At 44.3% G+C, this 72,089-nt stretch overlaps 1 protein-coding gene across 5 annotated transcripts; it reads left to right on the forward strand.

The window, feature by feature from the left end:
- The first annotated feature begins 5,508 nt into the window (after positions 1–5,508).
- Positions 5,509–57,442, forward strand: SEC24C (SEC24 homolog C, COPII component). Of its 5 annotated transcripts, none has more exons than XM_088475476.1 (25): positions 5,509–5,660; positions 9,138–9,328; positions 10,066–10,155; positions 10,826–10,964; positions 11,645–11,814; positions 12,296–12,748; positions 19,168–19,319; positions 20,148–20,216; positions 37,174–37,285; positions 37,772–37,899; positions 38,783–38,921; positions 39,401–39,516; positions 40,244–40,368; positions 41,049–41,240; positions 41,437–41,530; positions 41,626–41,742; positions 42,861–43,031; positions 46,048–46,144; positions 46,239–46,384; positions 47,819–47,957; positions 49,432–49,550; positions 49,670–49,849; positions 54,476–54,667; positions 55,547–55,636; positions 55,762–57,442. In XM_088475476.1, the coding sequence occupies exons 2-25, from the start codon at positions 9,166–9,168 to the stop codon at positions 55,900–55,902; spliced, it is 3,534 nt and encodes a 1,177-aa protein (XP_088331602.1). In that variant the 5' UTR covers positions 5,509–5,660; positions 9,138–9,165; the 3' UTR covers positions 55,903–57,442. The 5 variants fall into 5 exon arrangements, with proteins under 5 accessions (XP_088331602.1, XP_088331629.1, XP_088331619.1 ...); XM_088475484.1 differs by lacking the exon at positions 5,509–5,660 and adding an exon at positions 5,669–5,760; XM_088475503.1 differs by lacking the exon at positions 10,066–10,155.
- The last annotated feature ends 14,647 nt before the right edge of the window (positions 57,443–72,089 follow it).

Genomic DNA, 72,089 nt, shown 5'->3' on the forward strand with positions numbered 1-72,089 from the left:
TGTTAATAAACAACTAGATTTGTTCCCAAATTTATAGAATCTGTGTTCTTTTCTAAAGGAATAATTAGATTCCATCTTAATGAATAAATTATCAAAATGGATTTTAGACTCTAAATATTTAGTTTTAGCATATGATGTAGGAGAAGTTTTATAAGTTTGGAAAGCGTTTGTTAAAGTTTGTTGTGCCTTAAGGTAATCTTCAGCCAATGTTTTTTTTATCGTTGACGTATATGAGATTATATTCCCCCGTATAACAGCCTTAGAGGCCTGCCAGAACAATATTGGGGCATCAGAACACGATTGCGAGTTATTCAATCTATACTCTTCCCATGCTGATTCCACTTTATTACGAAATTTGATGGATTGAGACAAGAAAGAAGGAAATCTCCACGACCGATAAGAACTTTTTTCCCCTATTAGCTCTAGGTCTAACCAAATTAGCGCATGGTCCGACAAACAAATGGGTTCTATTTCTACACGTGAGATCCTCGGCAATAAGGACGAGGATGCAAACATGTAGTCAATCCTAGACATAGTACCATAAGCAGCCGACAAACAAGAAAATTCACGATCTGTGGGATGAAAGACCCTCCAAGCATCTAGCAATTGTAATTGTTTTATAAACATAGGAATACCTAGTTTTGGAGTACTACTTCTACCCATTTTCGGAAATTGTTTGTATAGTTGGATCGAGGATACTAAATTGAAATCTCCACCAACAATCATAGGGACATTTGTATAAGGACTAAGATCAGCTATCAATTTTTTAAAAAATGATTTGGAATATACGTTGGGGGCGTAAACATTACAAAAAATAAATCTTTGTTTTTCTATCAGAATATCACATAAAACAAATCTCCCCTCACGATCAATTTTAGTAGATCTCAATTCTATCTGTAAGTGTTGTTTGGCAAGTATTACTACTCCTCTGGCCTTTGAGGAGTAAGGGGCTGAAGCAATAACTTTCCATTTTAATATGTTTAACTTGAGAATCTCACTAGGGATCAAATGCGTCTCCTGTAGGAATATCACATCCAGATGTAACTTATTTAAATACAATAGAGTTTTCTTACGTTTTTGTGGAGAATTAAATCCACCGATGTTCCAGGATCCTATTTTCAAATTAACCATTGTCGATGATAAAAAATTTGTTTAACCATATGCCACTCAAGAATAATTGTAAGCATGTATATGTCAATCCGTAAATACATAACAGACACCACATTAATGAAATAAAAAAAAGAAATGAAAGAAAAAAGGAAAAAACAATCATCTAAAACATAATCTAATGAAAAACAAACAAAAAAATGAAAAAGAAATAAAAACAAGCAGAGATATATACTGGATATACACATTGACAGCTTCTGATACATATATACCAGTAGAGTCAACCACTCACTCAAGTATTGTACTATCGTGAACTGCGCAATGTGGTCTTCCGGTTGAAGAACGTAATCTATACGTCCTCAAAATAGAGACTTTTTACTTTTTTCATTAACTCCTAACCAACACTGTCTTTATCACATTATTACAAAAGTGACCGCAATGACAAACATGAAATATATTTTGCAATATATAATATATTGAAGAATAAAACATAAGACATATCTCAGAATTCTCCATCAGTACTCCAAACTGATGAAATAGTTATCATCTTCTGAAATATGTGTCTAGAACATTTCACATAATTCACCAGCAAGTATAACTACAAATTTTCTGAGCTTTGATGTAGATAAACTTTACCAATAGTGCTAATTTAGTTATGCACACAAGGGAAAAGGTGAGAGTATTCCCTCATAAACATAGTTCAAGTAGATCCTGGCGAAAGAGAGGGTCTGCGATCATCTTCTAATTCTTTCAAGTATTCCTCGGCATCAGCAACTGTGAGGAAGTCAGTAAACGACGTGCCCTCATATAAACGTAGACGTGCGGGATATAAAAGCGCAAATTTTTTGCTTTGCTGAACAAGACGCGCACATAATGGGGAGAATTCTCTTCTAGCTTTGGAGAGTTCAGCAGAATAATCCTGAAAGATGAAAAGTTTGTTTCCTTCCCAAACTAAATTACGCATTTTACGTGATGCAATCCAGAGTGTCTCCTTATGTAGGTAATTCAGGCATCGAAATAATACCACTCTAGGCCTGGATCCGTCAGAGTTACGCTGAGGTCCCACACGATGAACTCTTTCTATTATAATGTCAGCACATTTATCTTGCACAGTAAGCAACGCAGGTAATGTCTTGCGAACAAAATCTGCCAGCTCAACTCCTTTTATCGATTCAGGTACACCGATCACTCGGAGATTATTGCGGCGTGATCTATTCTCTAAATCATACACCCTATTCCACAGTTGGTTATGTGTTTTTGTGACTTTAGCCGCTGATTGCTTCATCGCCTGCACATCATGAAACATTTCCCCCATACGCTGCTCCGCCTGCAAAACTCTGCCTGATATCTGGGCAATCTGATGTTTAATATCCTCTGTCTGGGCCTGCAATAATGGGTTGATGGCCTCTCTCACCGCCTGAACCAATCCCCCATATGTAACCGGAGTGTCTGCTGCAGGTAATAATAAGTGCTCACCCTTATCTCCAGAAGTCAGGGAGTTGGTGGAATATTCAGAAGTCTCCTCTGTAAACTGCGCAGGAGAAGAACCCTCCTGCTCTGCACTCGTAGCGGTGGACGGCGCCATCTTATTTTCTGTTCGGCGCCTCTCCTGCTTTTGCCTCTGTTGTTTACTCGGCATGAGAGGGAGAAAATATTTCTCCATGCAGCGCCCAGCTCTCCACTTGTGCAGGGTTCTCACTACGGCCAGTTGTAGAGGCTAAAGTAGCCTTGTAAAAGGTATGTTGGACGGGTGGTAACGGAGCTGTCTCTATAAGCTGCTTTCCATGCGGCAGCCGGAACCGGAAGTCCCTTCGGGATCTTTTGGTGTTGCTGAGTTCCCCAGTGAGTTCTTTCTTTTTAAGAATGTTCCAAACAGTTGATTTGGCCACACCTAATGTTTTTGCTATCTCTCTGATGGGTTTGTTAGGATTTTTAAGCCTAATGATGGCTTGCTTCACTGACAGTGACAGCTGTTTGGATCTCATATTGAGAGTCAACAGCAACTGATTCCAAATGCAAATGTCCCACCTAGAATCAACTCCAGACCTTTTACCTGCTTAATTGATAATTAAATAATGAGGGAATAGCCCACACCTGTCCATGAAATAGCTTTTGAGTTGATGGTCCCATGACTTTTGGCCCCTTAAAAAGTGAGAGGCACATATAGAAACCATTGTAATTCCTACACCGTACACCTGATTTGGATGTAATTACCGTCAAATTAAATCTGAAAGTCTGTAGTTAAAGCACATCTTGTTTGTTTAATTTCAAAGCCATTGTGGTGGTGAATAGAGGCCAAAATATGAAAATCCTGTCAATGTCCCAATATTTATGCACCTGACTGTATATATACAGTGATTTATACATTTAAATGTGATCATTAGTATAATTTCCCTGTATTGGTTATAAGGCACAATGGTCCCTATGGCTACAAGCATCTCTGCAAAGTATCAGTGTGTTTTCATCAACACGATCTTACTAACTGCTTTGGGGCTCATCTACATTGTAAATTTTATGACACGCCTCTCAGATGTTGTATTGGGATAACAAAATGGCTACTGACAGCCATTTCTATTCATGGTTCTTATGTGTGTATCAGACATGAAGTGGTGTATCAGGCATGAAATGGTATAGGAATGTGGAAAGCAGACAGGCCATAAATCCACAAGGCGTTGTCTACTGCGATGTACACTTGCGTTAAGTTTTAGAAAGTCCTTATCAGTAGTTAACCAATAAAGTAGTTTGAAGTAGGTTTATGCCCATATTAGTAAGAGTTAGATGGGTATGACAAGTAGGATGCTATATAAGCAAAGAACAAAGAAGCTGCCAGTGGCCTGCCCTATGCCTGGACCAGAGACTGCAGCTGGTGGCCAGGATATTGTTCGTTCCAGCTCTATTCTGAGAGGAGGCTCCTGGATCGTGTAACCATCTTATATTCCGAAGCTAAGTAACTATTATTCTTCCATATCTTGTTATCTGTTGTAATAAATTATATATTTTTTCAAGATACTGGTTTGTGTGGCTCAATTAACCTTCTGTATCCAAGAACCTTATCTCGTTCCACCGGGAACAGATGTAGTAGTACACGCCCACTTTAATGACAGCTCATAAGTTTTGCTTTCACAATCTTCCTGAAATGCTCTTTCAAAAGTAGTTAAGTATGCTTCAGAGTTATGCTTGGTCATGATAGCCTCGGGAGAAACAGGAGGAAAAGAAGCAAGGGATAGGTTAAAGGAAAGCAAATTATGGTAAATTAGAGGGAATTAGGAATTGATTATGCTCGAGATAACACAATGGTGAGCGAAAACCAGATCAAGGGAGTGCAGTCGCATAGGGGTCAGGGATCTAACCATGGGGGGATTCAATTCAACGCGTTGTTGAATAGCCGAGGGAAGGAGCTCCCGCAGCTATTCAATACACCGCACTGTGTGGTCAGAGAATGCCGGTTATTGCGCCTATCGCACCTTAACAAGAGTGTTAAGGCACGTTAACCGGCATTCTCTGACCAAAGAGCCGGGCGTGTGGCTGTTAGTGCCGCGCTAAGCAGAAAAACAGCTGCGCGCCCGGCACTTTGGTCGGATTTCTCCTCGCATCCCCAGGGGGATGCGAGGAGAAATCCTTAGCGCACCCAAACAGCACAGTGTATTGAATAACTGCGGGAGCTCCATCCCACAGCTATTCAACATCGCACTGAATTGAATTCCCCCCCATGATGCAAGGTAAAGGAGTTTAGAGTAAGAAGGATCAGTGGGGAAATCAATAAGGATATGGAAATATAATGAAAATAAGGTCATAGGGAAATATAATGAGTGTCACATTAAATATAATAATTCATGCTGATAATATGTAACAATGGAATACTTGTTTTAGAGAAAGTAAAACTCACATAGTTTTGTTCCTTGTGCAGTTAACAAATTACTACGTGTTGTTTAGACCAGGGGTGGGGGACCTTTTTTCTGCCAGGGGCCATTTTTATATATATATAACATTATTGCAGGCCATACCCCCTCCGTGACACGTCACACTTGGGTGGGGCCACAATCGCTGGTGATTACAGCAATGCCCGGAGCATCCTGAGGATGTTCTGGGTAGCTGTAAGGGCAGTGGTGTGATCGTCTGAAGCGTCCTAACGTTCCAGGCGGCACTGCAGCATAGATTCTGGCAGCAGGGTGCCATTCTAGACACACAGCTAGCTAGACGAGGCTAGCAGAAAAAAAGCTCAGAGGGCCATACAAAATGATTCAGGGGGCCTGAGGTTCCCCATCCCTGGTTTAGACCATAGCCACAATATTGGCAATGCCAGAATCAAAGATGGCCAGCCTGGCTCTTACGCACGCGCTGTGACTTTCGGCTGTTGCTGGGTCCTGCATTTGCGCATTGCTCACCTTGAAGCCGCTTTCCTAGGTGCCTGGGCGAAGGGGAAACGTGGCAGAAGCTGAGAAGCCGGACTCCTCCTGTGGGCGAGAGCTCCGACATCATTTCCGGTAGGAACTGGAGACGACGCTGTTTGGAAGCGGACGGGGAAGTGAAAGAAGGAGCCGGAACGGGAGGAGGTGAGTTGTGCTGGTAGGGTTCGGGGACCTGGGAGCCGGTGACTGCTGTGACCAGGACCCGAGCTCCAGTGTCTGTGAGGCTGAAGGCTCATCTAGCCCGGTATTTAGCTAGGTGTCCGTACCGACACTCCTACGGTCAGGAGGCCGGGGCTGGGCATAGCGCTCAGGCCCGTGGTGACATTTGCGACTACTCCCCTGTGCACTTATATTCATCCTATACACCCGGGCACTGACATATACCCTATACACATGGGCACTGACATATACCCTATACAACCGAGCACTGACATATACCCTATACACCCGAGCACTTACGTTCACCCTACACACACGGGCGCTGACGTTCACCCTACACACACGGGCGCTGACGTTCACCCTACACACACGGGCGCTGACGTTCACCCTACACACACGGGCGCTGACGTTCACCCTACACACACGGGCGCTGACGTTCACCCTACACACACGGGCGCTGACGCGCACCCTAAAGAGACTTACCATACTATCCCTTTAAACAAGGACACATTATATACACAGGTTCTGTGGCTGGCTGGCTGGCTGATTTAAGGGGCCTATCCACTAGGCGACCTGGAAGGCTGAACGTCTAGCATTCATACCTACAGGTCGCCGAGGTGCAGTGCCCGCACTGAACGGCATTCAGTGAAGGAGCCTGACCTCCTATCTCTGAACATGCCGACCTGACGAGCGTCGTCAGGTTGACTGGCATGTTCAGTAGCTAGTCGGGGACGGCAAGGACCCAGCGTGCACGTGTATCGCTGGTCCTTGCCGGCTATCCATTACCTGACTTTGTGAACAATGCGACCAAAACCTCCTGGTTTTGGTCGGATTGTTCACAAAGTTGGGTAATGGATAGGCCCCCTTAGTCTGCATTTCACCTGGTTTTAATCAGCCGCAGATCCTCGTGTCCTGGTTTAAAGGGATAGTATGCTAAGTGTATGTATGTGTGTGTGTGTATATATATATATATATATATATATATACATACATACATACATTTTTTTTTTCCTCTTATATACATACTCTACATACATATACACACTGACCTACATCCTATATACAGACATTAACAGTACTGACAAACATATATAGCCATTGATATTAGGGATGTGCAGGCTCGGATAGGTTTGAGTTTGCACGTGGAGTTCGGATTTTTCCCTCCAAAAAAAACGGAACTCAGAAAGAGGCAAAACGTCATCTTGCATGGACGAACATCATCATTCCTGGACAAAAGTCCAGGAATGATGATGTTCGTCCGTGCAAGATGACGTTTTGCCTCTTTCTGAGTCTATCAGAGCCAAAATCACTCCCACTGACATCACTAGTGATGTCAGTGGGGCCGGACCCAGACGGTAGGCGTTCCCATGGGAACGCCTGTCTGGCAGCCACGCCCACCAAAGGGGGCTTGCTGTCACTCACCATTGTTAGCACGCCCCCTTTGGTGCGAGACCCGGAGCGACGGCTTCCCCATCGCTAGCCGGGTCTCGCGCATGCGCACGACGGAGCAACCTCCGTCGTGTGCATGCGCACTAGGGCACCATCGACCTGCTTGTGAGCGCTCAGCGCTCGCGAGCGGGTCTGAATCAGGCCCAGACTTCCTTCTCCTGCATTATATTCATATTAATTGGTCATGCATTTCTCACAAGATGACTGGATGCTTTGAAAGTTACTATGGGCCTCATTGATAAAACTCGCTATGTATATGATAAATGGTGCTCCAGCCAATCAGCTCCCAACTATCATTTTTCAAACAGATGACAGTTGGGAGCTGATTGGCTGGAGCACTATTATCATATGTAGCGAGTTTTATCACTCGTGAGTGATAAAACTCGTTGATAAATGGGGCCCTATAACTGTATATGTTAAACAGAACAAAGTGTTGCCTTTATTTCTGTCACTAGAGACATCATTCTGCTGTCATTTGTTTCTCTGTAGTGTTGCAGGGTTCATCTGCATCCAGTAATTATTAGGTGCTCTATTGTCACACAAAACTCATTTGTCCCTAATCAGACAATGTATTAGATAATTGTAAATTAAAAAAAAAAAAAGCTGAGCCATCAATGACAAAGTACAGTAAAAGGCGACACTGTGGGTACCTTGGAGAAATATGGTTATTACCTTGCTTAAATAATGATTTGAGAGAAATTTATGTATTTGCCCACCTTTCCACCCTATTGACCCAAAGATGTTTTGTAGTAAATTTTCAAAAATAAATAACTCACTGTAGGTAAATAAAAGTAACACTGCAATACTGGGAGCTTAATGAGTATTTTAGTGAGTCAGAAATGAGAGCAAAAAAATCTAGAAATGCATAGAGTATATTTACTTGTCAATTGTTACTTTGTGGTTGAAGAAAATGTTGGTAAAATAATAATTTATTGTTTGCATTACAAAGCGAGAGTCTGAGCAGACAATGCATCTATCACTGCGTCATGCTGGAGATGGTCTCTGAATCTAGACTTCGGGCTTCTTTGTGACAGGCTTCCTTATTCAGAAACCAAAGTGTCATTGTCCAAGCCCTAACACATTGCTGCGAGAGTACTTGGTTTATCTATATGAGATGTATATATATTGATTAAACATGTTTGCATACTTTTTACAAGTCTAAAGCCGAACACCGTTAAAATGGGAAGACATGAAACTATTTAGAAAGTAGTTTGCAAATCAATATAACTTCTTTTAGTATCTGACCTACTCTATATATTAACTGCTCTGTAACAAGAATGCCGGTTCTGATAGAATAGCTGGAAGTGGGTCCAGTCTTAAGTTGCAGAAGTAGCCTTCAGTCTAAACAGAGGCTAAAAATCCCTGTAAGTATGTCCATACAGAGAGCCATTTTAAGAAGTAATAGAACAGTTTGCAGGATTTCATAAGTAAGAATTACTTGGGAAACAGTGTTTCAATAACAGGTGTGAAAATGACAGGAGCAGCATTTGTGAACTAACATACTTGACTGCATGTGTGACTGATTACGGGAAAGGTTGATGCACATAATGAACAGTGCTCTTAACTAATATAAGATCGATGCCTTTGAAACACTATAGAATTCAGTTTGTATAGTCCGCATTGAGTTGGAGAAGTATTAGCATTCTGCATTACTGTAACACTTACATTTTCAAAATGTCTCTATAAAGTGGCTCTTATTCGGGTAATGCTACTGTGATTGAATGTTTATTGTTCCTGCTGGGAAAATATTTTGTGCCCCATTACAAAAAAAAGTTATTACCTTGTTATCATATTATTGACTTTAGATGGGTTTGGCCGCTTTACACTGCTAAATCCAGGCTATTTGAGCTTGACATGCGCGAACACGTGAAGCAATTGAATATTGCCTCATCAGTTTAGACAATCAGGCGCGCCACAACATTTAATTCCCCCCCAAAGTAGTGAAATGACCAATATTTGTTATAATAATTTCAATTTGATGTTTAACACCATTGTTTGTATTTTTGAATGCAGGTCGGTCCAGTTTGGGGATGCACACAAGATGAACGTAAACCAGCAACCTCATTTAGCTACACCTTACATGCAGCCCCAACCTGGAGGGTACCAACAGCCTGTCTATGGGGGACAGCCAATGCCAGGAGGCCCTCACTATCCTGGGTATAATGGGCCTGTGCAAGGTTATCCACAGCATGTCCCTTCACAAGGTATTACAGTTCAGATGGGTTTTGTAGTGCATCTAGTTTATGTCCTGTGGGATCAGAGACAGGCAGGATCTGGGTGATTGTGTCTTTTATTATGTTTGAGCAGCGCCCATTTATCACAACAATAATTTCCATCACTTTCATAGGTTACACTTTTTTCCCAACCTTAATTATAGTTTAAAACTGGATGGGTACAGGATAACCGGCGCTTGGGATCCCAGCGGTCAAAATCCCAGCGCCGGGAATCCCGACAAGGTTAGGATACCGACACCTGTCGGTAGGTATACTAACCCTCCACCTCTCCCTAACCCTCCCTCCCTGATGCCTGAACCTAACATCCCCCCCATAGTGCCTAACCATAATCCTCCCCCCAATTCCGCTACTTACATTTGAGATGCCGACGCTGGTATTCTGACAGATGTCGGGAATTCGGCGCCAGTATTCTGAGCGCCGGCATCCCCTGTGCCGGGATACTGAACGTATCCTGTTTAAAACACGCACCTATATAACATATACAACTCTGCTTCCTCGTGTGTAGAGCGCAGACCCCTTTCCATGACTTTCAGACACCATCACCTTATGTTTGTATAGCCTACTTGTTTTTGTTTCTTCAATGACAATAGTCACTAATTATATGCGTTAATAAAAAGACGTTTACCATATGAGTTATCTAATAGTTATTCTAGAAGCCTTGAATTTATTTTCCTATCTTATGTCTGTCTTCCTATTTGTATTCCTAGGTTTCTCCTCTAATTCAGGATTCCCTCAGAAAGGGTCTCCTGATTCTTTCACCTCTGGCACTTCTTCTCCTGTTACCTCTCACTATATAGGTAAATGTCTCCTATTTTCTATAGCTTAGATAGTGTTCTTTAGTAGACTGGCTGGGTTTGTTTTAAAATTAATAGAAAATGGTTAAAATTGGCATTCATGGCCTTATGTGAACTAGGAAATAGTGTTAATTCTAGCACCCTGCACCTGTTGCAACCCGTGCAGTTACTCATTCCTGCATGGTGTCGCTCTCTGCTCTGGTGCTTCTAGCACACTCTGGTCTCAATCTTAGTGGTTATTTTGCATCAGCTGAGTGTGCTAAAAGCAGCAGAGCAGAGAGTGACACCCCGGGCAGGAAAGATGAACTGCACAGGTTGTGACAGGTGCAGGGTGCTAGAATGAACATTAAGGAAGGGCAAGTACGTCATGGAGCTGGACCACTGAATGTCACCTATCAGTTTTGTTTTGTAGTGAGAAGCACTTTTTAAAAATGATTGTACTTTGCAGCTGTGTAATGTAGTTTTCATAGAGATCCCTTGTGCCGTGAGATTGGCCTTGTATGTTCCTTTACTATGATACTGAGCAGTAAGAAGTGTTTTCATTGTAATGCTTCAAACAGCAAGGGTTAATCAACAAACTCCATAGGGATCTCTCTTGTTATTAAGTCTGACTCTTGTGAAGATCACTTTAGTTGTTATTACACTGTACAACCATTTATATTGTGTTTCTCAGGTCCCCTGAGATCTCCACCCACAACAGGAGCCCCAACTGTACCAGGAACATCGCTTCCTCCAGAGCATCTACAGTACAGTCAGTATGGCCAAGGTGACATGCAGAATGGACCAGCATCACTAAATACCCAGATGCAGAGGTATGCAAACCTCTTTATAATACATACATCATTTTAATATTGGAACATTGGCAAGTGGACTTGTGTAGTTGATCACTATCGATCTACAGATGTGTTCACATACATCTTTTTTCCATGCACTACAAGTCGCGTTAAACCTAATGCGTGAGCACCCTGTGGCTCAGTAGCGCGGAGTGTCTTTTCATGCTACATGTTACCTTCAAATGTGTCTTATTCGCAGAAGCTGCTTTGTGGTCCTATTCGCTTTGTGAATAAGATGCATTTGAAGGTAAAAAGTCGCACTAAAAGATGCTGCGCTCTACAGAATAACGTCACGGCATGGAGCGACTAGAAGGGCTGTTTAACGCGCAAGGAAATAAGATGTATGTGGACACATCTGTAAATGAGTTCTGAAATTGTATCAAAAATATTTTTTTTCCTGTGTATATGCACTAGCACAAAAGTGAAAAAATGAACCTAATTTATCAATGCTGTTTTCACAGCTAAACTTTATGGTCCTTTATCTTAATCTGGATTGCTCAGTATACCCCTTATGTGCTTTGATCTAGAATATGTGTTTAGGTGGATTATGAGATGTCGCATATTAGATCTTAAAAATGTGTGTTACATCATACCCTCAATATTTTGGGCGACAGAAAACAAAAAGCCTAATATTTGTTTGATTTTTCTTCTCTGCACAGAGCGCCAGTGCCCCAACCTTACATGCAAACGGGAGCTGTTCCGCAAGCATCTAACTTTCAGCAATACCCTCCATCCTCAACCAGTACCCAGCAACTAAATAACCAAATGATTAGGATGCATATTAGTGGCGGGCCTACATCAGCTCCAATGCAAACGCCCCAAGGCTTTGGTAAGAACGCCATTGACAAATGTTCTTAGCTTTGTAGTTTACGGTGTTACATTTTGCTAGTCATTCAGCATTACACTTTTAGACTGTATTAATCCTTCTTTCCCCTTTTTGGCCAGTACATAGTATAGTAGTAGGACTTTTCCATAATTCAAGACTTCTTTGTGATGGTAACTCTTAGAATTACGTTATATTATTAGCATTTATTTATAGTGTACCATAAAGTTCTACAGCACCGTACAAAAGGTAGACAAAATAACATGGTCACAAGCAAACCTATGCATAATTAAAAGCGAAATCATAATTACCTGTATATGTATATTTTCATAGATAGGTGAGTTATAGGAGGGATTGCCCTACTTGTCAGAGCTTACATTCTAAAGGAGATAGGTGAGAATGGTGATACTAGAGAGATACAAATTAGGTACTACATGTTTTTGCAACAGGTTTCTGGAAAACTTGGTGACGCCTTGTGTTCTTGTAGGTTCTCAGACTTCCCATCCACCATCCTCTGGAAGTTTTCCTGCCTCAGGACCTGGAGCTTATACGCCCTATTCCAGTAATCAAGGTCTTACTGCTATGAATTTGTCACAAGGAATTCCTCCTACCAGCATGCCACAAACTCAAGCACCTCCAACTCAACATTTTACTGGACCACAAGGGTTCCCTACTCAAACTGGTGCACCAGGTTCAAACTATCCACCTTCTATTTCAGGAGGCCCCCCACCAACATCATTGCAAGGTCCCACAATACCAGGACAGTCTCTATCCGGACCCCCATTAACTCAACCAAATAATGTTCCATCTACTCCATCCCAACCAGGTATTTCTGGTGTTCTACCAGGTCCTCCAATGGCAGGTCCTCCAATGGCAGGTCTTCCGGGACCACCACCTTCAATGCAGCCAGGTCAGGGAGGATTTCCTCTTCAACAGAATGGTGAGTTATTGCTCAAATGTTTATTTATACATGGTTATATATTGCTGCATAGCGTTTTTGCCCTTTGATTTGTCATACTTAGCACATTTATGATACTCCTCCCTTAATACAGAAGCATTCTAGATGTCTGTGTACAGGTGGAGTGAAATAATAATGGCCAATTCGGGTGCTGGTCATGTGATCTACTGCATTGCCCATACGTTGTCCTAATATGCCCTTTGCTTCGGTTCTCATACCTTATCTGTAAAAGGTTTATCATTTATCACATTTATCATACTTGAACTTAATTGAAATGACTGTTGCTGAAGCCAGGTTGTACTGTTCATGTAAATGTTCTTTCATTCTTGAAATGGAGAACCCCTTACTGATGCTAGCAGGAGACACTTATTAAGCTTGACAAGCTAACAAGAGTTCATACCATTTTACATGTCTTAAATTCCATTATTTCGATGGGATTATACATTTAGTATTACGATGTTCTTGAAGTTGCATTTTTATATAAGCTGTTTGTATTTTAACTTGAGTGGTAAATAGAACACATTACTAAGACATAGTATCACAAGGTATTTTTAGCATGCTTTCAGTAAGTTAACTCATCCACTTCTATAGATAGAACTTAACATGATGATCTATACTAGGGAAAAAAACATTGTTTGGTAGGTCTGTAATGGAAGTACTATGTGTATCTCATTTACCATTCTGAATGATGAGTGCAAGGCGTTGTAATATAAAGGTTGAATGCAGTAGTAATAGATGTAATTACAGCAAGAGCTCCCTATTGCCCTGAACTCTTTCCTAGATAAACCAGGATAATGTAAATGTTGACTTACAAAGGTGTAAATGTAAATTCTTACAGTGGCTGATATTTTTTTTTACTCAAACCTTATACAAATATGAAACTTAACTTGAAATATTAGGAGTACAAAAATATTCATAGTGAAAACATTCCTAACTTTAAAAGCAGTATTTCTTCTCATTCATCCAACATAAATGGGTGGAATATCCAAGGTGTAATGTATTGAGAATGGATCTACATATCATAAGTATTATAATATATGTCCTCTAAAAGATCTTCTTCATATATAAAGGTTAAGTATAATACCTTAACATCTGCACATTAGCTCAGGTGGTCGTCATTCCAGCTACATCTACTGCAGAGCAGACTGCTTATTGCTTCTCACAATTGCACATACTTAACATGACTCCTGTTCTTACCTTGAACAGGTAGTCCCTTCATTTCTGTCCCTCCCTCGCTACTCCTTTTATGTATTATACCGATACTATGCTCGTAACTTCAAATAAAAAATTCCACCAAGGCTCTTATATCCTCCTCTCTTGTCCCTTTTTTAGTGGTGGGTAGGACCTCCATTTGCCCTAAGCTCTTTGTGTCATGGATTCAACCAGGTGCTGGAAGCATTCCTTAGATAGTCTCATCCATGTTGACACAATAGCATAGGTCATTGCTGCAAATTACATGCTAAACCGCTCCCTTTCCAATACATCATAAAAATAATTTTTTGGATTTCAATGTAGGGACTGGCTATTGTAGTTCAGAGCTTTTTGTCATGTTCACGGAACCAGCTGGAGATGACATTTGCTTTGTGACATGCAGAAAGTAGAGTAGTCTGCTGCTGCTGTAACCAGTCAACTGTCGACATGGCCATTTAGTCGGCAGGGGAAAAGGTCAACATTTCATAAATGTCGACATGGTTAAAATGTCAACATGTTCCTAATCTCTACATTTAACAAGTCAACCCCAGTATGTCGACATTGGGGTTTTTTGTTTGTTTTAGCATAAACCTAAAGATAACACACAAATGTACTGTCAACATTCTGATTGAAACCCCTACAGTCCAAGTTACTTGGATCACATTTTTTCCCCATTTTGGTGTTTGGTTTGAAAAACAGCTGAACCTCTTGACCATGTTTATACGCATGATTGGCTGGTTAGATGTTAACAAGTAGGTTTACCTAATAATCACTACTGGGTATAACTTTTAGAGAGTTTATTATTATACTTGTATTCGTGTAATAGCACAGTGCTACAATTGTATCATACCATTCATAATAAGGCTTGTGTAGCCTGACAGACAGCATGACAGTCAAGCATTTTATTGCTTAATACAGACTCAAGTGAGACACATTTCAGGCACAATCAAATTTCCAATCATTGATTTAGATTCACTCTTCAGCAGCGTTTGTCTAATGGTAACCTGTCCGGCAGGCACTACTGTTGCAGCGATGGACAAAGTAGATCATGTAATTATGTCACTCTAAAACCCCTTCTCTGCCCTGTCTCTAGGAATTTTAGATTTGATGTTGGCTAAATTACTCTTTCCTAGAAATAACTATATTATCTTGTGTATAGGCTGCATTGTTGGCTTTGATGGGATAGGATTAATTTTCCCTCTGGTAAACGTTCTGTATGCTAATGCTGCCCTTTTGCTATACTTCTTGTTCTCTGTTTGTTCCTGTGATGTACATTGTGAGAGAAGGTGGTGCCTGACAGGCACATTTCGGCATACACCTTATATTGTTTACTTGTTGTCCCCGGACGCTGGGACCGGTAATAACATTACGTTTGCGATACATATCTGTTTCTCTGACTGATATGTTGGAGGACAGTGGATTTATAACAATAGTTCATTTATCTACGCTATATACCTTCTGTTATTTATGGGTTGACACAGTAACCTCCCCGGGCGCCACAATGCATGCTGGTTTTGGTGCCCATGATGCTGGAGGACCATGCACTTCCTGTAGCGTGAAACACCATGTGGATGATGAGTCACATTCCGGCCGGCGGGAGTATGAGTTCCTGCGCGCTCAGCCGGACCGGACTCCTGTTGGAGTATGGACACAGGGTGGAGGATAATTATCCACTATGAGGATTCACTGGGTCTGGGTTTTGTCATCAGCTGTATGGTAAGATGTGTATGCTGATTACCTGTGTTGGCGCCATCTCCTTATTTAGGGGCATTTGTTTGATTATGTTGTGGGTCCTTGAGAAAGGGGTTTGTGACCACCGAAACGGCCGTCGGGCCAGTCACTACCTTGATTGATATGGCTGCTTTTGAAATGACTGATAAGTAACATGCCTGTTTTATTTATATTTGTCTTCATCTGCTGCTAAACATGCTAAGCACTTTATTTATTGAATACTTTATATTACAAATCATTTTGCAACAGATCAGTGGTGTGCTGGTCTCTATCTTGCATTTTATATGTTTGATATGGGTTAGGGGTAGGTTACCTATCAACAGGTGTCTGTATCCTAACCTTGTTGGGATGCTGGAGTCGGGAATTTGACCGCTGGCATCCCGTATTCCACCTGCTGCAGAATTAAAGTTTCTTAGACCTGGATACAACATAAACTGTATCGAAGTGTGGTCTTTTGGATTTAATAGATATTTATTTGCTATTTTGTATTGGAACCCTGAATTTTATACTCCACAAGTAAGTCTATTTTTTTTTTTTTTTTAAATTTTGTCAGTACAGCTATCGATATTGCTAAATGCGTATATTATAATTTTTGTGTGATTTATGTGAATCATTTTTTATTTCAGTTCAGACTCCTACATTTTTTTGTTGTAATTGCACAGAACCTTGTCAGCTCGTTTTCTTTCTCTTTGTTTGATATAATGATCTATATAAGATGCATTTTGTACACTGTTACTGCTGCAGGGTTCAAAGGGCAATAATCTGCAATTGCACGCTGTTTCCATCATGTCATCCCATACAAGAGGGTGTTTCCTGGTTATTCCTAGAGGGCACATTAGCTTCTAGCTGTAGGTTCCGTGTCAGTGTGTTATACTGCAGCTCAGAGCTGCGCTTCTTGAATTCCCATGTCATAGGAGTAGAAGGCTATGTTACCTGCCCCCGCACACACTTTCTCCTTATGAGACACAGAATCAGCAGTGTCAGGAGATATTCCACTTCCTTAGTCGTCATCTCTACAGTGATCAGGGGTGAGAGAGTTCCTGATCTTAGAGATGTTTTGGAGTTGGAAATGGCATGAATGAGATCTATACTGAATGTGTGGGATGAATGATAGACGGAACCCCCCATGCAGCAGACTTTTGGAATGGCCAGCAGGCAATTATTGTAGATGGCAAGATTGGGAGGCGGAGGGGGGGGGGTGAGTTCAGTTTTGAACTTGTTAAATTTGAGAAAATGCTGGGACTCGGAGAGAAGCAGGAAGAGACCCAAACCTGACAGTGGGGATCAGAGGTCAGGGAAGGAAAAGGTAGTTTTGAGTGTAAAATGGGGTCTTCATCCACTGCACCAGATTCTATTATACAAATATAATGATCAAAGACCCCACTGTAGATTCAGTATATTACCACAATGGAAGGGTTTCTAATAAATGACATGGTGAAATATTTAGAAGAAAATGCTGACTCTAAATGGATGTCATTAGAGAATAGAATTCTTGCATCTATTGATATCTGCATTAAAATACAGTATAACCTAAAATGATACTAAAACACAGAAAAATATAACTGCTCCAAAGTTGGTCACAAGGCAGCCTGGGGGTGGCAACCAATTAATTGTATTAATTACATCATATGTGATCATTCACAAAATATGAATCATTCTATAATATAGGAAGCTGGCAAATTGCTGGCTATACATTCCTGAGCGCAGATCCAGGGGGATCTCAGTCGGATGCACCTCCCGATATCACGGCGATTGCACATGCATGTGAATCACAAAACATGGTATGCAACGTCCGAAGTAGCTACATGCGTGGCGCATAATGTGTGAAAGGCGACTAACGTAAAGTAGACATTTCTGGCCGCCAAGTATCAAAACGCCCGCAGTCTAGCGGGAACACTATTAATAGTAGTCTTTGCATTATTTATTCCATATGCCAGATATGGTTTTGTGTTTTCCCTCTGTACAGGACTAGAGAGCTTGCTCTTGGTTATATTTTCTTTCTCCACTACCCTGACCCAACCCCCTATCAAACTATTTTAAGAAAGTGTGGGCATCATGAATGTTGGTCATCAAGTGATGTCACTAGCTCTTGGGCAACTCCTTTTCTTGTGCATTAATTCAGCCCACAAAGTAGCTGCCTTCACCCTGTGTAAGCTGCAAATTGGATGAGCAAAGGAATAGAAATGGCAGCGCTGTGGAATAAGATCTAGGAGTTATTGGGCGTAAGGCCCCCATACATCTGCATCGTCGAGATGTAGCGATGGGATCAGAAATGCTGACCGGCGGCCATCCATGTTCTGGGATCCGTCACAGGATCGGTGAAATTCTACATGTTAAAATTTCCCCGATCTGCCAATCCCGATAATTTTTTGATCGTGATCGGCATATTTGTGAAATCCAACATGTTGGATTTCAGCGATCCTGCAATGCCGGGTTGCAGGATCGCTACATTGCGACGATCCGTCACAGATGTATGGAGGCCTTTAGACAAATGTAATCACTACCTGAAGGTGTTGCAATATATCTTTGCAGAACTTGCCATTCCCTAAACATCTAAAATCCAGTCGTCATATTTTTACATTCTGCAAATAAAGGAAAGGGTTAAAGTGCTTTTAAATTCACAATTGTGGCTAGTGTAGCATTCTACCTGTGATACTCTGCACATTTATTCGCACTGGTTTTGCACCACACTTTAGTAGACCGGTTAGTGAACAAATACTCTGCAGATTATGGGGCCTATGTATCAAAGCTTGATGAGAGAAAAAGTATTAACCAATCAGATCCTAACTGTCAAGGTGCCTACACACTTGGCGATATTTTACCCGATCTGGCCAATTCCGACGCATCGGAACGACGGATGGCGGAAAATATGCCCAAATCCTGAGTCCCCACTCACGATCACTATGCGATGCCTGTCCCCACTGGCCGCACATGGCATCTTCAGATCTGCCATGCTGTGTAGGGCAGATCTGCCAATCTGGGACACAATGCACTGCAAAAAGTCTGGATGCACAATAGATCGTTTGTAAATTGGACACTTTAAACACCAAATCATGTGCAGAGCTGCCGGGGAGGAGTTTCAAGGGAAATCGTACACATCGTGGGATCGTGTGCAGATCGCCAAGTGTGTAGGCGCCTTCATTTTTCAAACACAGCCTATAAAATGTAAGTTAGCAGCTGATTGGTTAGTGCTTTTTCTCTCTCTCCAGTCTTTGATAAATACCCCCCTAAATGCATACTAAGCAAAAGAGGATTTGGGTTGTTGTGTGAACTGCATGGTACATCTCATGGTAGTCTGGGTGTGACTTTTTTGTTGGCAAATATTTCTACCAATTTAAAAAAACCTCTTCATTGCAAATGGAAAATATATATTTTATAGAATTCAAGCAGATTACTGCAGGAGAAAGGATTAAGAATACAAGGCCATTTCTCTTATACTTAGTTTAATTTAAACTTTTTTGTTTTTTTTTGTTTTGTAGGTTCCTTCGGACAAATAAGGGGTCCACAGCCTGGATACCCAGCTGCTTATCCTCATGCCCCCAATTATGGAAGCCAGCCTGGTCCACAGGGTCCCCCTGCTCCCCCTCCTCCTGCACAGAAGAGACTGGACCCAGACTCTATCCCAAGTCCTGTAAGTGTTATATATAACTGCTCTTCTGTTCCATGAATGCAGCACAACTATGGGTTCTATTCTCAGCTGTGACGTTAGGAATGGAGTAAGAAGCATGCTAGTAACAGCTACTTAAGCACAAATATTGTCATTTTCCCAATATGTTTATAGGTTCGGAGGCAGCATTAGGTAAAAGTTTAATGTTTGTATAAAACCATTATTAAGCATTTCCTTTCATTAAGTGTCTACAATTTATTACCAAAGAAATCTTCAATGAGACAGAAAATCCACAGTTTCTGCAATTCCTGTTTTTCAAGTTGTAGAATTAATAGTATTTAGGTGTCCTGTGAGGAATCTGTACCTCTTGTACATATGTTTTATGCCTTTGTGTTAGGCTTTCCTTCCCAAATGCTAATCCGTTACAGATTTCTTGAATTAGATTAGCCTTGATGCAATGGCTTTTCTGACACCCTGCCGTTTGTGGCAGACTCATTCCCTTTGTATCTGTATTTTATCTGCAGTGTTTGTGCGTAGTAGTTGTGTAAGAAAAGTGAAGATGTGAAACGGCGGCAGTGCTTTGTCTTTACATTATCCGTATAAAATGACTGTGTGTGTTATAGTTTTTCCTTAATCTTTTTGTATTCCTTATCATACATGACATGTTAAGCCAATTAATGTCCGTTTGTTAAGCAGTTAAACGCATGAAATGCTTCAACTGTCTACCCCTTGGATTGGGTAGAAGGGTGGGGAAAATAACAATGTGACCCCTTTTCTGTTTTGTTATCCCTTAATTCTCTTTCTCTTTGCTATTTTGTGGCATCGCTTGTGCTCGTCTTTTAAACAATAAAGCAACTTAATGAACTGCCACCCCAGCAGAAATCCAGGCACAGGATAGACCCAGATGCAATTCCTAGTCCAGTAAGTGAAGTGTGTCCTTCCCTTGTTTTGTGTGTGCTCATCGTGTGGTTGCCTCTGCCCTGTGCATGCCTACTCACCATACTAACGCATGCAGCCTTCCATCCTTCTAATGCCACCAAATCCTCAATCTGTCCAGTTTGTTAGTAGTTGAATCGATACCACCGTAGTCACCTACCAATAACAAATTGCACAGAACAAAATATTATATTTGTTATATTTTATACTGTACCGGAGTGTGGCAACTCGTGGTATTTCAGCTGTTGCCACATGCTAACGGAGCATGTTGGAGTTAATGCCACAGAAAGTAGTGAGCCAAAGGTTGCCTAAACCCATGCGACAGATGTGTCCTCACTCGTCTTTGCTGCAGACACGCCAAACAGCCCCTGGTTCCGTGAGATTCTGCCTGCGTTTTGCTTCTTTTTAGTGTGTTTTTTGCCAAAAACGAGTTTGATGCAATGTAACTAGGACGCACCAAGAGACACTGCGGATTAATTTGATATGTGACACTTGTATATCAGTGTGTGAGTGAGTCTCTCTATCAGCATTCGAACGCTATGATGCAATGGCCGCAGCTTTTTTCACACTAAGTACAGTTTTCAGCCTCATTCACACACATATACAAGTGTCACATATCAAATTAATCAGCACAGTCTCCTGGTGCGTCCTTGTTGCATTACGACTTATGCTGGGTTCACACTAGAAGTTGTTCAGGGCACTTGAAGGGGTGCCTCGGGTTGGTGGTCCTGTAACAAAAATATGTGAAAAAAGAAGTGCAGCCCTGTCACCCACCATGTAACTGAACCTAAGAGTGACATATTAGCACAATTTACTTCATTGAATTTACGCTGAATTTCTCAGTAAGGAACTTTTGGCCTGAGGTGCTGTGGAAAAAATGCAGATACTCTAGTGCGCCGTGATTCTAAAAAGTTTGAGAACCACTGCCGTAGACGATAAGTTGTTCGTTTTGGCGATTTTATACGAATTGGAAAGACAAATCATCCACATCGTCTGTTGCGCGCTCCCGTGCTTTGTTCATTGCATCCTCTGATCTGCTGTACAATCATGGCCAATCAGAAGATGTCTCTAGCGATTTTGTAAAAATCAGGTAGTGTGCACGCCTGAACTACCAAGCAAAATGTTAACATTATATCTTAGCAATCTAACGACCAAACAATGCAAGATGCATCGTTCGGTCGTTTGATGGATTGCACAGTGTGTAGGCACCATAACGTTTGTTTTGGGGATTTAGGGATTCTGGGCCTGATTCCGACCCGGTCGCAAGCGCTGAGCGCTCTCAACCGGGTCGATGTTGGCCCTGAGCACATGCGCATGACGGAGCCGGCTCCGTCGTGCGCATGCGCGAGACCCGGACAGCGACGGGCAATCAGTCACTCCGGGTCTCGCACCAAAGGGGGCGAGCTGACGATGTTGAGTGACAGCACACCCCCTTTGGTGGGCGGGCAGGGGGGGTGCCTGCCCAGACGGAGGCGTTACCATGAGAACGCCTACCATCTGGGGGCGGCCCCACTGACATCACAAGTGATGTCAGTGGGAGAGATTTCGGCTCTGTTTGAGCCAAAAGCTCTCTGTGGCTTGCGGCAACGAGACCCTACCACAAGGGTCTTGTCGCAAGCCCGATGGCCTTGACCATCGCGACCATCTTCCTGGCCGCTCGCTATAGCTGTGGGTGGTCACCCACAGCTATGCCTCTGGCATGAGGCCGTTCTAAAAAAGAAAAAAAAAATACAGGCCCTGATTCAGAGCGAGCACTCCGTCAGAGCGTCCGGCTCTGAATCAGGGCCTCTGTACGATCATCCCGTCTTTTGCACATCGTCTAATGTGTATTAGGCTTGGATGCATTTTCGTCAAAAAAATAGACCAGACGATAGCAGATTTGCACAGGGCCTAGCAGCTCACTCACGCCAGGCATAACGCACTGCAAGGCGTATTGAGACTAGATGAGAGAGGACACATCTGTTCACTGCAGCTTGTATTCTGTTCTACCATCACCTGGGAAGTTACAATGGCAAAGTTTGACCTTAAATCAGTTAACTCTTTCATCTTTCTAACTATACTTAGTTTGAATGAGAACCTATTCACTGTTTTTTGGAATATGGAATGTGCACAAGTCCATTTTTAGCCCCTTCAGTTTTAATAACCAGTGGGAGTTGTGCTCAATCAGTGCATTAAAAGTGCTAAGGATGAGACTAAGTGGGTCTCATCGGGTGTGTGGTATAAGAGATAGACAGTAATTAGACAATGTCTAGCTGGACACCAGATGTTAGACAGTTAATAGTTAGACAAGGGTAAAAGTTCGACACAAACAAAAGTCAGACACACAAAACTTAGACATGTAAAAAGTTCGACAGGTACAAAAGGTCAACGGGGTCAAAAGTTCGACATGAAAATGGTCGACAATTATTATTTTTTGTTTAGCCCTAATCTTCACCATACCCATTTGGATAAGTGCCTAGCCGTGGGGGTAAGTGCCTAACCCTCCAGTAAGGGCCTAATCCTAATCCTGAAAAAAAAAAAAAAAGTCAAGCATTTTTGTGTTTATCTTTTTCATGTCGAACTTTTGACCCTGTCGATCTTTTGTACCTGTCGAACTTTTTACATGTCTAACTTTAGTGTGTCTGACTTTTGTCTGTGTAGAACTTTTATCCTTGTCTAACTATTAGCTGTCTAACATCTGGGGCCAAATGTAATAGGGTGAGAGTTTAGCAGTAAACTCTCACATTGGTCGAGATTTATCTTTAAAAATGGGAAAACATCTGGATGAGATTTTAAATCGTGAGAGTTTTCTAAGTCTAAAAAAACATGCAAGTTCGCTCTGTTACTTTGTTTTTGGACTCTATTACATTGGCAAAGTTTAAAAAGTGTCAGAAACTCGCACTTTTCTAAACTCTCACCCTATTACATTTGGCCCCTGGTGTCTATCTAGACATTGTCTAACTAATTACTGTCTGTCTATAGTCCGGAACCCGGAAACCCTTACCTGTGCTGGTAACTGCTGGATTCCAATCAAGATCTACGTGAAGCATCATTAGAGAATAAAGTAGAAATTTGTAATTGCTCCACCTCCCCTCTCTGTCTTCATTATTTCTACTTCAGGGTCCATAGGGTATCCACAGGATACCTTGGGGTATAGGTGTGACGTCAGTCGCAGGGCACCAAAGAGTTAAACTTTCAGCCTCCCAGGATGCACTAGGTCCCCCTCCTATACCCCGCCCCCGGGCCAAGGCACCTCAGTTTAGTTTGGTGCCCGGCCGGAGTCGGGTGCACCTGTTGGAGTGGGGGCTAGAAGAGCCCCTGAAGCTTTTTCTTCATGCAGCTGTGGCTGCACATCTGGATGAACAGCATGGACAGTCAGTCCTGACGTCCATGCTGTCTTCCCTACACCCCGCCGGTACCAGAACGCCGGTACTGATCCGGGGATGCTGGTGGGCGTCTGGGGTCACAGCTAGCGGTGACCCCAGATGCTCCGGACCATGGCCGGATTCAAGGGGGACAGAGGTAAGCAGCGGGGTCCCGCGGTGGGTCCCCGCTGATCACATGGTCCTAAGTCCCCAGGCAGGGGGCTCCCTGGGGACTGGCTGCAGCGTGGAGCCAGGCGACCAACCTGCGCTTCCACTACCCCCTGGGACAGCGGACCGCAGCAGAGCGGTAGCGCTGCGGCGTCCCAGGGGTTAAATGCATGCCAGGGGAGCGCGCCTTCCCTGTCTCACAGCCGGCGCCTCCCCCGCTGCACACAGCCCTCTCTGCATGCTGCCGACTGGTCCTGTTGCAGCGCTCCTCCCCCAGGCCAGCCTCCTCTCTGCTCCTCGGCGGCCATCTTCTCCAGAACGCATGGTGAACGCTGCTGGAAGCGCCGGACGGAAGCATCGTGGTCTGGGTCCCCCCGCATACCTCTCCTCCGCTGTGGCTCAGGTCTGTGTATGCAGCGCTGTGTCCTACCAGGCCCTGTGCCTGTGTAGTTGAGTAATCAGCGCTGTTAGTGCAGGAATTGTTATTTCTCTGCATTGTATGTGACTGTGCTAGCGCTGCCTGTAACTTTTCTTCTCTAAACTGTCAGCTTTATTACTGTCCCTGTTCTTCTGCTAAAGCCCTTGCGGTGCGGTGCTGCAGGGTGGTCTCTCGCCTATTTAATACTTAATTGGTGAGAGAGGTCACATACGTGGTGCCATCATGTCTGAAAGTGATTTTCCCCTCCGGCTACAGTGTACCACGTGCAAAGTACCGTTAGCGGAGGGGGAGGGTAGCGCGGAGGGCCTTTGCCGGCAGTGTTTGTCCATGGCGCGGCCTATTACGGTTACAGCACCGGTACAGGAGCCGCCCTGGGCTTGTTTCGCTCAGGCGCTTACAGCCTTAGTGGGCCAGTTAGCTCCGCAGCCCGCGTTTACTCCGATGGGTTTGTCCCAGCAGTCTGTGGTGTCGTCACCCATGCAGGGGTTCCCACGACAATTGGTGGTACCCCACAGTCTCCCTATTTCCCCGCTCCCGGGTTCTCAGGAGCCAGCGTGGGTTAACTCCCTGACGAGTTCTGTACAGCACTTGACGGATGTGTTGCAAGGGGAGTCTGTGATGCGGCCTCATAAAAGGCCGGTGGCGTCTCTGTACGCTCCTTATGAGGATGACGAAGGGACGTCTGATGATGGGGAGATTCTGGATCCTTACTATCAGGAACCTCTCCATACTAAGGACGCTGATGCTAAGTCCAAAGTATATATTCCTGGACTTATTCGGGCGGTCCGCACAGCCTTGGTGATTGAGGACGAAGTTCCCCCAGCGGCTAAATCTAAGTATGCCTTTTTCAAAGATGTGAAGGGCGATGCCAAAGTCTTTCCTCTTTCGGGTCAGTTGGTGGACCATTTAGAGGAGGCGTGGAAACAACCTGGCAAAAGATACCAGCCGCAGAGACGCCTGGCGGTGGCTTATCCGTTCGCGGATAATTATTTTGCTAAGTGGGAATCCCCTCCACAGGTGGATTCTCACGTGACCCGTCTTGTCCGTAGTGCCACATTGCCGATGCCATCCATGTCCTCCCTTAAGGATGCTACGGACCGCAAGGTAGAAATCTGCCTGAAGTCCGCTTATTCCCTTGCAGGGGGGGCAGCACTTCCGGCTATGGCCATTTGCTGGGTTGCCAGAGCGATGGAGCGCTGGGCGGATTCATTAGAGGCTTCTTTTGAATCCGACTGTCCGGCCGAACAGGCGGAGTTGATTGGCAATCTCCGTGATTCGGCCACCTACATCAACGAGGCGGCTCTAGACATTAGTACTCTGGTGTCTAGAATTTCTTCAGCAGCGGTAGCTGCTCGTCGCACCTTGTGGCTGCGATCCTGGAAGGCGGACGCAGATTCCAAGAAAGGTCTGGAAGCGTTGCCGTTTACCGGAGAAGTTCTCTTCGGTCCGGATCTGGATAAGATTGTGGCCACGCTGGCGGCAGCCAAATCTGCTTGTCTCCCGTCGGCCGCTGCTCCTTCTGGTTCGGGACCATCGTCCTTTCGGTCATCTAGGGCCCAGGGCAGGCCCAAACCACAGTCGTTTCCTCGACAGGCTGGCCCTAAGAAATCGGTCAAGCCCCGGAAGCAGGCATGGAGTACCAGACGTCCGGCCCCCAAGCCAGATGACAAGCCTGCGGCCTGACGGTCTGGGCCTCCCTTTGGGGGATCCCAGGGTGGGAGGCCGCCTGCTACAGTTCGCCCAGTGTTGGTCGACCACTACGACAGACACTTGGGTTCTGGAGGTGGTTTCCCACGGATACGCCCTCTCCTTCCGGCACAGACCCCCGGCTCGCTTCTTCACCACGGGTCTCCCATCAGACCGGAACAAGGCTACGGAGCTGCGGAAGGTATTGCACACTATGCTCCAGGCTGGAGTTATAGTGGCTGTTCCATTCTCCCAGAGGGGCCAGGGTTTCTATTCAAATCTATTTTTGGTACAGAAACCCAATGGGTCATATCGTCCGATTCTCAACCTCAAAGCACTCAACAAGTCTTTGCGGGTCCCGAAGTTTCAGATGGAGACCCTACGGTCCATCATTCTGGCGCTGGAACCTGGGGACTACTTGGTGTCATTGGACATACAGGACGCTTACCTGCTGTCCCTATTCTTTTGCGCCATCAACAGTTCCTCAGGTTTGCAATCCGCAGCGACCACTTCCAGTTTCGGGCGTTACCTTTTGGCCTGGCAACAGCACCACGTGTTTTCACCAAGGTGATGGCGGTCATGGCGGCTTCTCTGCGGCTGCAGGGAGTCCGCATGTTGCCGTATTTGGACGACCTGTTATTGGTGGCAGGATCTCCAGAGCTCCTGTTACGCCACTTGGACCTGACCATTGCACTGCTGCAACGGCACGGCTGGCTAATCAACTGGCAGAAGTCCACTCTAATCCCGTCTCGGAGGATTCTGCATCTTGGAGCCTTATTGGACTCGGGACAGCAAAGGATCTTCGTGACGGAGGACAAGATCTCTGCTTTACAGTCAAGGGTGCGCAGTTGCCTGCACAGCCGCCGGGTGTCCTTACACTCGGCGATGAGGTTACTGGGCTCCATGGTGTCGGTGTTCGACATGGTGGAATACGCCCAGTTTCACTCCAGACCTCTGCAGCACCTGATCCTGTCCAAGTGGAACGGGCTGACTCAGTCTCTGAAGTCCCAGACGATTGTGCTCACCCAGGAGGTTCGCCTGTCCCTTGCGTGGTGGTTACAGACGACCCACCTCAACAAGGGACGTCCGTTCTGGGTTCCAAATTGGGTCCTGTTGACAACGGACGCCAGTCTTCGGGGCTGGGGAGCAGTTTCGGGTCCACACTTGTTCCAGGGCAGGTGGACGCCGACAGAAACGGAGCTTCCAATAAATATCTTGGAACTCCGTGCGGTCTTCAATGCTCTCCAACAGGCACAGCGGTTTCTCCAGGGTCGCCCGGTGCAGGTCCAGTCGGACAACGCTACCACCGTGGCCTACATAAACAGGCAAGGAGGAACTCGCAGTCGGGCGGCTCTCGTAGAGGTCTCTCGGATCCTGGTTTGGGGCGGAGCGCAATCTTCCGGCCATATCAGCGGTCTTCATCCCGGGAGTGCTAAATTGGGAGGCAGACTTTCTAAGTCGCCAGGACGTTCATCCGGGGGAATGGTCCCTGCACCCGGACGTTTTTCAACTACTGGTGGACAGGTGGGGTCTTCCAGAAATCGACCTCATGGTGTCCCGGCACAACAACAAGTTGCCGGTGTACGGGTCTCGCACAAGAGACGAAGGGGCGTCTCTGGTGGATGCTCTGTCCGTCCGGTGGACGTTCCGGTTCGCATACCTGTTCCCTCCGGTCTCCCTTCTTCCACGGGTAATCCGGAAATTCAAACAGGAAGGAGGGACGCTCCTGTTGATAGCTCCCGCATGGCCCAGGCGGCACTGGTTCTCAGACCTTCAGGGTCTGTCCGTGGACAGTCCTCTGCGGTTGCCGCTACGACCGGACCTTCTGTCTCAGGGTCCTTGCCTTCACCCGGACCTGACTCGGCTGTCTTTGACGGCGTGGCTGTTGAGACGGCCATGCTGAGGTCCCGGGGGTTTTCCAGCTCTGTGGTGCGTACCATGTTACGAGCTCGGAAACCGTCTTCCGCGAGAATATACCATCGCGTGTGGCATACGTTCTTCCAGTGGTGTCGACCGAGAGGTTATGCTCCGCGGGAGTTTCGTCTGTCTCGGATTCTCGCCTTCCTGCAAGCGGGACTAGATCATGGGCTTCGCCTTGCTTCTTTGAAGGTACAGGTTTCGGCCCTATCTGTCTGGTTTCACCGTAGGATTGCTACAATCCCGGATGTGCGCACCTTTATGCAGGGTGTTCTCCGCATTCAGCCGCCCTTTGTTCCACCTGTGGCGCCTTGGGATTTGGCTGTGGTCCCGAGGGCTCTCCAAGGACCGCCGTTTGAACCACTGGGCTCAGTGGATCTTAAATGGCTAACAGCTAAGACTGTTTTCCTTCTGGCCATTGCTTCGGCCAGACGTGTTTCTGAGTTAGGGGCTCTTTCTTGTAGACCCCCTTTCTTGGTTTTTTATGGGAACAGGGCAGTGCTCCGCACTCGGCCCGAGTTTCTTCCCAAAGTTGTTTCCCGGTTTCATGTTAACGAGGAAATAGTTGTTCCGGCCTTTAACTCACCGGGTCTTTCCGTGGGTGAGGCCTCTTTGGATGTTGTGCGGGCCTTAAGGACTTAGGTTGACCGCACTTCTTCGTTTAGGAAGTCGGACGCTTTGTTTGTCCTCTATGGCTTCCGTAAAAAGGGTTGGCCTGCTTCAAAGCAAACTTTGGCAGCCTGGATCCGTATGGCTATTTCTGGAGCTTATCTTCATGAAGGCCTACCGGTCCCTCCTTCTCTGAAGGCTCATTCCACTAGGTCTGTGGGTCCTTCGTGGGCAGATCGACGTGGTGCCTCGGCAGTTCAGATCTGCAAGGCTGCTACATGGTCTTCTGTCCATACCTTTGTGAGGTATTACAGGTTTGACACCTTCGCCTCTCAGGATGCTTCCTTCGGGCGGCGGATTCTCCTTTCTGCACAGGAGCGTCCCCACCCTTAAAGGATACTGCTTTGGGACATCCCCAAGGTATCCTGTGGATACCCTATGGACCCTGAAGTAGAAAATATGAGATATGGTAAGAACTTACCCTTGTTATCTCTATTTCTACGAAGTCCATAGGGTTCCACAGGACTCCCGCCCTGTCGCACCTGTGCTGCAGATGGGCTTTGCTCTGGTCACCGGTTTTCCGTCTCCCTCTGGTGAGAATGTGATTCTTGTATGTGTCCAGATCTTTGTTCTCTCTCTTCCTTCTCCTCCTCCGGCCTATGGCTTGGTAACTAACTGAGGTGCCTTGGCCCGGGGGCGGGGTATAGGAGGGGGACCTAGTGCATCCTGGGAGGCTGAAAGCTTAACTCTTTGGTGCCCTGCGACTGACGTCACACCTATACCCAAGGTATCCTGTGGAACCCTATGGACTTCGTAGAAATAGAGATAACAAGGGTAAGTTCTTACCATATCTCATATTTTTTACTGCCAGAAATTAATAGTGGAAACCATTGCTACCCAGGGCATTTAACGAATTCCCTTATAGAAAACGCATCTGGGGAGTGTAAAGCCGCTTCTCAAAAAGCTACGAGCCACTATTTCACCCACAGCTTTGTAAGCTTCATTGGGGTCTCCCTCTCTTCCCATGATGTAAGATCTTATATCTAGCCCTCAAGTACTCACAAGTTAGATTTTTTATATGTTGTTAATTTTACTAGGTCTGTAAACTCACTACTAGATAACTGGTTTGAAATCCTACTTGATTAGTTGAGCTATGTAAGTAGTTGTGCAATTTCCCAGTGTATGTTCATATTCATGGGGTGATTTAGCAGTGCACACTAGTGCTCCGCTGAACGCAGATTCCAGGTGGTTGGACTCCGGACATGTACAGTATCGCACATGTGCATTACGGGTCTGTGATTCTGCACGCAGTCCGTTTCTGGGTGGGGAGGGGGTAACAACAGCCTCCGTTTCCATACGGAGGCGTGTTGCCGCAGTTGGGGGGGAATGTAGATGCCAGGATCTCTGTCGGCTGATGGAGATTTCCTGGCCTCTTCCTCTTGCTGCATTACCATATTAGTGCTATTGCAGCTGCTACCATGGCAAATCCGTCCTCTGCTGAATCGCCCCCTCAGTCTGGAAAAAATGGAACTAATATATCTTTTTTTACATTTCTTACACTACTTGTATTAAAAACATTATGATGTTTTCTCTTTCATCGTGTGGGGGACACTAGACTGGAACCCTGGGGTATAGGAGTGGGTCTGTGGAGCTTGACACTTTGAGACTGAACTGTTTTGAAAACTGGCTATACCCCACAAGCCTCTAACCCCCAGTTTTTTCTAAGTGCCCAGAGGAGCAAGGAGCTCCTTGTAAGCTGCAGACGCGCTCCTCTGTACAGGGAAGAACTCCGTGGAGGAGTGCAGGACGTACGTCAGCCAGCATGGTGCGGATGACGTTTTGGCAGCTTTTTACCGCAGTGCACCATTCACTATGGCGGGTGCCTCGTCTGCTCGCCGAGAGGTGTAGGAGTTAATCCCTGTCACTCCTTCCTCAGCACGCTCTCTGTACTCAGAAACCCTGCCAAAAAGAATCCTCCTCGATTTCTCTCGGCTGCTTGTGAAGGAAGACGCTGTATGCCTGCTCTGTGACACTGACACTGCTCTTACGTTTAGTGGCTTCCTCCCTCTCTATACAAAGGGGTTTAGTTATTGGAAAGCTTTTATTATCTTACCATAACATATTTATATGTTTATAATTGAGTGGTACTTGTTTACCTGTTAACCCTTTATAGAATGTAAAACTTTTTATTTTATTTTTTTTCTCAGAAATTGCTAATCTCATAATGTTTTTTACAGTTATAGTTATTGGTATAATTACACTATCCCTATTGCCAGTTTGTCTACAAAGGGTTCTCCGTTCAAGAGGGGACGCTTTGATCATTTTTTTGTCTGTTATAAATGTCAGGCTAAATTCTCCAGCCCAGGACTGACCATAATGCTGTCTGTGCAGCCTGTGGGGTGGGAATCGGTATGATTTACCGCCAGACCCATGCCCGGCGGTTCAAATCCCGACAGCGGCAGCCCGACAAGGATGAAAATCTCGATCGTCCCCAGGTAAGTATTCACTAACCTATTCTACCCTCTAACCCTCCCTTAGGGTGCCTACCCCTAACCTCCCCCCTTCCCCACCGCCTAAACATAAGTCCCCGGGGGTGCCTAAACCTAACCCTCCCTCCCGCCAGGCTAACCCTAAGCCCCCCCGGGAACCCTAAACCTAACCCTCCCCCCTTCCCCCACGGCTATCCGCGCTCGGCGTCCCTTCGATCGGGATGCCGGGCGCCGGTCTCCTGGCGTCAGTAATAATGACAGATGTCTAGATATAGACGCCTGTCATTTAACCCTTGCCGGGATTAAGCAGTCTGGAAGCCGGCTGTCGGGATTAGGTGTATACTGTGGGGTGGGGGCCAGAATTTGTGTCCCCCTGGAGGAGCTTCTAGGGAAGCGCTGACCCCTGCTTGGACCAGTACCTTAGATTATGCTATAGCAGTATAGCAGCTCTCTAAACAACTTTCCGGCAGCAAAAGAGCCGAGTGCTGGACCTTCTATTCCAGCTTCAGGAACCTTCTTCTGTACCTTCTCTCATTCCCTCTACTTCTAATTTGACAGAACCTCCCTGGGCTCAGGGTTTAGCTTATACTGTTCAGGGGTTAGTTCAGATTTTTACACCCCTGGAAAAGATACTTGAAGCCGTTTCTGTTTCTAGATCTCAGAAACGACACCTTCTAGTGGGAGGATTCAGCACCTGATCATTCTTCGTTAGAAAAAGGATATCAGGACATATCTGATTTAGAGCCCTATCCTTTTTAGATGAGCATCCAGGTAATGTCCATGGGGTTGAAGCTTTGGTTGCAGCAGTTAAACTGGTTTTGAATATTCAAACAACCTGTTTCCTTTCCTTCTTCGCCCCCGTTGGAAGACCTTTTAAGGCATGGTTACATCCGGATAAACAAATTGCAAACATCCTTGAGACTAATGTCCTTTTATCCTTTAGCTAAAGCAGACAGGGTGAAATTGGAGAACCCTCCTATTGAGCACTTCTCAGTTTTGCGCTAATCCAAGAGAACTACGGTTCCGGTTGCTGGCACTATTAGCCTGCAGGATATTTCATATACTTGAATGAAATCAACTTTTACAGCCATTTTTATTGCAGCAGGAGCATCTCTAAGACCCATGTTAGTTTTCACTTGGGTTATTTCAGGGACTTTCATATGGTTCGCCGACTTATTAAATAGTCTGCTAACTATAGGTTGAAGCTGCTATTGTTTCTTCTATAATTTCTTCATCAACTATTGCTGCTAAACATGCCTTGTGGTTGCATGCCTGGCAGACAGAGTCCTATTTAAAAAGGTAATTGGAGGCCCTGCCCTTTGGTGGAGAGAAATTCTTTAGTGCAGAATTATCAAAAATTATTTTAATTGCATCAGGTGGAAAGAGTTATTTTTGCTCTTCCACGATATCTAAATCTAAAGGATTTTTTGTTCCTTTTCGCTTTTCAGAATAATCCAGAGCTCAAGAATTGGTACAGGCAGGCTTCCATCAGAATATATGGGGCCAGTATAAATTAAACAAGTAGGGCTCCCCAATCATAGGCACACAAATAGGGGGAAGCAAGCAGATGCTCACAAAGGCTGGGTGGGCAGAGAGAAAGAAGGGGGTAAGCAGAAGCACACAGTGAGCAGGCAAAGACACATGGGGATTGGGGCAGAGGCACACATGGGGGTTGGGGCAGAGAGAAGTGTGCGTGTGTGTGTGTGTATATATATATATATATATATATATATATATACACACACACAAAAATAGGTGGGTACGGCACCAATACGTGACACGATAAGCAGTCCCCCCTAACACTCCTGGTGACTCTGGGTGTGGGTCCCGGCGGCCGCCGCACAGCGCCCACTATAGCACCCTTGTGCAGCCACTCTGCCTCAAGCCTTGGAGCAACAGTCGCCATTAGACCCCCACCCGCTACCCACTTACACCTACCTGAGGACGCCTTCAAGTGCAGGGGCTGTCGTTGTCATGCCAGTTAATGGAGCCATATATCCCTTTTGTGCTGCAGCATGACAGTAAAGACGCAAAAGAGTTCCTTCTACATTTTATTGCCTGCAGCCGGGCCAGGTTCAATCAGTCATTCAATGAGGAGCCAGGGATTGAGCACGTTCCCGGGGACCCAACCATTTTGAAACAGTGAGTCACCAGTCCACGGTACCGGGTAAAATACGTGCTATATCGCGTATTTGTGATCACCATCACAACCTTGAATATATGGGTCCGAGGCATTATTTCAAGAGGTTAATAGACAGATATCTTGAAAATTCCTTTCCTGCCATTTGTCCAACATAACAGGCTCTTCTGCAATGCGCTATTCATTCCCATAATTTCGTGCCCTTCCTTTTATCCTTTCATCTGCTCAGAGTTTTTCAAAATTAACGGCAATTCTCATAGCTCATCTGCGATGACTGAGTAACAATCGTTCCAAATCTAGGCGATCTGCTGATCAGAGCTCATGCACTTCAGTCGTCCTGGACCATGTGGCTTTGACTCTGTCACCTGGATGGATCTTCATCACGAACAAGTCCTTCTCATCCTGTCTCAGACAAGAACGTATTTGGAGATGGTGTTCGAAACTGTAGCTCAACGTGTGTTTCTTAAAGATAAAAATATATTCTTCGTCATGCCATAAGGGAAACAGTCATTACTATAGGTATAGGCTGGAGCAGGAGGAGTCTGGGCACCACAACTAGTTAAACATTTTCTCCCAGAAGCTCTGGCTCCTCCTCTCCTATATCCCACCCCCAGTTTCAGGGTCTCTGGACTGGAAGCATGTCTTTCTAGTAATGTTTTGGAATTCAGGGCAGTATACAGAACTCTAACCAGTGCTCGTTCAATCCCCAAAGGTTGTCCTGTGAAGATTCAGTCGGACAATGCTACGGCTGTAGCTTATTTAAATCGCAGGGAGGAGCCAACAGTGCTATGGCTATGCATGCTTTCATAATGACATGGGCATAATGCCACATTTCCCCACACTCAGCAGTTTTTATACCTGGTTGTGACCAGATAGGGTGTTCATCTGGTGGAGTGCTCTTTCCATTCAGATGTGTTTTCAGATGCTGGTGGACAGGTGGGGTCTGAATGATGTGGATATGATGGCGTTACCGAGATACTGTTCCCGGGCAAGGGATCCGGGAGCCAGTCTAATAGATGCAATGACCGTTCCGTCGGACTTCCTCTTGTCTATCTGTTTCCTCCTCTAGCAATGTTGCCGAAGGGTTCTAAAGTGAGTTAAGTACCAGATTGGGCCTGTAGGACCTGGTATTCTGCATACCAGGAATGTTAATAGGTGCAAATTTTAAGCACAGAGTTTAATGTACGGCACAATACACCGTCCCCTCCTTGAGGACAGCTTAGGGAAGTCCATAGTGTTCGCTTCCTCCAGAGAATGAAAGGGTAAACTGCATTTTTGCTCTCACCGTAAAATCCTTTTTTCTAAGTCCTTGGGGGACACTGGATGCCCTCCCAGTGCCTGTTATTGTGTACTTGTTGCTGTTTCTAGTTTATGTAGTGTGTGTGTACATATGTATGTTTCTGTGTGTATGAATATTTTTTTTATATATATATATTATATAATTTTTATTTTTTGTTGTTTGGAGTGTTTCTTCTCCTGTACTCTGCCTCTCCTTCTGGGTTTTGATAGTAATAACTGAGGGCTAGAGGCTTGTGGTGTATATAAGGGGTGGAAAAACCAGTCTTCAAAACAGTTGTTTTAAAGTGCCAGCTCTTTCTGACCCACTCCTATACCCCAGTGTTCCAGTGTCCCCCCAAGGACCCAGAGAAAAGGATTTTGTGGTAAGCACAATAATCTGGTTTTAATTGTGAACACACCTGTTCTCTCACATCCTTTTAGAGTTGCAATATAGCGAGTGAAAGAGATTACTAAACACTGGGACAGCGCTATCCTTATTTATTGCTGTGAAGCAACTCTTCAGACACTTGAACCTTTCTGTTCCTGTAATCTCTCAATCAGTGTTATGTGAGCAGGTTGGCCCAGTGCACCATTACACATCACTGTGTTTCTGTCCCTTTCACTTCAGTTACAACTTTCACGCAGTGCAAATATATAATGAATTAGGTTTGACACCGTGGCATGCTGTAGCAACAGAGAATGCTGGTATGAACTAACGTGGTGTGTATGTTCTTACACGTCCAAACTAAAAGGTCAGATTGATTAGTAATTTCAGTCTATTTCTTGTGATGCCTTCTTGCTGAATAAAACATGGACACATTTTAAGTGGAATACTTGGGTAGGTCTTATACCTAGCAATAACATACTTGTCACCGTGTTCTTAATTTCATTATATATAGGCTATGTAGCAGCTCCAGTAGAAGTAAGTGGAGGCCCTACCTTTTTGATTCTACTGATTGCACCCCACCAAATCTCCAGGGGCTGAGGGCAGAGGACAGGAGGGGTAATTTTGTGTTTGTTTGCAGTAATTAAATCATTGTTTGGTTAAGGGATGGGTTTCAGTGTAAACCTTTTAAGATTCCACTCTGTAATCGCAAGGGTCCTGTCAGTGCGTGATATCACTGCTGGGATCAGGTCGCTTGTTCAATAAACGTACTTGGGATTTATCCAGCCCTATTGTTTTATTGGTTGTTTTCAGTCAAAATATTTCTGAAAATTGATGTTCTGCAGTCTTCACTAGTGATAGTTAGGGATTCCCCCATCATCCGTGAAACGTCTTGTTAATGTCACCTCATCCTCTCCTACACCAGTTTTCTGTCTGCCATGTTCCTGCCTACCCAGAACATGATGTAAGTTGGCTGCATATGCCCTGGCTCTGCATACAAGGATGCATGTATATATATATATTCACCCATATGCAGTGTTATAGAGATCTTGCAGTGCCCTTGCCCCCCGCCTGTGTGTACACTTGGCTTGATTACCATTATCACCAGTGCACAATTGCCTCAGCTTATGTTTGGTGCAAAAGATGCTTTTGTAAACGTGTTTTTTTCCCCGCCATCTCTGAGTATGTCAGGATATAGTCCAGTTATGCCTATTCACGTGCATGTAGGGCTGTAGCTGAAATGTGCATTACCTATACTCGTGCACAGTACAAATACACGCCATATGCACTTCGCAAACGGTGGAAGCTGTACTCTGCATCTCCTACCCCTGTCTCTTCTCAGACAGTGTTTTGTACACCAAAATCACTCTGAGGGGTGATGGGTGCGTGCAAAATGTCAGGGACACACAGAGGCTCTTGAATGGCAGCCCCTTGTCAGTATAGTGTAATGTATGATTTTCTACCCAACACTGAATGTTCACATTAGAATGGAAATAACCATTAAGATTCCCTATTGATGATAATATTTACAATGTTATTTAATTTTAAGTAATTTTTTCTAGAAATTAACTTTATTAGAGGACTTGTATGGAGGAAAGCATTCAGGATTGATACTATGTTTACTAGAGAGCATTTCACAATCATGTATTCATTTTATTTTAGATATTTGAAGACGTTGCAAACAGCTAATTTCTTTGATGCACTTTCTATTTTGGTTGCTGTGCAGAAACTGAAACTTTATTTTATACCTTGAAAAAGATCATTTTCCATATGTGGCTGTCATTATTCGCATTAATGCTGTTTAATTGCTGTATTTGTGTAACCTCAGCTGTCCTTTCACTGCCTAAATTTCAACTGCTCCCTGTGTGTACCCATCCACCTTGGCAGATTTTGTCGTCCAGAACATTTTCAAATGCCAAACATACAGTATTTAAATGTATCTTAACAGTAAAATCTTTTTACAGTGTTCACTTCCTTGGTGACTCTTCAGAATGTTGCTGACCTGAGATTGCAGAACTTGTCTTTCGTGTCCCAAGTATTTTTCTTTTCTGTAAATGGTTAAATAACAGGCTGGCCATGTTTTCTGGTGGCCATATATATTTATGAAAAAAATGGTGTTTCCCATGGTAATCAGAGGTTTGCTTTCACTTTTGCAACTCTGGAAGAAAAATTTTATTTGGATTTGGTTTCAAACCCAAAAAAACTTCTGCCCAACTTCATGTAGAACAGTTTTCAGGGATGTCTCCCAATATGTTCTTTTTTTGGATGATGTACTTGGCCATCTATAAACTATGCCACTGTGAATTATAGGCAACGTTAACTTATCTGAATATTACATATGTGCATGGAAGGATAACATTCTGTCATGTAACTGTCCTGTGTTGGCACACCCTACTCCTGGTATTAAAAGTACACTATATTGTAAGCTGCCTTTTTCTCCATTGTGCTGTCAATTATTTATTAAGTGTCAACCCCTCCTCTGCCTAGATCCAAGTAATAGAAGATGACAGAAGCAACAGAAGTTCTGAACCTTTTATCACAGGACTGAGAGGACAAGTTCCACCACTTGTAACCACTAACTTCCTGGTCAAAGATCAAGGTACATTACATCAGTGCTTGTAATTTAGAGATCTGATGGTTTAACCCCTTCTACACTGAACAAATAGATGTTTTAAACATTATAAAAAGGCCAAGTACTGCATTTTTAGATCTCTCACACCCATAAGGAGATTGTATTCTAGTGTCTAGATATTTAGTAATAGAACAGAGGTGTTGTGAATGGTTGAAGCTAGGCGAGTGGCAGCTCCACATAACTGGTCACCAGGACAAAATTGGTCTGTCCAAAATTAGCCACAATAATATGGATTGGCAATCCCCCTTGAATGTCCAGACCTTCCAACGTGTCCCATTGCATTCCAATACATAATGCTCTGCATGCTCCCAATATTTCCACCTCTTTTCTTATTGAATCTACCTAGGTGTGTTGGGTAATGTAGATCCATTGTCTATTCCAGCTGCCTCTCTGGAGAAGGACACTGATTGTCAGCTAACATGACCATTCTTTTTTTCTTTTATCCCAATGAAGGAAATGCAAGTCCACGCTATATTAGATGCACGTCATATAACTTTCCTGCCACTTCAGATATGGCAAAGCAGTCCCAGGTTCCACTTGTTGCGGTTATTAAACCTCTGGCAACCTTACCATCCGATGAGGTAAAAATAAATTGATATTTATATGTTTTCTCATTATATTCTCCATTTCTGGTCTCTAAGGGTGACTAGTCATAGTGGAAGCTGCCATTTTATGGACACTTCAGTTTTGCAGCATTAGGATCAGATTTTATTTGTGCATTTGCCATGAGGGTGCTCTGCTCCATGGAGTGAATCTCTCACCAGGAGAATCCTAGATAGCAGATCACCCTATTGCTGATGCTACAAATTTGTGACTGTTCCTTTCTACACCCAAACATCCTTAGTAAACTGTGCCGAGCACTAGTGGCTTGCTTAGCACAGCTTCTGTGGGATGAATTAATAATAACCATAAACTGTACTATGTAAAATGTATTAAGTAACCCATTAACTCACTATTATTTTTACCAAAAACTGCTCAGAAATTGTAATTTTTGCTTTAATGGTTGGATTAGATCAAGAACATCTATAAAACTTATTTAACACTATATATTTAAAAAAATATTTTTTTTCTTTTTTGAAACACAATTTTAATATAGATTTATTTATTTTTTTATATATCCACTGATTTATTGGAACATTGATCATTGTGACTTTACATTTCCCCGGAGGGTGCTCCTCTCTGCGGCCTCTGGGTTGGGGGGCTTATCGGCTGCATGGCAGGGACTTTGGGAGGGTGTAAGGATGCAGAGGCGCCGACAGGTCCCACTGAGATTAGTGGTTGCTGCAAGATCATCTTCAAGCAGCCGCCCATTCAGCATTTCTGACTGGTTGCTTCAGATGCGACCTTGTCGGGTAAAGCCCATCCTGGTGTGGTTGAATCTGATGCAACCACGCCAGGCAAATTTATTTTTTTATTATTTATTTTTTTAAATTTGTTATAACATCCATCTTTTTCCCACTAAAGGCTCCCACTTGCGTGGTTGATCATGGTGAAACCGGGCCTATTCGGTGCAATAGATGTAAAGCCTACATGTGCCCTTACATGCAGTTCATTGAGGGAGGAAGAAGGTTCCAGTGCTGCTTCTGCAGCTGTGTCACTGAAGGTGAGTTACCTAATCTCCGATCTCTCACTATCTGCTCCCTAACCTTTTCAGTTTCTTTTAAAATAAAATATAGTGCTTGGTATATGAAAAATGTAACATGCCGTGTAATATAGTTGTATTATCATCGATAATATTATATTCACACCATACGAGATACACTATTGCATCACTGCCTGGGGCAATAGTTGATGATGTGCAGACTACTATCCTCCCCCTCCCAGGTACCCTTCACCCAGGATCCTATCATTATTCTCACCATGCACAACTAGCGCAGTTATTAAGTCGGCAAACATACCCCGGATATTGTGATGAAATGTCTCATTGCACCTACATGTTAGGGGTAGTGTTGCTGTCACTGCTGAAAGTCCCTTGTGCCATTGGTCTGATGAAATCTTACATTTTTAAGTATCTATTCCCATTGCCAATTTGTGGTTTATGCTTTTGATGTTTATTATCCTCATTGACTTATTTTGTTCCAGTGCCCCCTCCTTACTTCCAGCACTTGGATCACACAGGCAAGAGGGTAGATTGCTATGATAGACCAGAGCTGTCTATGGGATCCTATGAGTTCACAGCAACCGTTGACTACTGCAAGGTAACGGAGTCTTCAGAGCTTTTATTGCACAAGGCTTTTTTTTTTTTCGTTTAACAAGTATTAAATGGGAATTAATGCAACATCTCTCCATCCCAGAATAAACACATTTGTCACTCCTGGCTATGACTTCCCACGTCCATGACACATACTTGGATGTAAATAGGTTCTATGAAACAAGGCAGCTAATTCTCCCTACACTTGCTAGACCTAGTTACATATTCATTTGCAAAGCAATAAACACTGCACTGGCCTGAGCCTCTCCCTGTCATATTGTGGCAGGGCAGAGCTATGTTCAGTTGTGCAGTGTTCTGCTATGTGGACATGTTGTTATGCACAATATTCAGTTGCTACTACTTAGATTTCCTCTCTTACTATTATATTTAGGGAGAATGTGACGCCTGTTTATGTTTACATTAAAGTTGGATGCATCAGTTTGTTATACAGCATGATTGGATAATGGGAATAATTCTTTGATAGATGGTTGTTTTTATTAATGACCAGTACAGTGAATTTGCTATTGACTAAAGTACATACATTTCCTCTTCAGCTTTGACCTTGCTTAATTGTTTTTAATCTTATGTTTTAGTAGCAGTTTTACAACATTGCAACATTCTCTCTTTTACAACTTGGTGTATTTTATCCCACTAATATTCTCTTCACTGTGCATTAAATAGAAAGCTTTCTATAGATGTTTGGTTGACCTGTTTCTCAATCTTCTGGTCAACAGAATAACAAATTCCCAAATCCACCGGCTTTCATCTTTATGATCGACGTGTCATACAATGCTGTGAAGAGTGGTTTGGTAGCATTGGTATGTGAGGAGCTGAAGCAGCTAATTGACTACCTGCCCAGGTGACTATAACCAGCAACTTCTATTTCTTATAAGCTATAAATTAATCCCAGAACGATGTACCTCATCTCATTCAGTGTTATTTGCACATCACTCCCGGCCAAGCACCAGAGCTGAAGGGCAGGCTCGGGGGGGAGGGGGGAGGGGGGAGGGGGGGGGGGGGGAACTCTGTGTTTATGCAGAGTTCACTGCAGAACTCTGCATAAACACAGCAGTAGCATTGCAGCTATACCAAGTAAGCAAAACAGTTGACATTTAAGAAAATAAAAGAAAAGAGAACTCGCAGCCCTTAGGGTAAAACGTGCCCACTACTTGAACACAAAAAAGAAAATGAAGGTGCTTTGTACTATGATATTTAAAGGGGGAGGAGGCAGCACAGAAACAAGTTTGTTTGCACTTGTGCCTACAACTTGAACAGTGCCCTCTATACCCCATGGTATCCAGTGTCTCCTAGATGCACTAAGTAAAACTGATTTAATGGTGAATACCAAAATTCCTATTTTTGTTAGACTGATCTGGATGGCACACACAGATTATAGGGGGGGGATCGGGGTGGTTATTAATACTTTTTGATAAATGAATACTTCCAATTCTTATTTTATTTTTATATGTCATAGTATATGATGTAGTACATGCTGTTTTTTGTTCCCTTACCAAATTCCATATCATTCTTTATTCCCAGGGAAGGTAACATGGAAGAATCGGTGATACGCGTAGGCTTCGTGACCTATAACAAAGTGCTCCATTTCTATAATGTGAAAAGCTCCCTGGCCCAGCCACAGATGATGGTCGTGTCTGATGTGGCGGATATGTTTGTGCCTCTGCTGGATGGATTTCTTGTAAATGTAAATGAATCGAGAACGGTCATCACCAGGTAGTCACCTAAGAAACTTAGAAGTATTTCTAGAACAAATTATTTTTTAGGTTTAATCTTTTTAATATTTTAATTGTGTACCTCTTGATTACCACAACTTGTTTGAGAACTATATTCAGATGAAATATAGGTTGATAGCTTGGACACCTTGAGGAATAGTAATAGCTGTAATGTATTTTTTGTTTGGCACCTAAAGTTTGCTGGACCAGATTCCAGAGCTGTTTGCAGACACGAGAGAAACAGAGACTGTATTTGCACCAGTTGTCCAAGCTGGTTTGGAAGCCCTGAAGGTGAGTGGTCGTGATAATGAGGCTTGCCTATTGTACCGCAGTACCATAAATGGCCCATCCCGCTGTATGTAACGCTTTCTGTATTGTCCTTCTAGGCAGCAGACTGTGCTGGGAAGCTCTTCGTTTTTCACACCACTCTTCCTATTGCTGAAGCTCCAGGCAAGCTAAAGAACAGGGATGATAAAAAGCTCCTTGGTACAGATAAAGAAAAGGTAACACCACAAGTACAAAACTAAATCTTTAGAAGGCCCTGTTCATGTGAGCTTACAACCTGAAGAGCTCTGTCTTTTCCACATCTTGTGGAATCAGCCCGCTCTTATTCTTTAGCACAGTTAGGTTCACTGCAGCTTCTGAAAAGGTTAATCAGGTGCTAGCTATCTTTTCTCTAGTGCAGTTTAGGAAATGCTAGTTAGGATCTGATTGGTTGCTGTGGGCAGCGCCTCCATTTTCCTTTTTACATTGTTTTGTAAATATAGCCCTTAGGGTCTGTCATTAAGCAGGAATGATTAATAAAAGGACTAAAATAGCTAATTTATTAGATTACTTACATTTGAACTATAGTCAGTCAATAGTGGAAGGTGTCTACACGATGTAGTTCTAGGGATATAATCCATCTTGTACAAAAAGGATCCTGCGCGCTTAATCAGAGAATTAGCAGCTGTCTTATTGAGTGTAATCAGACACCTGATTGACACTCTATAACTGGAAATACAAATGGGGTTTGGACGCGCTAGTGATTACAGGTGGGGTGGAAAAAAGGGTATTATAATGAACAAAACAGATATGTGCAGATGTTACAATGATCAATAGTTAATGAGACCGGCAATTGCTAAGTAAACAGAGGACTGAAAATAGACACATAAAGACAAAAGGATGTTTGTAGCTCTTTCATGGAAAAAATGTGTGTGTGCTGGAAGAAAGTGAATCTGTTGTGGCAGTCCCGTGTCTTGCACGCTGAGGGTGGAGCAGCGGTTGAAAGCTTACCCTATCTTACCCTATTGACGGCGCAGACTGGAGTCCGCTGACGACTTGTGGGAACGGGTAGTGTCGGCTATAAGCTCTGTGCTGTTGCCGTCTTGCTGGAGTCTTCCCGGGCTGTGTTGTTTCGGGCTCTGTGGAGCGAGTCGAAGTCCGGGGTTCCTGCTGCCGCTTGCGCTCCTGTTGTCTCTCCGTGCTCTTACTGCCGCCTTTCCTAACACCAACGCGTTTCGGCATTCAATGACTTTTTCAAGTTCTAGGGATATAATCCATCTATTTAAAACAGTTCTGCTTCAGTTTCAAATGCATTTATTTTAAATGTCTAATTCTAAATGTATAATTTTATCTGCAGACCTTGTTCCAGCCTCAAACAACTTTCTACAACAACTTGGCCAAGGATTGTGTGGCACAGGGCTGTTCTGTGGACCTTTTCCTGTTTCCTAACCAGTATGTGGATGTGGCCACACTTGGGGTTGTTCCTTACCAGACTGGGGGCTCAGTTTACAAATATACTTTTTTCCAGGTAAGCATTTCAAATCATGTATCATTGTACTTCTACTAACATACAATATCATAAACAGGACTACACGAGCATACACATACATACATTCATTCATTTCTCAAAGTATCTCCCAACCCTACTCCACCTCTCCGTGCAAGATCTGCGTCTCTCATCCACACTCATTACCTGTTCCCATTCCCTGGTTACAGGACCATTTGTCAGACTGCAACCATTCTGTGGAATGCTCTCCCACGCACCACAAGACTACTTCTGTTCTCCAAACCTTCAAGCTTTTGTCTAAAAACACCACTTCTGGGAAGCTTATCAAATTCCTGAACCATCCATATAAACTCCATTCATAATGTTCTTGTTGAAATGTCGGCATTCTGCACGCACCGGCAGCGGAAGGGTTAGGCGACCTGGAAGGGTTTGGTTAGGCATTAGGATGAGGGTTATGTTATGGGAAGGGTTTTAGAATATAGGATTGGTCATACATACAGCTGGAAACTATGCATGATACGCCAAAAGTCATCCTGATGTCACTGCTGGAGCTTCCGGTCCCACTGTACCTGGGAAGTCGTCATTAGACAATCAGGAAAGTTTTGTTGACATTCTAATCGTGTCGACATGATTATTGCTGCCAGAGTTAATATTGACAAAATATACCACGCCCAACTGGATCATATAGCATTGTAATGGGGCAATTCAATTCTCATCGATTAATATGATTTGCTGTTCAGCAAGTTTTGTCTCATACTCCTTAGAGGTGTTCAGAAAAACTTGCAATGCGGGGGCTACCGTAATTTTCCGATAAATGTGCCGTCGGGTATCAATGTGCTGAGTTGAATTTTCCCACTAGATACTGTTTAACCTTGCAATCCGGTTGAATCACAATGCAATATGTAGCATGTATCTTCATGTATTAAATTCCTATTTCCTTCTAGATTGGAGGCATGTAGGTAGTGCCCCTTTCTCCTTTATCAAGGCTTTGGGACACTGGATCATGTAGTTGTAGAGCTGGCACTTAACTAAACCTGTAGCTTTAACCCTAAGCTCCTCCCCTCTGTAATCCCATCATGCCAGTGTAGATCAAGTGCCTTGAGAGTTGGGCACGATTTGGGAGGGCTGCTCCGCAGCCCTTTGTAGCTAGTTATTTTTTATTTTATTTTCTAATATTTGTTTTGTTTTTGCCTATTGCAGCACACAGGGGAGAGTGCAGCGGCTAGCAGCAGCGCGACTTGCCGGTTACAGCAGCGGCGGCGGAGAAGTGCACTCACCGGCGGCACCCCCACAGCACTTCGGTCTCATTAGAGACCGCCTGGGTCTGTGGACAAAGTGAGCCTTTGCCCTTTTAGAGGGTGCAGACGGCCACGCTGTCCCTGATGGTGGATGCAATCTTGCCGCGCTGGGTAGAGGCGGCCCCGTCAGAAGGCGCGCCCTCGCACTGGGGCATACCAAGTGTTTTCACCAAGGGGGGGAAAGTAACACTTCAGCATAGGAGAGAGGCTCCGCCCCCCCACTCAGCACGGCCAATCAGCACTGGTTCACCACCTGTATTCCAACTGCTTGGTTCAGCCTAATATGCAGCGTAGGACGCTGAGAAAGGCATCCTGCAATTTGCAGATTCTGCCTCTGCGGGCTAGAAGGAGATACTTGTCTTTGCCCTTCTGCTCCTCTCCTCTGCGGCTACTGGCCCCTCCTTGAAGGCTAAGTACCCTTTATTTTATTTTTTGCCTAAGTCTTGGAGTGCAGTTGTCAGTGACCCTGTCAGCTGGGGCCTACTTGTACGCAGGCATCGGGAGGCACCGCATCCGCCTCGGATGAGTTGGCGTGGGCACAGGCTATGGGCAGTAGCTCTCTGACATGGTGCTGCTTCTGGCGCTCCAGCGGGAGGAACAGGCTCGCGGGCTGCCACACCTGTTTCTGCTATACAGTGTGCTGGGTCGCCTGCTGTGGCCGTTGCGGTCCCCCAACTGGGGCCGGAACCACCTTGGCTTCGTACCATGGAGCGTACAGTGGTGGGATGAGGTTCTAGCTACAGAAGGCCTTTTTTACAATTCTCTTTAAGGGTTGTGGATTGATAGATCTACAGTAAAAATTTAGACAATGTCTAGATAGACACTAGATGTTAGACAGTCAATAGGTCGACAGGGACAACATGTCGACACACTGAAGTTCGGGGTCAAATAGTCGACACATTTTTGTTTTCTAACCCTATACTTCACCCTAACTTCCCTCCCTGGTGCCTAACCCTAACAGTCGGGGTAAGTCCCTAACAGTTGGGGTAAATGCCTAACCCTAAACCTAACCATAAAAAAAAAAAAAGCCATCATGTTGACCCTTTGTACCTGTTGACCCTTTGTACCGTCTAACATCTGGGGTCTGTCTAGACATTGTCTACATTTTATACTGTAAATCTTCCCATCTAAGATTTAGACAATTTCTGCCTAGGAGAGCAGTGTCTCATTTTATCATCTGCTGGGTTTGTGTGGCTGATCAGTATAGTAAACAGAATGGGTATAGAGTCGAAACAGAGCCTAGTCTGGCTTGATTACTGCGTAAGAATGGTATTAAATCACCTTGGTGTTGTGGCTGGCTTGCAAAGAAGGTTAAACAGATACCATATATGATGTAGTGAAATATTTGACAGTTTACTGGTAATGCTCTTATTTGTTATATTATGACTTTTGCAGACACAGAATTATAAAAGTTTTAAAAGTTTACCATAAAGTCACAATTGTTTACAGAAAGGAAAATCAGTTAAGTGGTGCCCAGCAGGTATAATATGGATTTGTACAAATGTAATATGAACTTGTACATTTCTATAATATAGCTCTACTTTGAGAACTCACAAATGATAAAAAAAAACCTATACAGCAAAAGTACAAAAAACCTAAAAGTGGAGTTCACTATTTTTAAAATGAAAAAAAAATAGTGATCTTACGTGGGGTGCAGGTTTATCATGAAGCGTTTCATAACATACTACATTTATTGCAGTATATTGTAAAAATGACATTTAATTCATTATCCCTCATAGGTGGAAACTGATAGGGAGAGGTTTCTGAATGATTTGCGCAGGGATGTCCAAAAAGAGATTGGGTTTGATGCAGTGATGAGAGTCAGAACTAGCACCGGTGAGTACTCTGAGAATGTTAATTACACTTGGAAAAACTTCTCAACAATGTTGGCATGAGAATCTTTTTATTTTCTTTTTCAATTTAATTTCAGGTATCCGGGCAACTGACTTCTTTGGTGCTTTCTACATGAGCAACACCACCGACATTGAGCTGGCAGGGCTGGACTGCGATAAAACTGTAACCGTAGAATTCAAGCATGATGATAAACTGAATGAAGACACCGGAGCCCTTCTCCAGGTAAGCTATGCAGAAAGGACATAAAAGTGCAGGCTATGTTTAGAATTTTAATAATGTATATATCATATAGTGAAATGGTTCCTACATTATCAATGCTTTTTAATAAAATGTCACCTACATGTTACACTTCTATTACAAAGATATATAAAACACTCAGCGCACTCCCTTTGTTAGAACTTCTATGATATCCACAAAATCAACAAATACTAGTCCAATGTAAAAGTCTTTAAGACAGAAAAGATGAAATCAGTTCACCCATAGGGTATGGAAGTCCTTCCTTTTCAATGAGATTCCGAGTGAGTAGAACCTTGAGTTTTTCTTATACAATAGGTACTCCTTATACTCCCATACATTATAGATCCATATGTAAAAACAAGGGGATATAGTGGAGTCCACAATAGTGAAGTATTTAATGACCATCACAATAACAAATTTATAAAAACAAGTAACAATTACAACATGTATAAAAAATCCACCAGAAAGTAAGTAATCAAGGCGTACCAGAAGGGATGGGTGTAGTAATATACACCTATACTCGCATTACAGTTGTCCAACACTTTCCGGGACCAGAAATACATGCAGCTGAATATGGAGCCGGGTGAATTCCTCCATCATCCCAAACGCCAACTGGAGAGTCTTGTATTATATCACCAATGCCTTTCAATTCCAATAGGAACACCAAATATGTGCTAAGACAACCTAACTTACCAATCAATTATAACAGATTTTAAAAAGCAGCTATCCTCAAGTGAAGTCTCTCTGCCAGTGGAGACCAATTAAAACTTTTTCTAAGAACCTGAGGAGCGCTAAATGTTCTTGGTTTCTCACCAATAATTTGATGATCATTAATAATTACAGATAATAGGTACCAATAAAGAGGTGGAGGATTTCCAAAGTACACCAACTTGGTTATACAAATTTATTAAAATACAGATTATACTTAAAACTTTTCAGACGTGTACAACATGTGAATAAAATATCTTTTTATGAGCATAACCTGTTAGTACCCCATATTCCAGGGACATTTAATAACGACTTGAATCTCGCCAATTAATTGTCGCTAACCTAAATTGGTGAGATACAAGTTGCCATTAAATGTCCCTGGAATATGGGGCACTAACAGGTTTATGCTCCTAAAAAAAACCTGTAATCTTTAATGATCATCAAATTATTGATGAGAAACCAAGAAAAACATTTAGCGCTCCTCAGGTTCTTATAAACACACCAACCGTGCAGGGTTCATTGCCAGTTTGTTTAGAAAGTATGTGTTTTCATTTAATGTTTACTCCTGTCATTCCAGTTATATTCTCCATTAGTGCACCATTGATCATGCTTTGAATGGAGCACAGGCAATTGTTAAGGCACCAATTAGTACATAACCTTTTTATTAGCCTTGAACTTTACCATCACTCTTTCTTGTTTTTGCCTTTCTAGTGTGCTATACTGTATACTAGCTGTGGGGGACAGCGCAGGCTTCGTGTTCACAATATGGCTTTGAACTGCTGTACACAGCTGGCAGATCTGTACCGGAACTGCGAGACTGACACACTTATCAACTACTTTGCCAAGTTTGGTGAGTGCTTCATGTGTTTTCAACAGCTTAACAATGGTCATATTTCAGGATTTGTTATACATTCATGAGTAAAGTTTGTAACATGAGTAGTGTGAGTAATACATTTTATACGTTTTATACATTTTTGGGGTAGGGAAGTCATTCTCTGGGAATTGGACATATGTGGCAGAGTGTTTGTTTTTTTTGTTTTTTTTTAATATATATACAACTTATGTATTGTGAAACTAATGCTGAGTACACAATAGACGATATGTCGTCCATTCCACGGATCGGAGCAACAATAATCTTGGTACATCGTCTAGTGTGTACCCATGATATGCAAGCTTCCGCGGGTTGCTAGAGACATCATCCGACGGCAATGTCGTGCTGGGTATACATTGTCTAATGTGTACCCAGCTTAGCAGTCTTAGAGGAAGACCAATGCTGGGCACACACTTAGCGGTGTGTACCCACACGATATCACAGATGACGGGGGGAAGGGATGTGCCATGCTGCATGGCATCATTAGCAACATCCCCTGTCGGCCCTGCAGTAGGGCCGTCGGGCAATGTCGCTAGCAACCTACGGGAGAGCGCACATATAATGGGTACACACTAGACCAGGAGTGGCCAGACTTTTGAACTCTGTTATCTACTATTAAAGCTAAAAACCTTTTGTCAACTACTAAGCCTGACCAAGGGGATGTGGCCTTGCAGCAAGGGATGACACAGAAGTACCCCTTATACACAATGTCCCCAGTAGTATTGCCCCTTATGCAATGTCCTCAGTAGTAGTGCCCCTTTTACAATGTCCCCAGTAGTAGTGCCCCCTGTAATTGTGCCCATTATGCAGTTCTCCCTGTAGTAGAGCCCCTTATGCAATGTCCCCTGTAGTAGTGCCCCCAGTAGTAGTCACCCCCCCCCCCAGTGCAGAACAGCCCACCCACACACCTGTGTAGTACTTACCTGTCTTCACGCTGGCACCGCCCCACGCCTTCAGGACCCCCACCATCACTACCGCTGACTGGATCCAGCAGGCGCGCAGGCTCCTCACATTGCGGGTGACGCTGGCCTCTGAAGCAATCAGAGGCTTCTTTAGCCAGCATTCCCAGTTGCTGGAAGTAATTTGGTCGCGAACTACCGGCGGGAGCTCCACAAGCTATTGGTAGATCGCGATCAACGTTTTGGCCGGACCTGCATATTGTCTAATGTGTATGCAGCATAAGTTTATTTGCACAGTGCTAAATCCACTCTAGCACTCTAAAACCCCTTAGATAGAATGTAGCTGCTTTGGGAGCTAAGTCGGAGGACCAAACACAAGCCACAATCTCCTGCTGCTTGTAATTGATACTCCTGCTCACAGCAGAGAGTATAACCAGAGTAGCTGAAATCGCTTAATAACAATATAATATAAAACATACAGATTCGAATACGATTAGGTATCACATGTATATTTTATTTTTACAAATGTAAATGTATCTTTTTCCCCTTTTAAGCTTTTCGTGGTGTCCTAAATAACCCAACAAAGACTGTTCGAGACACCCTGATTAATCAATGTGCACAAATCCTGGCCTGTTATCGCAAGAACTGTGCTAGCCCTTCCTCTGCTGGCCAGGTAATTTCTCTAATAAGTGTAACCGTTTTTGCTTTTTTTCTTTTAATTATTTATTTTTAAACTACATTGAAAATCCCTTACATAGACGTAATTGCTCTCTCTCATCCCTTTTGAATCAGCTGATCCTGCCGGAGTGCATGAAGCTGCTTCCTGTCTACTTGAACTGTATACTGAAAAGTGATGTGTTGCAGCCTGGTTCCGAGGTGACCATTGATGACCGGGCCTATGTCCGCCAGCTCATTTCCGCTATGGATGTTGCAGATACAAATGTCTTTTTCTACCCAAGACTTCTGCCCTTTGTAAGTGTGTTTTACTGTTATCTGTATCTCTAATTTATTGCCTGTAATTTGCATATTGTACATTATTTTCCTAACCCAATAGAGAGAGAGTTTGTTACAACCTTTTCTTTACACCACTAAGGGCCTGATTCAGAGGTGGATGGTGATGCATTAGTGGCTGCGACTATTGTCAGACGAAACATGGCTGACACAGTTTCTGACACAGAATGCCCACCGACGAAAGCCACGCTCCAGTCACCGCCCAGGGACGCCTTTTGGAATTGCATGGATCTCTGTACAGTTCCAATCTGCATCCACCGGCGGTAATCATGCGAGATTTTAAATGCACAGTAAAAAAAAAACAATAAATATACCCAAGGCGCTGAAATGGAAATATCCATATACCAAAAAGGTGTATTTAAATCTACCTTGATAATGAATAACAATGAGTGAATCAAGCTGCTGTGTTAAATAGTAGCCAACCAAAACATGCAAATAAAGGAAAACACAGCTCCATTCACTCAATTACTCAGAACTTAAAAAAAAAAAAAAAGGATAATACCCTGGCCACACAAAATTGATATTCAATACATATGCAAGAAGTACACAATTGTGATAATACATATCCTATTAAAGGTAAAAATACAATTTATAAGTACCTCTCAGCAAGAAAACTGTATAGAAGAGAATCCACTTGGCAAGATAAAAATCCAGTCCCTGGGACTAATAAAAGCTCAGGAAGAGTTCACACAATGTCTCACAGTAATGGCATCAGTCTCCAGTCGATACATTTGGAAATGTAAGCCTTATTTTGCAGATGGTATAGTTGTTGTCCTGAACAAGAATCGCATGTAGGATAAATATATACTAGTACTAATCCAGAACCACAATGTGCTGATAGCCGCAGGAACTGTGTCCACAATACTTGTCACATCCCTCTAAAGAACTCCAGATCCTGGGAAGAAAACGGTCAGGGACATTTTACTGGTGCACTTAGTGCATCTCTGCCACTTTGCTACCTTGCTATTCTGCCGTCTGAACCTAGCTGACTTGCATGCCAACCTGCAGAAGGAGCTCCGGTGTCAGCGTGCTCCCCTGTGTGTGAGAGCACCTATGTCTTGGTCACTGCACCCTGCAGCACAGCAACGTGTTTGGCTGGAGCTTCACAATACATAAGGAGTCAATAGCGGTTACTGTGTTCTCTCTTAGAGATCCCACCGAAATGTCTAGAAGCGGTGTCTGAATCCACCACTGTGTGGGACATGCATCGGCGGTTCGCAGACCAGAGAGTTATGCTGGCAGGTAAACAGTTTTTAGATGAGTAGCTCCTGGAGCTCCGGCCAAACAAGCTGCTCCTGTTACGGGTGTACAGACTTCAAGGGATGGTACTCCTCCTTTGTCTGCAGATACTCACTCTGTGGAAACACCTTGGTCCAAGGTTTGGTTACATTTTTATCCTCCTTATATAAACAATTCTGAACCCTTCTTCCAGGCATTCTAGGGACGCTCCCAAATCACAGAAACGTCAACTCCAAGGTTTACTTCAGTTGGTGGTTTCCGATTCGGAAGCTTCCTTTCAAGTGGATGATTTTGGAAGAATCTACTGTGGAACTTTTATCGGTAACAGAGGATGAATCTTCAGACGTTCAGAGTTTTGGTCAAAGCTATGCAAGAAGTTTTGCAGAACTCTGATGCAGAGACTCCAGTATCTCTCTTCAAGTGGAAGCAGCCGGTTACCTTTCCTACTTTTGCACAGTTTGAAGAGATCATATCCATGGCATAGTCCCTTCTGGTTCTTGCGTTACTGATATCTAGACGCATGTTATCTCTATCCGTTGTGGATATAGATCAAAGTGGGAATTCCCACCGCTGATGGACCCCTCCATTGCTAGTTTGTCCAAAGAAGATGACTCTTCAGCTTACAAGGCCCTCTTCTCTTCAGGATAGGTCCAAACGTAAGCTGGTGTCCAGTTGAAGAACATTTATGTGGCAGTTGGAGCTTCTCTTCTCCCTACATTTGTTTCTGCCAGGCTAAACAAGGCGGTAGAAAAATGGGCAGAACTACTGGGAGAGGGACTCCATTACGGTATTCCGCATTCTGACTTGCTTCCGTTGGTCGAGCAGTTACATACAGGAATCGGAATCATATTTGGGTGAGACAGCAATGGACGCAAGTTTGGTCTGTTTCAGGGTCTCTGCATCGGCAATTGTGTCTTGCCAGATTCTCTGGTTGAGTTCCTGGCAGGCCGAAGCAGAATCTAAGCGATCCTTGGAGGCTTTGCCATTTGCTGGGGATATCCTCTTCAGACTGGAATTGAACAAGATCATAGCCATTGGGGAAAGAGCTCCTTTCTCTCTTCTTCAGCTACCGAGGCAGTGTCTTTCAGGACCTTCCTTTCAGTCCTTTTGCCACTACGGTATATTGTTATTTTGCATATATTGGTATTTTGTTATTTTGCAATTCCAGAGTTCTCTTCTTCCAGGAGAGGCAGATCTAGGGCAGTCTACCTTCATCTGGACAAACCTTCCGCATGAGAGGGGGTTTGGTCCCTACACATCACATTGCTGGACCTCAGGGCTATACTCAGAGCCTTGATGGCGGCTCAGGTGCACCTTCAGGGATCACCAATATACGTCGAGTCAGACAACATTACGACTATGGCATATCTAATTTGCCAGGGAAGCACCAAGAGTTCCCTGGTAACGAGGAAGCCACCATCCTGCATTTGGGCAGAACATAACGTGTCAACACTATCGGTCATGTTCTTCCCCGGGGTCGAAAACTGATATGCTGACTATCTAGGTAGGCAAGATCTTCACATGAATGGTCTCTTCATCTGGAATTTTTTGGAGCCTTAGTAGACGGGTGTGTCCTACCAGAATTTGATCTAACTGGCATCCTAGCTGAACCATAAAGTAACACTTCATTGCGCAAGGACTCAGGATCCTGCGACCTTCTCAGTTGATGCCATATTCATTTTGTGGGATTTTTGCACAATATGTTTCCCCCCCTGTTGTTACTGCCATGTGTTCTGAAATGAATGAAGAAATTAGCAACTCATTCTGGTGGCCCCAGATTTGCCTCGGCGGTCGATGTATTCAGACCTCCTGAGTCTTCTGGGGCCCTTCATCCACCCTGCTTTTACATCCGCTACATTTGGTGCCATGACTGAGACCGCCATCTTTAGGTACAAGGGGATTCCTGAGGCAGTCATCCCAATAATGCTGATGGCCTACAAGCAGGTTTCAGGTCAACATCACTTGAATTGCTAGGCTTATACTGTTTAGTGTGTTTTCCCTCCTTCCTCTTTTTGACTTTCCCATCTCCTGTTATTCCGTCAGGAGGGCCTGGACACCGGGTTGTGTTTGGGTTCCCTGAAGTTGCAGGTACCAGCCTTGTCTGTGTTCTTTTAGCGTTACCTTGCCTCACTCTACCACTTAACTGACGTGGTCGTTTGGGATGTGAACGCAGCCAGCTGTGCGACTACATTGCTGGTTTTTTGAACATGTGTACAGAACAGATCTCCTCTGACTCCACAGACTCTCCTGCGGACCTGGCAATTTCTGACCAGTTTTGATGGAAAAATTGTTTAAGTGGTTAAGAAGATTCAGACGTTCATGCAGGGCATCCTTCATGTTCAACTGCCGTTTGTTTCTCTCATGGCTCTTTGGGACCTCAATTTTGTCTTTTGTTTTCTTCAGTCAGATACTTTTGAGCCTCTGGCTTCTGTTGATCTCAAGTATATCACGTGGGGAACTGTGTGTTTTCCTCCTTGCCATTTCCTCGGCTAGGAGGGTCTTGGAATATAGTGCTGTGTCTTGTCGATCTTCTTCTTTTCTTTTATTTCATGACAACAGAGCGGTGCTTTGTACACGACCCTCCTTTTTACCAAATGTGTTTCTCTCTTCCACATAAATCAGCTAATTGTGGTGCCAGTTTTCTACAGTGTAGACTCTTCTCTTGAGGATGGATCTGGTTGTTCGTTAAATGTGGTCCGTGCTTTTCGGACCTACGTTCGTCCGCCTTCTGCTTTTTGTAAGTCTGAAGACTTTTTTTTTTTTTCCTTGTCCTTTATGATTCTCGTCAGTGTGGTTGGTCAGCTTTGAAGTGTACAATTTCTCAATGGCTTCGTGCTGTTATTTGACATTGTTACGGCTCGTTTTGCTCGATCGGTGGGTGTCTCATGGGCTGCACGGCATCTGGCTTCCGTGGAACAGTTGTGCAGTGTGGCCACCTGGTCTTCCGTGCATACCTTTACCAAATTCTATTGGTTTGACACCTTTGCGTCTAGGGATGAGAGTTCTGGACGTAAGGTGCTCCATGCTGCTTCAGCACATTCCCTTCGGTGAGGACTGCTTTGGACATCCCCAGAATTCCCAGTTTGTCCCCCATGGAAGTAAGAGAGTTCCCAGTGTTCCCCATGCAAATGGAGAAAGTGGTAAATACAAAATCCTGTTTTAAAGACTGTTTATTAGGCTGCTAAGTTTTTACACATGGGTCTTTTATTTAATTAAATGTATTTTTTTTAAGTTGAGGCTAATAGGTAACGTACAACCCTTTACAAGGTTAGTTGGCAACCCTATGCGGCCTATACTTAAAATATTACAATATTTTTATGTCACTTACATGGTGTTTTCATCTTGTAGACCAAAGTGGAACCCGGCAGTGATTCCCTGCCTGTTGCTATCCGCACCTCAGAAGAACGTCTGTCTAAGGGTGAAGTTTATTTGCTTGAGAATGGGCTGAATTTATTTATATGGGTTGGTGCAAATGTGCAACAGGCCTTGATCCAGAACCTCTTTGGAGTTTCATCTTTCAGCCAGATAGACTGTAGCATGGTAAGTGACAATTTGAATTATGTCTTTTTTTTAATATATTTTTAAGTTTTTCAGGGTAAAAGTCCTGGAAATTTTGATAAACATATAATCACTTTCATGTAGTTCTACTTTTAAATTTTTCATCTGTATTACTATTTGCCTTAATATAACATCTCTGTGCATTATTTTGTGCCGAGTGTCATGATCCTACAGTACCCAATACCATGTCTAACGTGTCCATTGAGGGAGATCTCCAGAATTGACTTGCAGGCAACCCACATCAAAGCATAAGTGCACTTTCACTTCATTGTCTATACAACAATTAATACACAGTGTGTTTGTTACGGTCATCCAAATACACTGCTATCAGGCATGATATTTGATTCATCTTCCCTGATTATCATATGGTCTCTTCTCCAATCTGATCTTTGATGTCCCCCATGTAAAACACAGATTGCCCTCACCAACTAACCAGCTTGCCCCCTGCCCAAGGAGTAAGCTGTTTTTAATTTTATATCATTTCCCTGTAATATCACACCCTAAGATTAACTCTCTACTACTAAACTTTCCATCACCTTGGTTCCCCAACACCTGCCCCTGTAGTAATTTCACAGCAAGTGGTTACATTTGGTGGCACCTAATTACTGTGGTATCAAAGAAGCTTGGAAGTTGCTGTGGAGCCTTAATACTATGCAGCCACTCACTGCTTTTGGGAGCCATCCAGACAAAGTGCCTTTTGATCCTGCATGTGGTACTAGCTGCTTATGACCTATATGACAACTTGCACCACACTGTCTCTTTAATTGTCATTGCAATTTAAAAAAAGTATAATACGTTATCATGTTTTGTTCAAATCAGGAGGATCATTGACATACTAATTGTGAATTCTGTGTATTACAGTGTGCATTACCGGTGCTGGATAATCCGGTCTCACAGAAAATGCATGCCATTATCACCATGTTCAGAGCACAGAGACCACGATACATGAAGGTGAGTACTTGCTGGTTTGGGGAAGGGGGTTACCAACTCTGTACAGCTGGCTGTTTTAATTGATTTGATGCATGCACTCTAAATCATTATTTTTTTTTTACTATTTTCTAATTCTCCTTATCCAGTTGCTGATTGTAAAACAAGATGACAAGCTTGAGATGTTTTTCAAACACTTGCTGGTAGAAGATAAGAACCTCAATGGAGGTGCTTCCTACGTAGACTTCCTCTGTCACATGCACAAGGAGATCCGACAACTACTAAGTTAGAAGAGTTGGTGGTTTCACCCACAGTGACATTTGAGAGATTTCGCTAACCACCTTGGTCTTTTAATTATGCTACAACAACCAGGACACCCAGAAATTAATAACTCCCTCCTTATACAGAGAAATTCTCCCCTTATTTACGAAGGTCATCAATCAAGGATGAATTGAATGCAGCGACTGCTCCAACTGATGAATACAATACTCACTGGTTGTAATGAATGTAGACTTTCCCTAAGAAGAGAATGAAAACACAAAACCAATGCGTTTTGAAGGAAGGTTAAGAAACTCTCTTGAAAACACAGATGAACTGACTTGGACAGTATATAAAAAGAAAAAGATCAGACTTCCAGTATGTTAGACATTTACTTTAAGACCTACGCTTTCTGTGAAGCTGTGCCTGGATAAGATGGGTGTCCCTTTGTTTTATTCCATTTGTCATTAAAATCCGAGAAAAGCTCTCCAAAACATACTGTCTAAATATAACTGATAAATTATTTTGTATCCATTCAAAATTATCTACCCCTTCTAAATGATGGCTTCTGGTAATACTTAATTTTTTTTATTCATAATTAAATTATCCATCTCTAATGTTCTCCTAGACTTCACATCATTTGTTCCGTGTGAAAGTGATTTACAATTGTAGTTTGGTACATTATTCAGGTATATTACAAACACGTCTATGTTCCTTACTCTGTTTTCTATTTATTGTCACTTTGTATAGTCCATGGTTCAAATAGCATAGGTTTGTATACAAAAGTATTAACATTAAAAATGAACAACGAAGGTTAAGGCAGGGAGTGTTTTATAAGGGCGTTGCAGGTGACACTAGCGTTTGCAAAGCTTTCTCAGGACAATATGGCCACGTATCGTGTTGCAGCAAGCTAGTGGCAATAAGCGTTGAAGATTTTTCTGAAAATATGTTTTCAGGTTGTTTTCATGTTATGTTAGTGGTTGTTTTTTAGGTTTTTTTTCCATTGCTTTAAGAATTTTGTTTTTTTTGTGTTGGCACAAGTTGTTTCAATAAATAAAAAAATACTTTTGTGGGAGAGACCTACCAGAGCTGCAGAGGTTCAGTTTGAGGTTGACGGGTATATGGCCTTCTCCAGAAGAGCAAGTGTGACCTATTTAGACACCAAGCTATAGCCTTAAGAATCTAGCATTCCATGACCCATGCTACCATTCATCTGTTTTGCATGTGTCACTTTGCAGGTGGGAGGACAGTGATCTCTGAGACCTTCCAAGCAGCCTCAGACTGAGATCCTTCTCCACAGGATTTAAGTGTGCCTCATCCACGTACCATGAAAGACTATTTATATTAGATGAATGTCAGTATTTTCACCCTCTTATAACAAGCAATGAAAAACCAGCAAGGATACTCAGAAAAGCTAGGCCGTTGCAACCTTTCTCCCAGTGCTTGGTTTTAATTGATGTGTTGATTTGCATATGGAACAAATATAAATTCTATATTAAAATCGTTTTCTTCACTTGTTTGTTTTCCAATACATCTTTACATTTTATAAATAAATACATATTTTTTTCTTGAGTTACTTCTGAACAGTTAAACCTACAGGTTGTGCTCCAATTTTATTCAACTAACTGTCAAAAGAAACACATTTCATAACTATATTCACACTGACTCTTGAAAATGAAATGTACACAAAGACCGATTTAGAAGTTTCTGCCTATTAACAAAATATACAACATTTTAAATAGGTTTACTGTTTGGGTCAGAAATCCAATGCTCGCTTTCAGCTATTTGGCTTAAAGTTCTCCATGCAGTTTATGCCAGGCAATCTGTTCTGTACGATGCCTGTAGAGTGGATGGATGCGTCCTTAGGGTGTAGAAGATATCTGTTTCTGCACTGACCTTAAGTTTCCATTTAGCTACAAGAATTTGTTTCTTTTCAACTCAGATTTCAGGGCTTAAATGCTGTTTCCTTATTGTAGAACTACAATCTTGTTCTCAAAATGTATCTGCAATAGGGAAATATTTAAATGATGATCTAGCTACGCTTTTCTTTTCTGAAAAACGATTTCTTTCATCCGTGGGGACACTGGAAACACTGGGTATAGTTGGAGCTGGAGGAGTCTGGGCACCAAAAGGTTAAGATTGAAAAGCACAAGCTCCGCCTCCTATTCCCCACCCTTTGCCTAGAGCAGCCAGTTTTATTTTGGTGTCCAATGGGGCTGGGTACGCTTTTTTTTTTTCAGCTGCAGCTGTACTTTTTATTTAAGTTTTTATTTATAAATTTTTCTATATTTACTATCGGGCAGCCGGCTGCAGATGCCACACTCTCACCGGTGACTCCATTGGGACCCCACTCTCGTAGCCGGAGACTTGTGACTAAGTTAATAGCACCGGCTGTTCCCAGGAGCACACAGCAGGAACACAACCGGCGCCTAGGGCAGCAGGTAAACAACTCCATGTGCTGTAGTGAGTCAAGACACAATGGCAGTTTCACTCCGGCGGAGGAGGCAGTCTGGTGGATGGCTCAGTGGTGACCTAGTTCACTGCTCCCCCACTGGACCACCATTAGCATACGTTGCAACAAGGATGCATTTAAAACTGCAGCTTGTCTACGAGTGAGGAGTCTGGTTCTCCTCCCCCTTCCTTTGGCGTGCTCCCTACCTAGGCAACCCGCCAAAGACAGCAAACAAAAAGTATGGTGGTCGCTCACATCAGCTTAATGACATTACACAGGTGCTTGTAAAGGGCAGGGTTTACACTGAACCACAGAAAAAAGGGATATTCCCCCTAGCACACTGCAGCAATATCAACAAAAATACTTGAATCCTACATGATAGAAATTCAGAGGTATTGGCATTTGCAAATGTATAATAAGCGCCGGGCCAGCGTCAAGGCTCCTCTATACCGGCGTCCCTAACATTATGGGGTTCACATCTGAGGCGCAGGGTACCCCAAAAGAATCCAGCCAAGGACCATCCCCAGGGCATCACACGAAAAAGGGAAAAAAGGTGATAGTGAAGTGTAAAGTATAGATGTGTAAAGATAATCAATAAGTGTTAATATAATGAGAGAGAATTAAAATTACATAAATAAACCAACAAATAGGTGATGAAAAAGTATCTATGTGAATTAAGTGGTGATGCCCTGAAAAAGGCCCAACCAGAGCAACTCCGGGGGCCCCACACTCAAACGCTCACCCCAAAATAATTATCGCTACCTAATAGTAGCACCCACTCTGTTTATACATGTGTTATTATGCAGTACATTAATTTGTAATTATATGACCCAGAGTGGGTGCTACTATTGGGTATCAATAATTATTTTGGGGTGAGCGTTTGGGTGTCTGGCCTACGGAGTTGCTCTGGCTGGGCTTTTTTCAGGGCATCACCACTTAGATACTTTTTCATCACCTTTCTATGTGAATTATTTGTTTATTATTTATGTAATTTTAATTCTTTCTCATTTTAACTTATTGATTATCTTTCCACATCTATACTGTACACTTCACTATCACTTTTTTTTTTTTTCCCTTTTTCGTGTGATGCCCTGGGGATGGTCCTTGGCTGGATTCTTTTGGGGTACCCTGCGCCTCGGACGTGAACCCCTTAATGTTAGGGACGCCGTTATAGAGGAGCTTTGACGCTGGCCCAGCGCTTATTCATATATTTGCAAATGTATGTAACCAATACCTCTGAATTTCTATTATCATGTAGGATTCAAGTATTTTTGTTGATATTGCTGAAGTATGCTGGAGGGAATATCCCTTTTTTTCCCTGTAACCTGCCAAAGACTCAAGCATTCCTTGGGACCGCCAGGCAACCTTTTTCTCCAGCACTAGTCTGAGGTACTCAGGACCTCATTCAGAGTCGGTCGTACGGGAAAAGGGGGCTGGATAGTCAAATGATTCCCTCGCAAGTTGCGTCCCTAAGTTCGGATCGGTAGTTGGCTGACCAAGGGGAGGAAGCGGTCGGAAGACAATAAAATACACCCCCTTCTCGTACGCATTGCACGTCATCTCCAGGCATAAAAGGATTAATCGAGACCATCGGAACTGGTCGTAGAGTTTAAGGTTGACCATACCCTCTCTTAAGCTCTACGATCATGTCAGTGTAAAAACCTCCCATGTCACGTGCCAATACGCTACTTTGTTAATTATGCACTCCCATAATCCGTATGCACTCCCATAAAACGCCGTTCGCATAATGAGGCACGCCTGTGTTCGGGTCTCCACACCGCCGTTTTCAAGCACCTTCTCCTGTTACCATCCACAAACTCCTCCATCTGTCACTCAAACTACCGACCTGGCTGTGTTCAAGGAGAGAGAAATTTCTGATCGTAGCGGCTAGCATGCGCATTGCGAACTTTACGCATACGCAGTATAGCGAACATTGGTGGCGTGCGGCCGCTTCGACCGACTCTGAATGAGGTCCTCAGTGCTTTAGGTGCTGTGTTCACAAAGGTCTCTGAATTATGTTACTCTACTTACTGAAAGGGGATCACGCTTGTCTGGTTACCATTGACAGCGAGGATTCTTAATTCCTTCTAAAAACCAGGACACTGTCTCCTTGCCTTCTACAGCTCAGATGGTGGACTGGTACACTAGTGGAGTCCTGGACCCACCCTAATAATTGGTTCCAGGTCTCTAAAAGCCTTATTGATTTTTTTGCCTGCTCCCTCCGGCTGATAGCCACATGGGATATTCCAACGTGAGCAAATAGCTTGGGTGTTTAGTGTCTGAGTAGCATAAATGTGGTTGGGGAGTTTGACACTGCTGAGCATTATAAACCATAGATTCCCCCATTGCTCCCTTAGCTAAAGCTACTACTCTAGTCCTTTCTAACGTGGCCTTTCTGAAGGGGGTAACTGGCAACGTTGAGGTTCAGCATGCTCGGCACGCTATTTCCTGTGGACAGACAGCTAAGGGATCTCGTATGAACTTCGGGAGGCCATCTTCTCCAGCATCCTATGCTCCTGCAGATAGGTATCGATGAGGAAAATGTGAGAATGTCATACTTAACTGTCCTTTTAGTTTACCTAAGGTAATTTCCACTATATGCTCTATGTTGTCCTACATATATGTATATAGGCATTTTCTGTATAGTCTGCTTAAACACCGCAGTAAACTGAGCAGTTACCTTCCCAGATGAGCTGTGTAAGGTACTTAATTGTAGGTTAAGAACACACCCTTACAGTTGGTGTGCCTTACTATATGTGTTAGGTGTCATGGGAAGAATAACGGCATGGTGGTGCGTGGTATTTTTTTCAAAGCCACCATTTTTTCTGGCTTTCAACTTTCTGATGATCTGCCCGCAGTTTACAACCTGTGGTATATATGTGCTTCTAGTATTTCTGTGTCCTGTAGTGATCCATTCTCATACTACAGGATTTGTATTCGCTGTATTAGGTGCCATGCCCATAATGGTAAAAGAGCACCGTTTACACTACCCAGAGCCACATTCTCTTATAATGTGCCCCTTTATACCTATATCAGACTGCATTATTCATAATACAAAATAAATGTCATTATACTATAAAATGTTTGCATTTGCTGTTTTAAAGGCCATATCCTCACATGACCACAGTGCAATTTACCCTCCTGAGAACACATGGCACGTATAATGTAGCCTTAGCAGAGACCCATGTCAGTTTGCATTATTCATGCCACACACCATATATCACATTGTCACAGTGTCCTGGATTCTGGTCATCACTTACCGGGTCCGGCAGCACTGGTCTCTGACAGGCAGCGGGCGGGGAGATCCCTGCACCTGCTGCCGACGAAGTTCTCTCCGGCTCCTGGGGGGTCCTCCGGCAAGCGGCAGCAGGGAGATCTCTGCGCCTGTGGCTGTACAACTACTGCTGTTAGGGTATGCACAGACTGCAGGAGAATTTAAAGGGCTAGTACACTTCTGCATGATGTCACAGGAGGCGCCTCATTCAACCCTGCCTATAAAAGGAAGCTCCTGGGATCACTCTTGTGCCAGCGTATAGGCTCCATTACCATACTCCAGCGTTCCTGTGCATATCCTGAGTATTGGTTCTGACCTCAGCTTGTTCGTGACTCCGATTCTGCTTGATACCTATTTCTGCCTTGATATCTGGTTCTGACCTCGGCTATTCCTTGTGACCCGTTTACGCCTGCTCCCTGGTACCGTCTCCTCCGTTTGGTTCTGACCCGGCTTGACAACTACGCTAAAGTCTTCTGCATTCCTTCCAAGTTCACCAGCACCTGTATAGGGAAACAACCTGAGGGCCGCGACCTGTGTGTTGGACACAGCCCAGCCCATACCTTCTTGCGAGAGACCCTGGTGAATACCGCTGGCACATTAGACTCCGCGCCTCGGGAATAGGTCTAGCCAATTCCCTGAATACGGGTTGCATCCACAATCCGTCCGAGAGTTTGTGACACACATGTAGTCGCTGTTTTCTGTGTCATCGACCATTCTGGTGACCCCATATTGACCTTGCAGGGCTTGGTACTCTGACCCACACAGGCTGTCAGTGGCTCCTCCCTGGTGTCTCCTACTCAGGCTGGACCTTCTCTTTACGGGTTCGCTTTAGTACCTGAATCATCTTCGCAAACTTGGATGGGTGTGGATTAACAGATAGTAAAAAGGTTGACAGTGTCTAGATAGACACCAGATGTTAAGCTGGGCATCCACTATACAATTATCTGTCAGACATCTGTCCAATCGGGGGATGGAAGCAAATGACAGTCGATCATATGGTTTTAAACAATGAAAAAAGGACAAAAAAAATTGTTGAAATTGGTTAAATTTGTGTCTTTTAACCAACTTGTCTGAACAACAATTTTTGGCTATTTTCCAGTGTTTGTGAGCAAATGGATGACTGTCATTTGCTCCCATACATTACCAGGTTTTCATTCCAACCAGCCAGATTGGACAGATATCTGACAGAAAATTGTATAGTTGATGCGCAGATTTAGACAGTCAATAAGTCGACAGGGCCAAAAGGTTGACACAAAAATGGTCGACACATGATTTTTTTTTTCTAGCCCTAATCTTCGACCAAACCCTCTCTCCTGGTGCCTAATCTAACCATCTCTTATATTGCCTAACCGCACCCTCCTGGTGCATAACCGCCGGGGTAAGTGCATAAACATAACCCTTAAAAAAAATATATGTCAACCATATTTGTGTTGACCTCTTGACCCTGTCGACCATTGTACCTATTCGACCTTATTACAGGTTGACCGTTAGTGTGTCGACCTTTTGTCCCAGTCGACCTATTGACTGTCTAACATCTAGTGTCTATCTAGACTTTGCCAACCTTTTTACTGTCTATCTATAGTCCGGAACCCGACTTGGATGGGGTGGTTGTCAAGAAAGGTTTCTTCTTCTGGGTCCACAGGGATCACCATGGAGTACAGTAGGTTGGAGTGATCTGTGCACCAAACCGTTAAGCTTTAGCTCCCAGGATGCATCGGCCCTCCTCAAAATATACCCCTCCTCCAGCCACAGGCAGCCAGTTTTTTCGTTTGGTGCTGGAAGAAGCAGTCGCACCTTTGAGAACAGAGGAGCTGTATTTGACAGCCCCAAGCTTTTATTTTATGTTTTAAAGTTTTTACTTTGTTTCTGAGCAAGTCGCGCTGAGCGTCCCGACCGCTCCTACTACCGCCGCTGGTGCAGCGGTCCAGTGATTACAGCGGGCACCAGCAGGGCTTGATAAGCCGCTTCACTGGGAGACCCAGGACTGTAGCCGGAAAACGGGAATGTTAAGTGAGGCGATTCCCTGCTTGCGGGGAATCGCATTTTTATGCAGTCCTTGTCTCTGGCTGTGGAGACCAGCCGGAGGCCGCTGTTAAGGGGCGTCTAGTTCGCACCCTCACTACACCACCAGAGCAGTAAAATCTGTCGTCTGGGGCCTTTGTTAAGCCAGTAGACCTGGGGGTTAATACAGCAGTGGGGAGGTAAGCTATCCCCTGACAGCCCCTCCCCCAGCTCAGAGTGTGATTTCTCAGGTGAGTTCCCACATCTGAACTCCTCCTACCCTCCTCCCTAATTAAATGTTCAGGTGCCTTTTAATCAGGGCTTTTCTGATGCTGTAGGTCTCAGGAGATGGGGTCCTGTCTCCCTGTATAACTCTCCCCGGAGCCAGGTTATACAGCACTCAAATCCTACCAGCCTAGTGTTGATTTAGTGCCCATTGCAAGTATATCTATATTTGTATTGTATGTGATTTGTGCTAGTTCTGCTGTGGTGATATACTGCCTTCTACTTTCTGACTGTCCGTTATATCTATCCCTGCTGCTCTTTCTTAACCCATCACTACCAGGTGTGTAGGGGTTCATTTGTACTTCACATTTCTACTTCAGGGTCCATAGAAGGTCCACAGGAAACCTTGGGGTATAGGTGATGGCGAAGACATCTGGGCACCACGCAGTTACATTTTTCTCCCAGGATGCAACGGGGGGCCTCCCTCTATACCCCGCCCCCGGGCCGGAGGCTCCTGAGTTTCGTTTGGTGCCTGGCCGGAGTCTGGTCACTGTATCGCAGTGTATCGCAACAGCCCCTGAAAATTTGAAGGTTTTTATAAGTGCGGTCAGCGCGAACAGTCCAGTGGAAGTTCGCACTGCCGCATCATCACCCCGCCCGTGCTGAGACGCCGGTACTGATCCGTGCCTCTCGGCGGGCCTCAGGGGTCTTGGTTAGCAGGGACCCCGGAGGATCCCTAGACTGTGGCCGGATGCTACGGGGTGCAGGTAAGCAACACGAGGTGCATGCTGAATCGCAGTCTTTTCCCTCCAGGGTTGTGGACACCCTGGGGATGACAGCAAGTGTGGCCAGGCGAGAGACTGGAGTTTTGCGGAACACTCCAGCGTCCCAGGGGTTAAACTCTGGCCAGGGAAGGCAGCCTTCCCTGTTTAACAGCCAGCTTCTCCCCGCTGCTCAGCGCGCCTTTCCACTGTGGTCTGGCTTAAACTGTGACAGCTTCCTGCTTCCGGCTCCACCTCCCACCCACCCCCCCACCTGGGTTCCTCGACGGTTATTCTCCTGGCTGTGTGTCACTGATCTCGACAGGTGGTGTGGAGGACGGGTCCCCCTACATACATCTCCTCTGGTTGGTGGTCAATGTATGTAGCACTTTTATCCTACTAGACGTTAAGTCTCTGTAGTTGACGTAAGGAAGTGCCATTAAGTGCAGGTATTGTCATTTTCTGCAATTTTTGCGACTGTATGCTAACGCTGTCTGTCTGTTTTCTTTGCTAAAAATTGTCATTCTTTTTTTGCTATCCCTGTACCTATTCTGAGCCATAGCACTGTTGTTGTGCGGGTGTGGCATAAGTCGCAAGCTGAGACGCAGTCTCTGAGTCTCAGACGCAGTTCTGACGAAGTCTCAGTTATTAAGTGATCCTCTTCACTATGTCTGGCAGTGAGAGTGATATGACTAATTTAAACCCTATTAAACTGCTCTGTAAAAAATGTACAGCGGTGTTAGGGGCAGGGGAGGAGATATGTTTTCAGTGTACCACTGCCCCGGGTCCTTCTGAGGCTTCTGTCACTCAGAAGGAGCCGCCATGGGAGTGCTTTGCTAAAGCACTAACAACCATTGCAGGGCGTTTAGCAGGCCCTCCCATGTGTCCACAGTTCAGTTTTCAACAACAGCACCTTTTGCCAGCGCAAAACCAGCTGCAACCACCTACATCTTTACAGGTGTTGCCCCCTCAGTGGGTTAATCCAGTTCCTGCTATATTGCAAGGTGCAACTGAGGTACGTCAGAATGATGCACCTATCAGCAGATCAGCTAAAATGGTCTTGCTATCGTCACAATCTACTGTATGGGATGATGATGTGTCATCTGATGATGGACTGCTTCTGGATGAGTCTGACTCAAAGCCACCTCCACTGGAGGCAGGGGTCAAGTCTAAGATATATACCAGGGCTAATACAAGCTGTAAAGGCAGCCCTGATCATTGAGGAGGATGAACCCCCTGCGCCTAAATCTAGGCATATTTCATGGAAGAAAAGGTGACTGAGGCTACATTCACATTGTCTGACCAATTGGTGAATCACTTTGAAGTGGCTTGGAAATTGCCTGGAAAGCGGTATCAACCGCAGAAGCGGCTAGTCTCAGCTTACTCTTTTGCTGAGAATAATTTTTCCAAATGGGAGACTCCACCAGTGGTGGATTCCCATGTCACGTGCTTGGTAAGAAGCGCAATGCTTCCTATGCCTTCCATGTCGTCCCTGATGGACGTTACAGATAGGAAGGTAGAGGTATGCCTTAAATCCATTTATTCTCTTTTGGAGGCTGCATGCAGACCAGCTATGGCCATTTGCTGGGTGACTCAGACCATGGAATGTTGGGCTAACAGCCTTGAAACATCCTTAGCCTCTAATGCTACCAGGGAACAGCTGAATCTGGTGGGAAATCTCAGAGATTCTGCTATCTATATAAATGAGGCAGCTTTGAATATTAACAACCAAACAATATCTATTTAGGGCGCTGGTCTGTCTGGTGACAAGGACTACAGGTCAAATTGCAGCTTTCTATACGGTATTGCTCCCGTATCTAATTTAGCATAACAAGTTATGTGTATATAATTTATTCTGATTACTTATCTGTACTTTTTTAATAAATTAAATTTTTTGCAAGTTAAAATTGCGCTTTCTAGTTTTATGAAGTCTCAAAAATATTGTTAAGCTTTGGATATTGGCCTACTAAATGCCAGGGTTTCTTCGGCGGCCATTGTGGCTCACCACTCTCTGTGGCTCCATCTTGGAGAGCTGATGCGGAATCCAAGAAAGGGTTGGAATGTTTGCCTTATGACGGTAAGTTTGGCCCTGATATGGACAAGATCGTGAATACCTTAGCAGCACATAAGTCGGCTTGTCTGCCTTCAGCTCCAGCTTCTTCAGGGGCTCGGACTCCGTCCTTTCAGACTGATCGGGCTCCAGGTAAGGCTACAACTCAGTCGTTTCCCAGGCCATCCACCGCCAAGAAATCTGCCAGGCCTAAAAAGCAGCCTTGGAGTACCAGACGTCCAGCTGCCAAAAGCTGATGACAAGCCCTCCGCTTGATGGGACGGGCTTCCTCCTGGAGGACCCCCGGGTGGGAGGCCGACTTCTTCAGTTCGCGCAGCACTGGTGTCAGACTACCACGGGTTCCTGGGTGAGGGAAGTGGTCTCTCTGGGGTACGCCCTTTCCTTCCGCAGAAGGCCTCCCCATCAATTATTTTGCACAGGGCTTCCAAAAAACACGGACAAGGCTTTTGCTATTCAACAGGTGGTACAATCCATGCTGCAGGCAGGAGTCATTGTACCGGTCCCGATGTCCCAAAGAGGAACAGGGCATTATTCCAGCCTCTTTCTAGTCCAGAAGCCAAATGGTTCTTACCATCCTATTCTCAATCTCAGGTCCCTGAACAAATTTCTCAGGGTACCCAGGTTCAGGATGGAAACCCTACGCTCAGTTATACTGGCTATGGAACCTGGGGATTTTATGTTGTCTCTGGAAATCCAGGATGCATACCTACATATTCCGATTACTTCAACTCACCAATGTTTTCTCAGGTTTGCTGTGTCATAACAGCATTTCCAGTTCCAGGCTCTACTGTTTGGCCTTGCAACTGCACCTCGGGTGTTTACAAAGGTAATGGCAGTCCATCTGCGGCTCTAGCGGATCCACCTGTTACAATACCTGGACAACCTCTTACTGCTAGCCGGGTCTCTAGAGGTCCTTCACCACCACCTGCAGCTAACAATATTTGTGCTCCAGGTACACGGGTGGTTGGTCAACTGATTCAGTCTCAAAGGATGCTCCATCTGGGAGCGCTGTTGGATTCACAACAGCAAAGGATATTTCCGACAGCTGAAAAGATATCCACTTTGCAGATGCGAGTACGCAGATGCCTTCACAGTCGCCGAGTGTCAGTCCACTCAGTGATGCAGTTGCTGGGATCTATGGTGTCAGTGTTTGACATGGTAGAGTATACCCAGTTTCATTTCTGGCCTCTGCAGAAATCGATCCTCTCCAAGTGGGACGGATCATATATGGACTCAATTGATGGTGCTCTCTTTGGAGGTGCACCTGTCGTTGACTTGGTGGCTACAGACGGCCCACCTCAACAAGGGGCGTCCCTTTTGGATCTCGGACTGGGGTCCTTCCGACGACGGATGCCGGTCTTCGGGGATTGGAGCACAGTGACGGGTCCACACTCTTTTCAGGGAAGGTGGACCGCAGAGGAATCTGCGCTTCCAATTAATATATTGGAACTGCGGGCAGTTTTCAGGGCCCTGCAGCAAGCTAGGCTGTTGCTTAATGGTAAACCCGTGCTAGTACAGTCAGACAATGCCACAACAGTGGCTTATCTAAACCGTCAAGGAGGAATTCGAAGTCACGCGGTAATGACAGAGGTGTCACACATTCTGACATGGGCGGAAAGCTATCTACCAGCCATATCAGCAGTGTTCATTCCGGGAGTGCTGAATTGGGAAGTGGACTTCTTCAGACGTCACCACATGCATCCCGGGGAATGGTCTCTCCACCAAGAAGTGTTTCAGCTCTTAGTGGACAGGTGGGGCCATCCAGACGTGGACCTTATGGCCTCTCAACTAAATCACAAGCTGCCACAGTATAAGTCCAGGACAAGAGACGTCAAAGCTCTCTTGGAGGATGCTTCCTTCGGGCGGTGGATTCGCCTTTCTGCACAGGAGCATCCCTGCCCTTGAGGGTACTGCTTTGGGAATCCCCAAGGTTTTCTGTGGACCTTCTATGGACCCTGAAGTTGAAAAGTAGAGATATGGTAAAAACTTACCTTTGTTATCTCTTTTTCTATGAGGTCCAAAGGGACTGCCCTGACACACCTGTGCTCCAGATGGGTTTCACTCTGGTCACCAGTTTTTCATCTCCTTCTGTGTGAGAATGTGATTCTTGAGTGGTCCATACTGTCTTCTCTCTCTTTTATCCTTCTCCGGCCTTTGGCTTGCTACGTAACTGAGGAGCCTCCGGCCAGGGGGCAGAGTATAGAAGGAGGTCCCGTTGTATCCTGGGAGTATCCTGGGAGAAAAATTTAACTGCATGGTGCCCAGATATCTTCACCATCACCTATACCCCAAGGTTTCCTGTGGACCCTACGGACCTCGTAGAAAAAGAGATAACAAAGGTAAGTTCTTACCATATCTCTACTTTTACCTGTATTTGTGAAGGGTGTCACATTGCATTAGCTAAGCACTGTATTGTGTGCTGAATACTGGTATTACTGCGTCTTCCAAGGGCAAGGGTAAACACGATGCTGCGGCTCCTGTGCTGGTTGCGTGCAAAACCTGTTCAGCAGCCTTGTCCTCTTAGGACTTTGTGCAGGATGGTCAGTGTACTAATTAGGGGTGAGCGGGTTCGGATTTCTGAAATCCGAACCCCACCGAGCCCCCCCGATCCGAGGCCGATTCGAGTCAGGCTCGACTTTTCCCGCCTGACTCGGATCTGAAATCGAGGCAAAACGTCATCATCCCGCCTTCCGGGTCTCACGGGTTTTGGATTCTATATAAGGTACCCGCGTCAGCGCCATTTTCTCACTCGGCTGTGGACAGTGAAGAGGGAGGGTGGGTGTTAGGGCTGGCTGGGCTGTGTAGTGTAGAGTAGTGCAGTGTAGTGTTGTGCTGTGCTGTGCTGTGCTGCAATGTGCTGCTGTTGTCCATAGGGGCTGTGTCCACTCCAAAGTCCTGTGCAGTGTCCTAAAGGGGTGCTGTAGTATTGTCCAGGGGGTGCTCTGTTCATCAGGGGTGCTCCCCCCAAGTGCAAACAAAATAATATATTTTCTGTGTTTGTGAATTGTGTGCGCGGTAGCCGCACGTGGATCAACAAAGTAGTGCCAAGTATGCGCCTGTGTCAAAAGTAAAGGGCCGGCTGGCTTGACCGTTAAAGGGTGCTGTAACCCCCAAAGTGCACTCCAAACCAAATAAAAAAATATTTTCTGTGTTTGTGAATTGTGTGCACTGTGGCTGCACGTGCATCAACAAAGGAGCAGCGCCAAGCGTGCGCCTGTGTCCCATAAGTAAAGGGCCGGCTGGCTTGTCCGTTAAAGGGTGCTGTAACCCCATGTCACAATCCGGTGAAAGTGATCCTCTGTGGAGGATGGTGAGCCGGGGGGTTCAGGTGACTATCGGAGTGACTGTGGCTAGGTCTCCTATTTGCGGCCGAACCCAGGTTTGGCTAGACCTGCCCAGAGGCGCGGAGTCTAACTCACTTGGTGGTTTTCTCCAGTGACCCCTCCAATTGGGATTTGGTTTTCCGCTGCACCAAGTGAGCAGGTCGCGGCCCTCTGGACAGGTACCTGGGAATGGCAGAAGACCGGAAACTATATTACGTTAAGTTATTGCTAGAACACTGGAGATACACTGGAACACAATTAGAAATCCTGATCACCGGCTTGCATGAGATTACTGAGAAAGTACTGAGAATCACTAAGAAATCCAGGAGCTGACTAGCTCAGCAGCTCAGGGAGATGTGGACACAGGCAGGTACTGGAGTTTGCTAAATATGCAGGAAAGCACAAACATATACCGGGGATTGCACATACAAGAGTAGAGTGGACTCAAGGAATATATTGGGAATGCTAGAAATGTGGCACTGGACAAAGGCCAAATACTGGGAGAGCTAGAAATGCTGGTACTGGGCAAAGGCAAAATACTGGGAATAATTATATATGCAGGTGCAGATTGCACAGACAAGACATATAGAGAAGATAGTCATACACTGGGAGAGTGCTAACTGCAAGTGCAGATTTGCACTGACAAGACACAGAGCAGATTAACACAGACATGTGCTGGGAGGACCAGCTGTGAGCTAATTAATACCAGCAGGTAATCTGACACTTCAGTGATACAGGGTAATAGCCACAGGAAAGCTGCAATAGAATTAGCAGCACATATACAAAGACACACAGGGAAGGGACATGGAACACTGAAGTACTGTGAGAAAGCTAAAGTCTCAGAGTAAGGTTTAGCATGGAAGCTAATACAGGAAACTGGGAAACTGTGAGCAGGCTGAAGCAACACGCTGAAGGATTTAGCAGAGAGCAACAGTGGGAGTAACACAGGCACTTGGAATAAAGAAGTTGAACAGCAACTTCCTGGGGTTCTGGAGGCGGATTTATACCCAGGGGTAGCAGATTACTGGAGCACAGCATCAGCTGACTGAAGTCATGCTACCATAGGTTAGGAGTACTGTCACATGAGAGGAACTGTCATGGCGGTGCCCATGATGGGAACTCCGATCCCCAGCACACACAGCCGACTGTGGAAGCTCGCAAAAAGCACCTAAGGCAGAATACTCAGCCCCACATCCATCACTGCACCAGACGTCTGACCGCAAGGAAGTCAGGGGAAGCCGGCAAGGAGGTGAGAGAGGCCGATCCTAGGCTGAACCCTGACAGTACCCCCTCCTTTTAGGGTGGGCACCGAACACCCATAAAGGCTCAACTGGAACTCCTCAGAAAGACACAAAAAATATACTTGAAAAACACAGGAAACTCGAAAATCCGACTTGAAAACATCAACAACAAAAAAATCTTGCTTGAAGACACAATAAGAACTGGGTTCCAGCAAACTAGAAAAAATTACTTTTCAGATATCCTCCCAACTTTCGTATCCATTTTTAGAGACTAGAAGTACTGGAATACTACATAAGGAGGCTTGTTCAAGAAGTAACTGTTTGCTGAAATAAATGTCCACCAATTCAAAAAATGTATCCTCATTAATGACTTTGACCCCCAAATCATTTGCTTTTGCTCGCCTGGATCTCCCACCATCACGGCCCAAAATAAGATAAATGATTTTACTGCTGAGTTTCTCAAAAACTTTGCCTCCATAAGTTTCTATTAAAGATTTGGCTTCATTATTCTCAACAGATTCTAAGACTCCCGAGATCACAAAAGACAAGTCCTTCAAGCAATTATCTGTTCCCAAAAAATTTTGCTCAGAGATCAGGTCTTTAGTTGAAGAACTGGTTTTATCCACAGAGGAAGGTAGGAGAACTGGTTGTGAGCATGAAATTTCTTTGGTCTTTGATTTAGGGCTTTTCCCTTTTGGAATTGAATATACCTCAGACACTTTATTTGAGCATACTGGAATGGACAAAACACAGTTAGGAGTGGACATGGAATTATACTGGAGATCCATCGATTGATAAACAGGAGATGTAATTGGCATTAATTGATGTTCTTTATCTGCACCAGAATGAAAAAATTTGTTATTCTCAGGGA

Source organism: Taudactylus pleione, unplaced genomic scaffold (genome assembly GCF_031769625.1).
Source record: "Taudactylus pleione unplaced genomic scaffold, aTauple2 ptg000016l, whole genome shotgun sequence".
In the NCBI taxonomy this organism is placed as follows: Eukaryota; Metazoa; Chordata; class Amphibia; order Anura; family Myobatrachidae; genus Taudactylus; species Taudactylus pleione.

What these genes read in the sequence shown, in the direction of transcription:
- SEC24C (XM_088475476.1), top strand. Translation starts at nt 9,166, where the DNA reads ATGAACGTAAACCAGCAACCTCATTTAGCTACACCTTACATGCAGCCC. An exon ending in CTGGTTTGGAAGCCCTGAAG is followed by an intron (nt 41,531 to 41,625) that starts GTGAGTGGTCGT and finishes TTGTCCTTCTAG; the next exon opens with GCAGCAGACTGTGCTGGGAA. An exon ending in GAGAGTCAGAACTAGCACCG is followed by an intron (nt 46,145 to 46,238) that starts GTGAGTACTCTG and finishes ATTTAATTTCAG; the next exon opens with GTATCCGGGCAACTGACTTC.